The sequence below is a fragment of the Uranotaenia lowii genome, chromosome 3, assembly GCF_029784155.1.
Source record: "Uranotaenia lowii strain MFRU-FL chromosome 3, ASM2978415v1, whole genome shotgun sequence".
In the NCBI taxonomy this organism is placed as follows: domain Eukaryota; kingdom Metazoa; phylum Arthropoda; class Insecta; order Diptera; family Culicidae; genus Uranotaenia; species Uranotaenia lowii.
This window is the reverse complement of record NC_073693.1, coordinates 339,506,694-339,568,716: the sequence shown is the minus strand read 5'-3', so window position 1 is coordinate 339,568,716 and position 62,023 is coordinate 339,506,694. Positions and strand designations below refer to the sequence as shown.

The window sequence follows — 62,023 nt, the reverse complement described above, 5'->3', positions numbered from 1 at the left end:
AGGTGTTAACCCGAGACACATTTTCGGTCTTATTTTAGCTTTAGCAGCTCATTTGCGCACCAGTAAGTGCTAAACTGGTTTTCATTTTTGCCACTAGTGACGCATCGATAGGTGTTGTTGTTGTTTGTTACTATTTTCTTTTGTAAATTTTCCTTAGACACTTTAGCACCTGTCAAATCAGGTGCTGGTCGGTATTCATATTTGACTCCTGGCTCGCTTTTTTAACACCCAGGAGCAAGATAACACCTGGTTTGAAACCTTGCGGTGCGCCGTCGAAGTGTAAAAATGGAGTGTTATTATAGCTTTGACACCTGACCGCTGCAGATACTCTTACAAATTAGATTTAGAAAAAAACCAATTTCAAATCTGTCCACGTAGACATCCAGGGAGGGAGGTAGGGGTTTGCCAAATGTTCACGCTTGGCCACGGAGGGGGAGGAAGGAGTCAAAAATCTCATTTTTCTGTCCACGTGATATCTGAACGGCCCCCATGTGAATCAATCTTCTCGTCCATTTTCTTAACTTTCAACTTTTTTCCAATAATCTATATTTTTTTATCATATATTTATATTAAACTTTATGCGCTTCTCGTTGGTCTGTATAAAAGAACGATTTTCTCGTTGTTACTTTAAACTTAAACTATTGGATTTGGTTTAGTTTCAGCCTAAGACAGTATGAAATGTTAAGTTTTAATTTAAAATTTTCTACGGTTAGTGGTTGTATAAATATAATTTTCAATAAAATTTCCAAAAAAAAATTAGATCATGAGGTCCGATAAAAATACAAAACTTGTTATAACCATTGAACTGTGTAGTAATCCAAGGATATAATTTTTTTTTCATTTCAACCACCATCAAATATCCAAATCCGCCATCCAGCTTTAAAGCTATTACGCCTGATTGTATGCAGCTGCAGAAGGAAACCGAATAGAAAATAGCAAAAATTTATGTTTTTTCAAATAAAAAATTCTAGCTTAGCAATAGTTGGGTCTTTCCCAAATTTTAAAAGAACGTTAATTGACTACTCTTTTAACAAACTGCAATTCAAAATGTGCATTTGACTCGAGTTTTCATTCAAAAATATGTGAAATACTCAGAATAGTTTTTGGAGTAGTAAAAAATTGACCTTTTTTGTTGTCGATTTGCGATGCTTCACGGCACATACACATTTCCTCCTCACAATAATCTCTGAACCTTCTACTTCAAATTTGTATCCATCATTTTCTGAAAATCCTAGCCAAATCAAAGAAAATAATGATTTATTAGAAGCTAGTATTTCCACCCGTTTGTTTACATTTTCTTGCACACACACGACCTGTCAAAAATTAGCTTCGAAATCGACAGCATTACTCAAGCATTTCTGTAGCTCATGAACAGCTCCACATGTTATTGATGTCATTACGGCACAACCATCAATGCCTGTGCCTACACATTTACTTTTGGGTAAGCCTGCAGTTTCTAAAATCTTGATGATTTCTTGTGCAATAGCTTTACCTGAGGCACGAAGTTCGTTTCCTTGATCAGTATTTTTATCGCTTTCAGCCATTGAAGAAAATAAATCAATAAACTTGAAAAAGACTTTCTTCACCTCCTTTTCATGGACGTAACGGAAAACAAGAGTCAGTTGGGAAACGTGAGAAATGTCTGTAGTTTCATCGAAGACAATACTGTATACTTCAGCAACATGAATTTGATTCAGAATAACGGCTTGAATTTCCTCGGAAAAGCACGATATTATTTCATTTTGCACTGTTTTACTGATATAGGAGCTACGACCACTTTGGGACAGCGCAGTTTTCAGGTGGTTTTCGAGTAATTTATCGCCAGCATCAACTCTAAATTTCAAAAGAGCCCTTACATTTCCTTGATTGACATCTTCCCTGATACTTCCGTCGTCATTATGTCCCCTAAGAGCAATGTTTTGTCGGCCACATAACCTCACAGTTTCTATTATTGAGCTTAAAATTTTTCTGTTATCATCTATTTGTTGTTTCCGTTGTTGCGATAGTTGGCACATTATGTCGTTATGAGAACTTTTGAAAGTGTTTAAAAAGTGTCTTGATGCTTCCATAGCTATCTGATGGTATTTGTTTTCTGCATGTACAGTAAGGTATCCATCTTTGCCAGTCAATTTTGAAAAACTAGTCAGTGGCTTGGTAACAAGATTTAACAATTGAACAGTTTTATTAACTCCACCAGTGAGATTGACTACAAAGAGCGGACAAACCTTACAAAAATAACCTTGCTCTGCTTTGGAAAAAACTAGCCAACTTTTGAATGTTTCCAAATGTTTTGCACTTGCGTATCGTTTTTCTTTTTCAGCACTTCGACTTTTCAAATGCTGGGAGTATGGAAACGAGAATTGTGGCGGAGGTACCCAGTGTCTAGTTAAAATGTTATGCTTTGTGATATCATCAATAGTTGAGTAAGGTTTAGGATGAGCCTTTAAAACAGCACCTATATCTATTTCATAGACTAACGGGTCTGCAACAGATGCGCACGTCAGATCATTCTGGAGGTCAGATTTGCTAGTAGAACTTGAAAATATTTCAATGCTTTTATGGTTCAGAATATTAGTTGCGTATGTACTTACCCCTTATCATCATCGGTATCATGCATGCTCTCTTGTAAGCAGAGACTAACGGTAGCAGACCCGGATGGCTGCAAAGTTTGATCAGTCAGATTTTCGGTTGTTACATCTGGAAATAATATCACTTGAAAATAAATGTTGCCTACTTTGAGGCCTAATTAAGAAATCATTCAGAATTAGTCTGTAACGGACTATTTAAAGTATCCGAACGGATCGCTTAAATAAAAGTAGCGCAATATAAAAGTGCCATCTCGTGGTGGGTTTTGTAAATCTTCGTCTAGCAAACGCTAGAAACGGTCCTTCTGAAATAGCTTGGCGCGCGAATAGTCTTGGCTTAAGTTGACGGAAACGTTCCCTTAACCCGGTTGGCCACCGTATGTATGAGTGGGAGCAGGATAGCGTATAAAGAACAGATCTTTTGTTAAGTAGGACTATGCCCTGACTGCCTTAAGGGAAACTTGCATCGAGGACTTGATTGCGAAGCGCCAAACCGGATGGTAACCATTTTTTGGAGTGCGATATCGCTACATTAGTTGAAGAGCAATAAGACTCTTACCTTTTTGATAATTATACAAAGTTGGATTCCGTTTTGAGTTGAGCTTAAGTATTTCGGATATTGTTTTATGAATATTTGATTAAAATTGTATTTAAATTCGTGAAGTAAGTAGTGGAATAGTTTATTTGGTTGAGAACCACGTGTAACCTAGGGTAATTCTTATCAGTGATACAGGTAAACTAGCCGTTCATACAAGCGAACCGTAATATCTACGCTTAAGAATAGCGAGCGTTGTTGAGGTAAAAGGTAAGAAACAAGGAACATCAAAATTGTTTCACCGTTTATAACACATTGTGAATGTGAACCGTTGACAGGAATCCCGCGTCAACGTGGGTGCGAGTCTGGGCTACCGACACGGCCACTACCAATGCTCATCGATCTGCAGTGCTAGAGCAAACGCGGTGAAGGTCTCGGTTGTGGTCTGAGAAACCCCCGGGTCTTAAGAATCCTTCCTGCACAGGCTGTTTTCGTCGGTTGCATCAGCTGGTCGTTTACGTCACCATCCAAAACGACTACCCACCTACGCCATCTAGCTGCAACGAAAGGTCACCTCCAGCAGCGACATACACGGTTGTGGTTGAGAGCCCCCGGTGTGATAAAACCTCCAACGCAGTACGTACCGACATCCTCTCAGTCGTGACCGCCAATTTCCGAACGACTATGGTATGTACTAAACAAACCTCCTGTTGCTGAACGACGGCTGATAGGAATAAGTAAGCCTTTGTAAAATTTAGCTAGAATCGAAAAGGGAACAAGATAGGAGCTGATAGGAAACACTAGGGTAACAATAATATAGAGGACTTTACCATAAAAAAAACTTATGTTGGTTATCTGTTCTATTCGGAATGCGCCAGTTAGTTATGCAATCCTCTTGAGTGCAAGTCTAACTTGAGTGTAACTTTCTTATTGGAAACTAAGATTTTAGATGGTTAGTCTTCGTACAATTCTTTTACCTAGGAATTTGTGCCAGGGTTTCCCTATCATTATTTTCCCTGTTTGAGTTTGGTCTACTGTGGGCCAGAGTGAGGTGAGTCAAGCCATAAAACCCAACCCGCCTTGTTAAAGAGTTTCGGCCGGCATCAAAAAAACTTGTGTCAGTAACCTTCCTTTCAGGAAGTGGCGCCCTAATTCAAGTTACTGGCATTGTGGGCAAGACAAATCCGTTACATTTTGGCACCCAGCGTGGGGCCCGACAGGGTAAAGCTTAGAAATTTTTTTACTAGATAGTTTAGGAGAGTACTTAGGAGATAGGTCATTAGTAATATTTGGTTATTCTGATTGAAATACTCTTTTCTTTGGTTTATAAAAAAAAAACTATATTTCAACTTCAATTGAATTAAGCGATCTTTAGATATTTAACTGATAATCAAAATTAACATTGCTAACTTTTAACCGATATACACCAGCTACAGTAACGAAAGTTATTTAAATTTTTCTTAATCACACCATGGAATTGTATCGTATAAACGCAACTGATCTTGAGGAGGAAGAGCTCGACTATGAGTTAATAATTCGTGGTCAGTCTTTAGTTGGTTCAGTCGAAACTCGTTACAGGATCCTCCGTAACATATTACGTTCAGAAACTCTGGAAGAAGCTCTCATGATTAAACACGTAGGAACCGAATTTGACTATGAGCAAATACCATACCAACTACAACAGTTGGGACGCATCCTTTCAAGCAACCCCCCAAAACACATACGAACTCGCTTACTCTCTCGATTAGTCCATTATCACATGAGAGTGACACGAGAGACCCCTAATGATTCAGTTCAACAGAAAAATTTGAAGCTCTTGTTAGATTTAATTTCCCGGCTCACGAGGGAATATTATCTAGCTGATTTTGACTGGGTAGTGAAACAGTTAAAAAGTAAAAATAAAGTGGGTTCGAATCATCGCTCAATGATAACCGATGACCGAAAAAATTCTACACCAGTCGAGGGAAACCACATTCAAAATCGGACCTTCGAATTTTTTGAAGGAGCCGAAGGAGGTGGGAGTATGATGACCTCTAATCAGCTACCTAAAGCTGAAGGACCAGACCCCGAAAACCCAAAACCCTATACTGGTACTATACCGAAAAAAATGATTTTTAAATCAATCGTCCATACGCTTAGCGAAGGCAGGTGGGCGGAGTTGGGAGTCTCTCGGGAAACATTATCCAAACCAGCGAAGACTAAGTTAGAATGGGTGAATGAATATCAAACGTTCGGGGAACATCCAAGTCAGTCTAAGTTACAATCTCAAACTAACCTTCCCCCTTCTCATAAACCAAGAAACGACGATGATCTAATTGAGATCTCTCGAGAGCCATCCTTGAACAGGTCTTGTGATGAGCCTAAAGATGTCCCTGCATATCCAGACTTAAATTGTATCCCAACTGATCAAGACGTTCGAACACAAAGTCCTTTCGTTAATCAAAACTGTTTTCCTAAAGTAAGTCCTCTGATGGCCAAAACGCCGTCTAATGAATTTGTTCATGTGTCCGAAATTGATGCATATGTAAAAGCATGTGTACGCGATCTTCTCACATCTGGAATCGATCAAAACCAATCGAAACTTGAAGAACTAGACATGGCCAGACAGTTCTCAAAAATTCATCTCCACAACACGAAGTACTCTGAACCGAAAGCTGAGTTCGATCAAGCAGATTTGAATACCCGAAAAACAGCTCGGTTTGATTTGACTCCTCCTTTGCAATTATCCGGGCACCAAGATCGATATAAAAATGCACCTGCATCAGTAAATCATTATTTACAACAATCAAATCCAAATACATATAACATGCCTTTTGCTAATCTTCCTTTCTCTTCGAATGAGCGCATGCGACAAACGTATCCCACACCAGTTGCGTCTGCGTATCACCGTCTGCCGCACCACGTGTGTAATATAATTGAAAAATGGCCTAAGTTTACGGGAGATAGTAATTTAGTACCTGTTACGGATTTTTACGTCAGGTTGAGATATTGTGTCGATCGTATAGTATTCCAAAATCGGAGCTTAGAATGCATGCACACCTATTGTTTAAAGAAGGTGCATACACGTGGTTCACCACGTACGAGGAAAAATTTGACTCTTGGGACACTTTAGAGGCATATTTGAGGTGGAGATACGATAACCCTAATCGTGACCGTCAAATAAAAGAAGAGATGAGGAATCGGAAGCAACGCCCAAACGAACTTTTTAGTGCATACCTTAGCGACATGGAAATGTATGCCTCTCGTTTAAATCGAAAGTTGTCAGAGCAGGAGAAATTCGAATATATTGCCGAGAACATGAAACTATCTTACAAGCGCCGACTAGCACTAGAAAGAATCACATCAATTGAGCATTTAGCCCAAATGTGCTTCAAACTCGATTCAGTGGAAACTAATTTGTATCACACTGGAATTCCCAAACCTATTATCAATCAAATTAGCGAGGGAGAAATTGGCTTAGACGATTTCGAAGGACAAGAAGAAGAAGTGTTCATGCTTCCAAGTCGATTCGACAACAATCCTTCGAGGAATCCAAATCGTGAGCAAAGACCTTGGGCGAACAGAAATGATGGGACTAGGAAGTGCTGGAATTGCGGAAGCCCATCTCACATGTGGCGAGACTGTGCTACAGAGAAGCGGAAATTCTGCCATGTTTGTGGATATATGGATACTGTTGCTAGTACTTGTCCAAATCAGCATAATCTTGAAGCAGTTCGAGAGATTCAAAAAAACGATTAGTTGAGGCTGGGTTAGGGAATCACTCAACTTCAAACAGTAATTCAAAGATTCCTGATAAACCGTTTCAATACTTCAACCAGATTTTTCGCGTTAGTTCCTCTTTTCACCGATGCCCTCACTTAAAAGTCCGCATACTTTCCGAAGACATTGAAGGTCTTGCTGATACCGGTGCAAGTATCTCCGTAATCAGTTCAATGGAATTGATAAAACGATTAGGTCTCGAAATTCATCCAGTATCTCTTAAAATTTCAACTGCTGACGGAACCGCTTACAGTTGCTTAGGATACGTTAACATCCCCTATACATTTGCTTCGATCACGCACGTGATCCCAACGGTAGTCGTACCGGAGGTAGCCAAAGACCTCATATTGGGAATCGATTTCCTAGATAAATTTGGGTTTGCGCTTATCAGTCCAGATTCCGTTTGTAGATCACAGTCCAATCAACTAACTGAAAATTCTAACAACCACATTCACATGTTTCATGTGGAAACCCTAACTGACGATCACCTTGCTAAAACAGAGTTTCAATTAGAACCAATTTCCCCGCTTGTCGAACCTTCTTTTCAACCGGAAGTTGACGAAAGTCTTGAACTGCCGACTGTGGAACTTCCGAATGACACATTTCGACGGCCTGAAGAAATTGACACAGGTCATCAACTAAGTCCTGAGGAGCGAAATTCGTTGTTTAATGCGGTAATGAAGTTACCAGCGACTTACAACGGTCATTTTGGAAGAACGCACTTAGTGAAGCACGTGATTGAACTTCTGCCTGGATCACAACCGCGAAAGGTACCATACTATCGATGGTCACCTACCATAGAATCAATAATTGAAACGGAAATTGAGCGCATGAAAACGTTAGGCGTTATAGAAGAGTGCCCAGGAGCAGTGGACTTCATAAATCCACTACTTCCGGTGAAAAAAGCCAACGGGAAGTGGCGTATCTGTTTAGATTCGCGTAGACTTAACGAGTGTACTCGAAAAGACGAGTTTCCGTTTCCCAATATGATGGGAATTCTTCAACGGATCGAAAAATCTAAGTTTTTCACGGTCATAGATTTGTCAGAAGCGTATTACCAGGTGCCATTGTCGGAATCCTCAAAAAATAAAACAGCTTTCAGAACAACCCGAGGGGTGTTCCGGTTTTGTGTTATGCCCTATGGAATTCGGAATGCACCCGCCGGAATGATGAGGCTAATGTCGCTGGTACTAGGTCATGATCTTGAACCACATGTTTACGTCTATCTTGATGATATAATCATCCTAGGAAACTCATTCGAAGAACACCTTAGACTGATCGAAACGGTAGCTGAACGACTTCGCGAGGCAGGTCTAACAATCAATCTTCAAAAAAGTAAATTTTGCCAGACCGAAATTAGATATTTAGGTTACGTCCTTTCCGAAAAAGGGTTATCGATGGATGTTAGTAAAATCCAGCCTGTACTCGACTATCCGGTACCAAAAACGGTTAAAGATGTCCGTCGTCTACTAGGGTTGGCTGGATTTTACCAAAAGTTCATACACAATTTCTCGGAAATCACCACCCCCATAACTGATTTGTTACGAAAAGATAAGAAGAAGTTCTGCTGGACTCCTGAAGCAGATAGGTCCTTAAATAAATTGAAAACAGCTTTAGTCACTGCTCCTGTTTTAGCTAACCCGGACTTTACTCTGCCTTTCATCATTGAAACGGACAGTTCCGATTTGGCAATTGGGGCTGTGTTAACCCAAGAACAAAGTGGTACCCGAAAGCCGATAGCTTATTTTTCAAAAAAACTTTCGAGCACTCAAAGACGCTACAGCGCTACTGAACGCGAGTGCTTAGCAGTGCTCATGAGCATTGAAAATTTTAAGCACTTTGTCGAGGGAAATCCGTTCATCGTCCAAACGGACGCGATGAGCCTGACTTTCTTGCGAACAATGTCTATTGACAGCAAGTCAGCTAGGATAGCTAGATGGGCTTTAAAGTTGTCCAAATACGAGGTAACACTCCAGTATAAAAAAGGATGTGAAAACGTGCCAGCAGATGCACTATCTAGGGCAATAAATTTGGTGCAAATCAAATCTCCTGATTCGTATGTTGACGAGCTTAAAAAAATGGTCTCATTAGACCCGACGAACTACGCTAACTTCAAAATTCATGACGATCGACTATTCAAATTCATTGCTAACACCTCAAAACTTGAAGATCCCAAAGCCACATGGAAAGAGGTTATTCCATTCGAGAACCGCGTAAAACTAATGAAATTAGTGCATGAGGAAGCACACTTAGGTCCGTTGAAAGTTGTGGCTAAATTGAGAGAAAGATTCTATTGGCCTCGTATGTTTACCGATGTTAAACGGTTCTGCTCGAAATGCGAGGTCTGCCGAGAGTCAAAAACCCCTAACTACAACGTGACACCCTTATGTGGACAGCCGAAGCTCTGCACAAGACCATGGGAGCTAATTTCAATGGACTTCTTGGGTCCCTATCCCCGATCAAAACGTGGAAATGTCTGGGTTCTGGTGGTCTGTGATTTCTTTTCGAAATTCACGCTCGTCCAATGTCTAAAAACAGCCACCACTCCATCCGTTTGCACTTTTGTTGAAAACATAGTATTCAACGTCTTCGGTGCACCATCTGTTTGTATAACGGACAACGCACAAGTCTTTAAGTCACACCAATTTGAGAACATGCTCAGCAGGTATGGGGTCCATCATTGGAACCTACCAGTTTATCATCCTAGCCCAAACCCCACAGAGAGGGTCAATCGCGTCATTGTAACTGCAATCAGATGCACGTTAAACAAAAAGCTCGAGCACAGAGATTGGGATGAATCCGTTCCTCAAATCGCTAAGGCCATTTGTACGACAGTTCACGATAGTTCAGGATTTACACCTTACTTTGTGAACTTCGGACGTAACATGGTGGAAAACGGGAAGAACTTTGAGGCCTTACGCGACGAAAATTTTGACCAAAATTATGAAAACCCTGACCGTGGAAAATTCATGGAGGAAATATATCAAAAAGTACGAGAGAATCTAGCATGTGCCTATAAGAAGTACAGTGCAAATTACAACCTCAGATCCAACCAAAAACACACCTTTCTAAAAGGTGAAATCGTCTATAAAAAGAACATTAACCTTTCTAACAAGGATAAGAACTTTGTAGGTAAATTTGCACCGAGATACACAAAAGTTCGCATATCGAACGTTTTGGGAACTAATTCATATGCTTTAGAAGATTTGGAAGGTCGTAAGATCTCTGGTAGCTATCATGCTTCTTTTTTTAAAACGCGTATGATATTCGATGTTTTGATGAGCTATGACGGTGTAAGCATAAACACATAAACCAGAAAACGAAAAAAAAAACACTCAATTTGAGGTATCCAGTAGTTTCGCACAACATATCGAGTTTCTTCCAGTGCAGTGGCGAGAATCTGAACTAGTTTATTAAGATTGCATCGTTATGTTGCTTACGTAGTAGTAGTTGAACATACATATCGTTATCTTCGTTCAGATTATGGAACAATCAACACAATCTTCGATCGGTTTCTAATGAACATAGTTTCACAAAATCACTCATTGCACTCCATGGTTTCTACAGTTTATATCGTGTTGAATCCCTAGAAGCAAAAGTTAGCATATTTTATCTTACATATACTTACCATTAAATATAGTTTCCTGAAAATAAAACATAGCCAAATAAAGAAAATTTGGTGATCATAGATCCAGTAACCAAATTCGTCCAAAGCATAATAATCATCCAGAATGACAGCTCGGACTGTGACATATCTCAGCTTGCTTAGAGCTGGGGGATATTGATATATTTAACCATAAAATTAAACCGCCTTTAGTTAGACAAAGTAGACTATCAATATCAAATTATGGCAGCATTCTCAATGGTCGGTTACCTGAATTAGGAACCGTTAAGCAGAATCAGTCAAAGCGATCTGAAATCAAATAAGGAATTTGTTCTCAGACAGTGCATCTGAGGTAATGATACGCAGGGTGTACAAAAAAAAAAAAAAAGGAAAATACTAAATGAATCAGACTATGGATCTGATGTTGCGAAATTTTGGAAACTGTTAGGCCGAAGTTGAAGTATAAAGGAAATCAAGGAAATTATTTTAATCAGAATACAACAAATACAGCTGAAAAATAAAACTATTACACTTATAATAACAATTTGGTCCTCCCTGAGTTCAAACGCTGAAATGCGTCGGGAGAAATGTTCAAAAATCGATTTAAGCCTCCTCGATGTTAAAGCGTGGCAACACCCCCGGGAGAACAAAAGTATTACGAAGGAGTAGCCCACAAAAATTTCAAACCTCCCTGAGTTCCAACGTAGCAATGCGTCGGGAGAGAATTCAAGAAAGAAAAATTTAGCCTCTACGATGTTATACGCGAAATGCTCCGGGAGAAAAGTTGAAAAAAAAAACAAACATTACATATAAAAAAATAAATAAATAAATAAATAAATAAATAAATAAATAAATAAATGAAAAGTAAAATTTTAAACCTCCACGATGTTTAGAAGTGGCAACACCTCCGGGAGAAAATTGAAGAGGCAGGAGAATAAATTTAAACCTCTGTGAGTTCAAGCGTGGAAACGCGCCCGGAGAAATTTTTGTAAATGGAAAAAAAAATTAAACCTCCGCGATGTTTAGAAGTGGCAACACCCCCGGGAGAAAATTGAAGAGGCAGGAGAGCAAATTCAAACCTCCGTGATTTCAAACGTGGCAACACGTCCGGAGAAATTTTAAGAAAAAAATAGAATAGAAATTAAAAAAATAAAAATACTAGAAAAATCTAACCCTCCGCGATGTTTAGAAGTGGCAACACCCCCGGGAGAAAATTGAAGAGGCAGGAGAGAAAGTTTAAATCTCTGTGAGTTCAAGCGTGGAAACGCGCCCGGAGAAAATTTTTGAATAAATAGTAAAATTTAACCCTCCGCGATGTTTAGAAGTGGCAACACCCCCGGGAGAAAATTGAAGAGGCAGGAGAGAAAGTTTAAATCTCTGTGAGTTCAAGCGTGGAAACGCGCCCGGAGAAATTTTTGAATAAATAGTAAAATTTAACCCTCCGCGATGTTTAGAAGTGGCAACACCCCCGGGAGAAAATTGAAGAGGCAGGAGACACACATTTAAACCTCCGTGAGTTCGAACGTGGAAACGCGTCCGGAGAAAAATATAGTAAATAACATAATAATAAATAAATAGTGATAACAATAGAAGATATATTTAGTATGATTAATAAGATACAGAATAAATGATTAGATAAGTTATGAAAATAGATTCAAACCTCCTTGAGTTCTAACGCGGACGCGTGTCGGGAGAAAAATTATTTAAAAAAAAAAAAAAAAAAACAAAAAAAATAAATTTAAACCTCCAGAAGTGATAACGCTGCAACGCGTCTGGAGAAAGTTTAGAAAATTCAATATTGATATGCCAAATGAATAATTGTAAAAAAAAGGAAATTAATATTTTCTTTTTGTTTAAAATTTGAAAGAATGAATTAAGTGCAAAACGTCACACTACGTGAATATGATGAAAAAAAATATAAAAAAAAGTAGTTCTATAAAAATTTTGAAATGTTCCATTTCAAAATTTTTATGAGTTTGGATAGGACGAGTGTAACGGACTATTTAAAGTATCCGAACGGATCGCTTAAATAAAAGTAGCGCAATATAAAAGTGCCATCTCGTGGTGGGTTTTGTAAATCTTCGTCTAGCAAACGCTAGAAACGGTCCTTCTGAAATAGCTTGGCGCGCGAATAGTCTTGGCTTAAGTTGACGGAAACGTTCCCTTAACCCGGTTGGCCACCGTATGTATGAGTGGGAGCAGGATAGCGTATAAAGAACAGATCTTTTGTTAAGTAGGACTATGCCCTGACTGCCTTAAGGGAAACTTGCATCGAGGACTTGATTGCGAAGCGCCAAACCGGATGGTAACCATTTTTTGGAGTGCGATATCGCTACATTAGTTGAAGAGCAATAAGACTCTTACCTTTTTGATAATTATACAAAGTTGGATTCCGTTTTGAGTTGAGCTTAAGTATTTCGGATATTGTTTTATGAATATTTGATTAAAATTGTATTTAGATTCGTGAAGTAAGTAGTGGAATAGTTTATTTGGTTGAGAACCACGTGTAACCTAGGGTAATTCTTATCAGTGATACAGGTAAACTAGCCGTTCATACAAGCGAACCGTAATATCTACGCTTAAGAATAGCGAGCGTTGTTGAGGTAAAAGGTAAGAAACAAGGAACATCAAAATTGTTTCACCGTTTATAACACATTGTGAATGTGAACCGTTGACAGGAATCCCGCGTCAACGTGGGTGCGAGTCTGGGCTACCGACACGGCCACTACCAATGCTCATCGATCTGCAGTGCTAGAGCAAACGCGGTGAAGGTCTCGGTTGTGGTCTGAGAAACCCCCGGGTCTTAAGAATCCTTCCTGCACAGGCTGTTTTCGTCGGTTGCATCAGCTGGTCGTTTACGTCACCATCCAAAACGACTACCCACCTACGCCATCTAGCTGCAACGAAAGGTCACCTCCAGCAGCGACATACACGGTTGTGGTTGAGAGCCCCCGGTGTGATAAAACCTCCAACGCAGTACGTACCGACATCCTCTCAGTCGTGACCGCCAATTTCCGAACGACTATGGTATGTACTAAACAAACCTCCTGTTGCTGAACGACGGCTGATAGGAATAAGTAAGCCTTTGTAAAATTTAGCTAGAATCGAAAAGGGAACAAGATAGGAGCTGATAGGAAACACTAGGGTAACAATAATATAGAGGACTTTACCATAAAAAAAACTTATGTTGGTTATCTGTTCTATTCGGAATGCGCCAGTTAGTTATGCAATCCTCTTGAATGCAAGTCTAACTTGAGTGTAACTTTCTTATTGGAAACTAAGATTTTAGATGGTTAGTCTTCGTACAATTCTTTTACCTAGGAATTTGTGCCAGGGTTTCCCTATCATTATTTTCCCTGTTTGAGTTTGGTCTACTGTGGGCCATAGTGAGGTGAGTCAAGCCATAAAACCCAACCCGCCTTGTTAAAGAGTTTCGGCCGGCATCAAAAAAACTTGTGTCAGTAACCTTCCTTTCAGGAAGTGGCGCCCTAATTCAAGTTACTGGCATTGTGGGCAAGACAAATCCGTTACAAGTCACTATCAACCGACGTTTCTGGTACTGGCGCTTACAACAACCCTGGATATCGGTTAATAAAGAAACCTAATATTGACCAAAGCACCACCATTACAGTATTAAAGTTCAGCTTACCTTGTAAATCTTCTGTTTTTCTTTTTTTTAGAAACCTCATCAAACTTCCTTGACCTTCAATTTGTTTGATACCCTTTTTCTTCTCCATCTTAACCACTTTCACCAAACACTTTCTTTGAATCACACACCAAACAATTCAGCTTTATCCTTTTCGCACGCCAGAAGCCAAACAAAGTTCTACACGCGCATACTGTTTATACACAACTCGAGCATATTTTTAAGCAGCTTTTGAATTCTTATGCACTCAGAAAACTGGTAATGTCAATTTTAAGATATTTTGACACATGTAAAAGTTATATCTCATAAAAATTGATTTAAAAAATTTGTGACCATTTTACTCATGATTTATTTTTTTTTCGCCTGGGGGGGGGTGATCACCCCCATCACCCCCCCCCCCCCCCCCCTAGATCCGCACATTCGTTAGGCTGAATGGTCGTTAGGCATTAATTCGGCCTAGCAACTATTCGGCCTATCGTCCATTCAACCATATCGTCCATTTGGCCTAACGCCTAGTGACGATTCGGCCAAACGACCATTTGCCCCAGCATCCATTCGACCTAACGAAAATTTGATCATCGGCCTATCGTCCATTCGGCATAACCTGATGACTATATAGCATAACATGCAGACAAGTGTTAACCCTTCGTTTCATAAAGTTACAAATATGCAACAATTAAATAAAACTGTTCTAAACTTCACATTTTGCTAAAAAGTAATTTTTTTTTCGATGGGAATAGTATTTATAGTTTCAAGATCACGTTCCATTAAAAAAAAATATTTTTAGTGTTTATAGGAACCAAAAAACCCACTTGAATCTGAAAAATATGGAATGTGGAAAAAGCCTAATTTTTCAAATTTTATGCCTAGTGTTATTCATATTGAGAATTTTTTTTCGACTCAAAAAAAATATTTTCGTATTCCCACTAAAGTAATTTACATAATAAACAAAATTTGAGATTTTTTTTTTTTGTTTTTTCTCTGATATAATGGGTTTTCAATAACTGTTGCAAATATGCAACACCATGCAACGGTAGTACCCTAGGTAGTTATATGGGTTCCATAGTGTGTTTTCGAAACTTGCATCATTAAACAGTGTATTTGTTTCCCGATGACAATGTTTTCGTTATAAATGATTTATTATCATGTTCAGGCCGTATTAAGAGGGGGGGGGGGGATGAGAAAAATTGCCCCCCCCCCCTGAATAAAGAGGGCCCCCGAGGTGGAAAAAATAAAAGTTTTGCTCTAAACCGTTATCAAAACTAGAAAAATATTACAAAAAGTTCAAAATTTATCAAACTTTAAACTAGGACGGGTCCGAATAATTAACTTATTTGGGATTTGTAATTCAGCGTATGTAAAACACATTATTTTGATTTTTTTTTCCGCGGCCCATTGGTATAACAAATACATATTTTGAATAAAAAAAAAATGTCGGATGCCTTCACAACTTGCAAAATAAGCATACACCAATTTTCAAAAGTTCTATATTATTCAACGTGATTCAAACTCAAGTACGGGGCTTTATCCAGAGAGTTTAAAAATCTAAAAACAAATAACGAATACGCTTTTTTATTTTTCCACTTGAAAATTCAGTACTATCTGCCAACATTCGATAACCGAGGTTTGAAGTATTGTTTTGCTTTTTTTTTCTTAGAGATGAAGGAATGATTTGATTGAAAATTTCAATGCTCATTATTTTTTACTAAAGTATGAGCCGTTTCTTATTATCAATCGACGAAAAATGCTCTTTATTTATACTATTTAACCTTTTCCTGGAAGCTCTGGAAGTTGATTTTAAATTGAAACTTTTTGTTCTCGAATTTAGTTTTATTTTTATTTCTTTTTTATTCTTAAACTGATTTCAAGTTTGAATTCTAATTTTAGAATCATGTTCCAAATTCTAATGCTCATTCCGAAGAAATCTTTATTGTTCTTTTAATTTTGCCAACAAATGATATTTAATAGTTTAATGTAATTTGTAATTGGATCATTCCTTCAAAACTAAATTGAGACTTTGCTCTTCAATATCAAGTTTGTTCATTAAAACTGGCATATAGTTATGGTATGATTTAAGATTAAGAATCTTTATCAGAACCAATTTAAATACGTTTTCGGAATTGATATGTGTTGATTTGTTCAAGGTTATGTTCAGAAAAGTTGTATAGGTAAGAAGCTTTCCATTTTGCCGCCGGTCGTGGCCTAGAGGATAGCGTTCCAGCCATCTAAGCCAGAGTCCATGAGATCGAATCCCGATCACGACACATATAGTGCTCTTTCCGTGGTCTGGTGGTAAGATGCTAGCCATAAAATCCTTGAAAGATGTACGCCTTAGAGTTAAGTAAATTAGATCTCTTCAAAGAAACATGAAGTTTCACTGAGATCCTATATGTGTGTGTTCGTTTTTTTAGCACCTTCAAGTAAACGTGAGGAATAATTTCCTCAGTAGGTGGTATATTATCGCATAACTACTCCTAGCTGATTTCTCGAGAGTCTTTGTAGTCTAGTGGATAAGCTGGTGCGAGTCTGGTTCCGATGTGCCAGGCTGGGTTCGATTCCCGGTATCGGCGAGACAACTTTTGGGTTCGAATCCCATAAGAAGCCGACAGGTAAGATGTGTTTCCTCTTATAACTGATTATATGAATGTTTAACCAGCTGCCAGCTGGCCAGGTATATGCACGGATGCCGGAATACCTCTAAGTAACCTGATTGACTCGTTCTTCCAAAATATACCTACATACGAAGCCATGGGGTCGGTTCCAGAATGCATGAGAGCACATACTTAGGCAAAACTGCGGTGAATCCGTGCACCCATGGTGGAAAACCAACATACATAACTACTCCCAGATAAATTCTTAACTTTCCGGTGTCCAGAAATCTAGATTTGCGAAGTTCCTGTGCGAAAACTATGATTAGTGCAAAAGAAATTAGGAATAAGCATTTATTTCCAGTTGTCAAGTGTGAAGAAAAAAAGGTGTAACCGTTTCATGTTGTTGCAAATATGCAACAATTAATATTTTTGCTAAATAACCGAATTATGTGAAAATAATATTTTTTCCTTATTTTTCCCTTCATGTATTCATCATTGAGAATTTTTTCGAGAAAAAATAAAAAATCATGAAATGAAGGGTTAATATGTCTCATCGGCCTAGCAACCATTTGTCTAAGTGCCTTTGGCTGGATAACCGCCGCGCTGGCCGAATAATCCATTTGGTCTAACGTCCATCAGCCGAATGACCTTCAGCCGAATAGCTTTCGGCCTGGCGACTTTCGGCGGAATAACCAAGCCTCACAATTTCGGGACACCCCAATGCACATGTGAAGCTGTGCCTTAATCAAACCGTGCCAAAATCGACCAGGATCTGCACACATCAACATAAAAAAAAACTATAATTTTTAATTTGTATTAAAAACAGTTTTGCGAATATCTTCAAAGTCTTGTTCATGACTTAAATGCAGTAAGCTGTTTGTTATTAATTGATACATAATATTTTGATAAAAAAATTTAAATATGTAGCAATAACAACTTTTTTTTTGCAAAAAACATTTTTTTATTGAATAATAAATATGATTTATGTAAATGTTTGCCGATCTTTTTTCTTTCTCAAACATAAAATATAAACCAGTAACAAAAATACTATGAATCTCTTGAATATGGCTGTAAATATGTGACTATAAAATAATCACGCGTTTTAAAACACACTTAGCTTGTTATTGTTTTGCACTATATTGCTTGTATTTTTTTCAAAATAAAAACCGTGCGAGACCCAATGGCCGAGCAGTATCAATGGCTGCGCATTTTCAACTTTGATCATTATTTTCTCCGGGAATCAAAAACTAATGATGATGTTGAGTTTTTGACTGTATGTTTTGTTGAATTTATTATCGGCAAATCAGTCCAGTTTCTTACAAAAATTAATTTCAATCCTACGCTTCGGTGTAGTGTATTTAACACCTTCATCAGGGATTTACAAATGGGTTGGTTTGAAAAGTGTAATCATTTGTATTTTAATAGCTTATTTTCTTAGTCCTATTTTCAAAATAGTCAATCTATAGTGCTTTTGTAAAGGCGAATTGGTCGGTCTATTTTATGTTGGATTCTACTGTAAATATAGATAATGTTGTGATTTTGTTGAACAAAGTGTTATAAAATCTTTCTTACATAATTAAACTAAAAGTTTAAAATTTTCTACACACTAAACATTTATCAGTACTTTTAGGCGGTATGATTGTTATAACACAGTTTCTTCTTGCGTTGTTTTCTGGCTACCGGTATTTTTCGCATTTGTTTTTGTTTTATGGCTATCGGTATTTTTGACATTTGGGTTTTTCATAATTGTGTTTGTGTAATATATCTAATACTGAGGCAAAGAAAGTGTTGAGATTGTTTTGAGATGTTTAATATACGTCTGAGCATTTTTTTTTGTTGAAATCTCTTACAGTTTTTGTAAAAATAATTCATAATAAATGTAGTCAAAATAGCCGATCTCCGAAACTGGCGAGCTAAATGCAAATTTTTATGTTTTGAGCTATTTTTCATTTATGCAATATTTTGATATCATTTGATTTAAAATGGTAGAAACGGATGTTGAGCACACGTCAATGCTGAAATTTTGGTGAAATATTAGTTACCACAAGTTCTTTTGCATGAAACATAGTTAGGCCATGTTTCATGGTAATATTTTGTTCATATCGTATTTTTATCGAATCATTTGAAGCTCTTTTATTTTTACTGTAAGATTGTGATTTGAGCGTAGATTTATTGTTTCAACGATAAAATGTAAAAATTTAAAAAGATTTGCCCCTATTTTTTCTTGATATAGGTATTTAACCTGCCTGATAAGGGCTTTAAAAACCTGTTTCTTATTCCAAGATCTCAACGGTGCCAACAACGGTGCCAAAAGCTACAATTTGTCGAATTTCCGATTTTCAGTTGAATAAGATAGAAAAACCATTAACATTTTTGTTCAGAGATTCTGAGATTATTAAAGTTCAATATAGGGTGATACGGTCAAAATTTGGTCAAGGGAAAACGCGTGTAAATCGGTGAAATCGTTTATTTTAAAAATCAAATTAAATTTCTTTTTCAAGTTTAATTAGTATAAAATTCTGGAAAAATACTCAGTTAGGCTTCCGCTTTTCCGAATCCGAATTGTCGGGCCTTACGCTTAACCCCTGCCATCAGATTTTGTACAGCCACCTTGTCCACCTTCTTCGCCGCAGAAAGCCAGTTTGCCTTGAACTGCTGCTCGTCCTTAGCAGTATTATTGGTCTTCTTCAGGTTCCGCTTGACAAAAGGCCATTATTTCTCAATTGGGCGGAGCTCTAGCGTGTTGGGAGGGTTCTTGTCCTTGGGAACCACCTGCACGTTGTTGGCGGCGTATCACTCCATGGCGTTTTAACCGTAATGGCAAGATGTCAAATCCGGCCAAAACAGTGCGGAACAACCGTGTTTCTTCAGGAAAGGCAGCAGACGTTTATTCAAGAACTCTTTCACGTAAATTTCTTGGTTGACAGTCCCGGAAGCTATGAAAATGCTGCTTTTCAAGGTACAGATGGCTTGCCAAACCAGATATTTCTTCGCGAACTTTGACATTTTCAAGTGCTTGAAAATATCTGCTACCTTTCCCCTTCCTTTTGCCGTATAGAACTCCTGTCCCGGAAGCTGCTTGTAGTCGGCTTTGACGTAGGTTTCGTCGTCCATTACCACGCAGTCAAACTTCGTCAGCATCGTCGTGTGCAGCCTCCGGGATCGCGCTTTGGCCGATGTATTTTGTTTACCATCGCGATTTGGAGTCACTACCTTCTTGTAAGTAAATAGTACGGCTCGTTTTTTGGCTCGATGCACGGTTGTAGACGAAACACCTAGCTTATTTGCGGCATCTCGGAGAGAGAGATTAGGGTTTCGCTTGAAACTACCGGCAACTCTCTTTGTCGTCTCAGCGGCTTCCGGTTTTCGATTTCCCCCCGATCCGTACTTCCTGGCTGTCGACAAACGTTCCCCAACCACTTTAATTACATTTGTAACGGTTGATTTCTCAACTTTTAGCGATTTTGCCAGCTTTGCGTGCGAGAAGCTCGGATTTTCGCGATGCGCGACCAAAATTTTGATACGCTGCTTTTCTTCCTTGGACGGCATTTAGACAAATGAAGAGTGAATTCCAAAATCAAAATAGGAGCAACATTCTACACACACACTTTTTGAATGAGGGGTGTTCAGGTTTTTTAAATGCAAAATTGAACGAAATACGTCAAGTTGATATTGACAGTATCACCCTTTATTTGAAAATTATTTTCTGAACATGAAAATAACATTCAAAACCATCCTGAATATTTGTTTAATATTATGGTTTGAAGTTCTAAAACTTTTTCTTATGCAGAATTCAAACATGACAAATCATTAAAACTAACAATCCACAATAAGAACTCATCGGATTCACCATTCGAAACTTAAAGTTTTACTCATTTTTGGAAGTCGGATTTAAATTAGATAATGGTTCAAATGGTTCTTTTTGAGACAAACAAATTACATATCAAGAATTTAAAATACAAATTTATGACGTCGATATTACTCAAAATTCTTTATTATTTATTGACATTTCGAGTCTTTTTGAAAAGATCTTTAAAAAAAAATGTATTTAGAAACTTTAAAGATTCAAACCTGACGATCTTTTTGTAAATTATTTTGAGACTGTATTGTTTGTAGTGCTCGCTGCTATCTGATCTATAAACTTTGGAAATCCACAGGAATTTCAACTCAAAGCCCTACGTGGTCTCATCGTGGTCAATCCCGAGAATCGGACCATCCTGTCGTGTTCTGTCCGTCCTGGAAACCCCTGAAGTGAGCATCGAAGGTAAAGACCACCGAAACGCACACGACCCTTCAACCTGCGTATAGAGGTGTAAATCATATCTGGTTCCAGCCATCTCCCGGTTTTCTTCGGCCAACAACGATGGTACACCAGCGATAATAGATCGGAGAATGAGAGTCCTTTCGGTTTCCCCGCCCCCCGGGAATTTCGTCCCTCGTCTGACCGAAGAAGAAAGTTGAAAACCTGAGCTAAAACGGGCCCCCTCCATCTAAGACCACGGGATGCTCGGCCTCGAACCCACATCAAAACAGAGTAAATAAATAAACATAATAATAGATATTGAACCATATTTGCACAGCACGATAACAAAAGGTTTTTACTATTTATTTGTACCTTGAAGCCCACGGAGGAACGGAGGAACATTGAAACCGATCTTTTCCCGGTCTTAGGCTTGTGTCAACCAACTACAGCGAAGTCCAGAGGAACGAATTTTTCAGGATTCGTTCAACGCGCAATTCGTTTGGCTAATTGGAATCTACCTTATGTAGCCAAAATTAGTTTATCTTCAGAAAGTAACGAGTATCTGATTCGCATAATGATTCGAAAAAATATTGTTTGTCAAACTATTTGAACGTGCTGTTTTTTTCCTGGTCTCTAAGTTAGTCTGGATCGTTAAGATCAACAAATGTATGTATGTAGGTGTAAGTATGGAAAAAACGGAACAAAACGAACTGGGTATTTTGTCCAGTAGGATCTCTTGTACAAATTTTCCTTTAACAAATTTTCTACCTGTTCTACCATGACGAGGATATTTTGAACATTGGTCTATTATCTATTATTTTGTCTAACAACGTTCTCTGATATTCTTGGGTTCTATGAAACGTCCATGCGAAGGTGAAGCGAAAGGGAGGGTCAAATGGGCAATAAAAATTGTCCGTGCGCAATCTCGGGAAAAATCTCATGCTCCGGTGATCAGCACGTTTGGCTAACGGAACAAGGCCGGATATTTTCGAAGGTTGTCCTTGATTGATTGTGTGAATTGTGTTTTCCAATACACCGTGAAATGGAGAAATAAAATATGACGCAACCTTCAGGAAGTCGCACAACACCCTCAAGATTCCTTGCAACGTGGCTTGGAAGAAAAATTATGGAACGGAAATTGCGCACGGAGCTTGACTAGTTGCGGAGAAAAAATCACGATAACTAAGTTTAGATTGCTAACTTTGATACTGTAAAACTTTCCATAAACTTTCAGAAACTAGATAAGGCTATCGGAAAACTCATTTGAATGAATAATTTTTTATGAACGATCTTTTCATAGCGTTTTGAACGATTTCCTTCTCCATATAAAAAAAACAGGGCTTTGGCATCTCTGCTCTTTTCCAAATCACACCTGATGGGAGGTCAATTGACTCTAACGTAACTTCTTTGCAGAACTTTGGCCAGAATGGTCACTAGAAGAACTGGGAAATATCCAAAACAAACCTTTATCCTTATCTTATTCATCCAGACCAATAAAGATGGAATGATCTGTCTTCAGTAGGCTAGCTCTTATTTTCCATCTTTCTTGATACCTAGCTTTGTTACCGTTGCGATATTCAACTCATTAAAGTTTGGCTTAATTTAATCTTTCTTTACTTTTTCATTCAAATTAAATATAAATTGTTAATTGTTATTTGTTCATTTATTAATATCTTCCAAGCAAGATAGTTAACTAGGTTTAAAAATGCAGGACTCACAAGACCACAACATGTTAACAGAGGTACACTGAAACAAATACACGAAGTAAAGGTACTATAACGAAACGACAGAGAACGCACAAATAAAAATATTTTAGTCCAGAATTAAGTGGTTTGATTTGTATGAGTCGAGAGGAGCTACCAATAACAAGAAAATGAAGATTTCTTTCCGCTTTAGCCGCCAAGACGTAAGGATCGTGATAAAGATCGTTATTTCTTTAAAACCTAACTTAAAAAAACAAAAACAGGTGAAAAGACAAAGTTAAAAGTCTTACATATCTAACAAGAAACGTGCACAGCGGAAGACAAGAAGTGTTTGTGCGAAAGTACGAATCAGGTAAAGCGCGAGTTAAAGGAAATTCCGGTAGGTTGAAAACTCACAATTTGTTATTTCCACTAGGACCCAAAAGTCTAATCTGGTCCATGCATTCTGGGATTTCGTCGAATCGTCGAGGTCCGCATCTGGTACTGCCATCGACACCAGAAGAACAGGCCCAGCTGGGACTATTTGCATTCCGTGCACCATCGGTAGGCCGAACGGATTCAACGGATCCGTTCTGGTCTGAGGAGCCGAAGAGGAATTGGCAGAGTTACCGCCAATTCTCTACATTTGCCTAGCCAGATCATATCTAGATCCCAGAGCGTTCTGAGAAGTACCATCAGCAGCGAAGGCCGGCCCAACGAAGCACACGACGCACGACACACACAGGTATTCTAGTTAAAAAAACTTAAAAACTCTAATTTTGCAGAGACAGTGTGTTTAATTACTCCGAAGAGCCCGCGATCAGCAATTTTGTAAAAGCCGACCTTGAGGAGCTTTGTTCCTGCTCAAGACCGAGCTATCCAGAAAAGAAGGCCTTGTGTGCCCACCCTCCAATGAGTCTCCAGAGGAACGACCAGGGACTCGAGGGCTTAGGTTTGGCCCCCTCTGGTCCAGACAGTAATAGCTTTCACCCCCAATTTAGGTCAATAATGGCAAAAATGTAGCTCATTCTGACAACTTTAAGGCGACCCTCAAGCACCAGGCACCCCCAGGCCGCTCCTTCGTGTCATAGTTTCGACAGTGCTATCTTGCTACTCTTTGGACAATGGCAGTTGGGCATAATCCAGGCCAATGAATCTATGACTTTCGATGCACTTTAACAACAGTGTTTGACATGCGCACCTAAACTCAAGCGAGTGTCGTCCATTACTCCAAGGTATTTCAGCTGCTGTTTCAAAGACGTCGTGTGCCCTCCAACAGTGATTTCCATGTGCGGCACAACTCTTTTATTGGTCACGAACAGAAATTCGGTTTTATGATGAGCTATCTGAAGCTTAACTCTCTCCATCCAGATGCCAACCCTTCTACGGGCACCATAGCAAGGTCTTTTACTAACTCAATTGTTTCACCGGTGGTCATGAACACGATATCGTCAGCAAATCCGACTATCTGCACGCCTGCTGGTAGTTTCAGCGTTAACACCTCATTATACATGGCATTTCAAGGCACAGGTCCGAGTATGGAACTCTGTAAAACACTCGCTGTTAGGGCAGTAGATTGTAATCCAATTTCGGTTTCATAAGTCAGGACTCGATTTTCGAAGAAGTTTCCTATTATCCTGCACAGGGTATTGGGAATACTCATCCTGTGAAGTGGCAATAGCTTCCCTGCTGGCATTGTTGAAGGCATTCTTTACGTTGACCGTTACAATGGCGCTGTGACGAACACCTGTCTGCTTCTTTTCCGGATGGCGTCCACCATAGATCTCCCTTTCCAAAAACCAAACAGTTTGTCCGATAGTCCACTTTCGCTTTCTGTGTAGATAAGAAGTCTGTTAAATATTATCCTCTCCAGTGGCTTACCAAGAGTGTCCAGCAGACAAATGGGTCTGTATGATCATGGATGCCCTGAGGGTTTCACAGGTTTCGGTAGTTGCATCAGCTTCGCCGTTTTCCACGAAATGGGAAAAGATCCCTCGTCGAGGCACTTTAGTAGCCCCACTCTGAAAGTATCCGGAATGGTCTGTACCGCCACCTTTAGCACTGCATTTGGGATTCCGTCCGGACCAGGGGCCTTATTCACCGCAAGTTTCTTAGCGATAGCCACAAGTTCTTCGTTCGTTACTGGCTCGTTGTCGTTGAACCCGCGTCGTACGGGGTAAGTGGCCACTGCGTCGGGCCATGCTCCCATGGGTCATAGTTTAATATAGTTGCAAGCGGTATAACAAAAACAAGTGTCAAGCTGAAAATTATTATCTGTAGAAATAAGTTTTCTAGAAGCCACTGAAGTTGAAAAGTGTTACTTGTTACCCCAGTTGACGGTATCTCGTTCGTTAAATATTCGGTAAAAACTATCGATTCATTTTTATTGCTTAAAGATTGAATATGATCGACTTAAACATCACATGCATGCTGGCAATAATCTACGCATTGTCAAAAATAATTTCTAATTTTGTGCAATCCGAAACGCTCTGCATTGTTTTGAAAAAGTAGAAAACGAGTATCCTTGAGCGAGCAATAAAACTCATTCCCTAAACCCAAAACATGAAAACAAATCACGTCCTGTTTCCCATTGATATACTATCTGTAGGAACCTTCCACACGATCCTTCCGTCGGGATCCTTTTTCTTAGCCGAGTCGGGACTTCGGCTTGTCTTGAAAGTTGACACCAGTTCATTCTCAGTTTGTTCACCGAAAGGAGCACAACCGATCCGACAAAACCGAAGCGAAATACCGAAAGGACAACGAGCCGATTCTTATCCGGACCAAAGGATCAATTGTACGCAAGTAAGTCTAAGTTGAGCAGCAGGTAGCTAGGGGTTGCATTTCCAGGAATTTTAACGTTCAATTTAAAGTCCAGAGAGCTTGCGCAAGCGCGCTCTCTACTCAGCAACACCGCAAAGCTCTGTCCGGTTTGACGTTTCTCGTCTTTTTCTGAGTTTTATCGGGTGGCGATAACTCGGAGAGATCGCACTTGTCGTGCACTGGTGTACGTGAGAACTTGACTGGGTGGGCGTAAGTAGGAGTAGCTCGGCTTGAAGAGAGCGCGAGAGACGTCACTTACCAACGCAAGCACGGGCAGTCATTCGCCGTCAGAAGAAGCAAACAGTTCATAAGCACGAACGCGCATCACATTAATTTTTTTTTTCGCTTTATTTTTCCTTTCTGTCTGGGCCTATTAGGCGGCGGCTTGTCAGAATTCAGTGCTATAGCGGATTCAATCGCAGGCAAAATACTAGAGCATTCCGCTAAGTAGAGAAAGAGAGTGTAGATTGATAACGGATCAAATGAAGTAATTGATTGTGGATTTGATGAGGAAACGGGATCGCACTTGTCGATCATTCCATATCAAAGAGGTGAACAGACGAATCAGAGTGAAAGAATTTATGAACTGTCAAACGAGTGTTGAGTGACAAATAAAACATAATCGCGGGTGGAGGCATCCGTGCAAAGGAAGCAAGAGCAAGGAAGAACGCAAGAATAGGACAAAACATCCATTTCAAGTGTCGCGAAAACGAAGTCGCGTTTTGTTTTATCGCATTCTACTGTCGTCGTCGCCGTCGCTTCACTAGTTGTCGCCGTCATTCACAATTTTCGTTGACACTCCGGATAAGTTGGGGGTTGATCGGAAATTAACAAGTGTCTGGTATAGTTCATTGGACAAGGAATACGGATTTTTATGGGTGCACGACTGAAGGTGGGTTTGTTTTTCTGACAAATACAAACTTTTGAAGCGCTGCTATTCAACCTACGGGAAACCGCTTAAGTCTTGTTAAAATGACGTCACTGAGCATTGATCAGTGGAGGGGATGTAGAGGTCAATTACGCAGCTTATATTTATCAATTCGATGCAATATAACCGAAATCAAAATAGCATATCAACTGATAGACTAATATAAGGATCAACTATCTTTCGTTACAGAGCAACTCGTTCAGCGGAAGCCTACGATATAAAATTCCACAATCCAGAATTTCGATTGTTGAACTCGAGCCAAGGCAACAAAAAAATACACAAGAAACAGGAGAAGAGGGCAAAGTAATTTCATTTTAACAAGATTCCTGTTTCTTCGCTCTTCGTTTGTGCTGTTGTGTGTGCTTCGCCTCCACTTTTCTCCACTCCAACGATATACACTTGGCCGTGTGTTGAATTCTGGTTTCTTTGGCCACCTCGCTGTGTAGTCCATATTCTTGAACCGAGCTTCTACTTCTGCTAACGAACAACATCAGGCTAACGACTACGACGTCGACGGCGGCAATTGTGCGGGTGTGTTTGTGTGTCGGGCAGCCACAGCAGCAAGCTGGAAGCGAAACCAATACAAACGGGAAGAGCGGTGGCCACTCGTTGCGCTAACCAGCTTCCAAGAAGTTCAAGAACTCGAACGGCCACAGCCACGAGTGAAGAGTAGGAGCTTGCTGTGCTTAGCGCTCTACAATAAAGGAGAACGCGAAAACTGGACTCGAATGAATTTTGGTGTAAATCGCGCGCGCTCGTTCGCTCATGGAAAAGTAGTTATCTGATCGATCTCGGGCTTTGAGTGATTGCTTTTGAGGATACAAGAAGGATAAGCTCCATACGCAACGAATGACGGAATGTGCTGGCATAGGATTATCTTACCACCAGCCAGTAGCTACAGACAACGAAAAAAATCTCGACACACTGCGAGGGTTGTGGTTAGCAGCAAGTGATAAGACAAGCGGAAAAGAGTTCCGTTGAAATTAGTGCAATGTGAAACCTAGTTCAAAATTGTTATCTCATTATCTAGTTTCGGAAACCTAAACACAAAATTATATCAGTGCCTTTTGGGGAAAAGAGAGATAAGTCAATGAAGTGAGCAAAAAAATCAAAACCTGAAATAAGTGTACAATAGATGAAAGCTGTTTCAAAATGCCTCACAATAGTTCTACCGGTGATGAGCTCGGCAGTACAGACGAGGTTAAAGTGTTCAAACATGAAGGCGAAGGGGAAGGTGAAGAAAAACTGACGGAAAATCTGCTGGAAGAAAAGTCCAGCTTGATTGATCTGACAGAAAGTGAAGAAAAAACTGTGAAGAATGGAACTACCCGGCATGATCAGAATAACGCGTATGCAAAACTGCCCCATGGTCATCCGGGGTTCAATATGGGATATTTGGTTCCACCGTATGCATATCCAAATGGTACCGCCGGCGGCTTGCCAGTTTCAATGGCAAACAAGATGGGGTTGCCTCCGTTCTTTTGCCACAATGGCGATCATCTATCATCACCTCCACCGGCTCATTGTGGCATTCTTCCGTACCAATTGGATCCGAAGGCAATGGGATTAACAAGGCCTCCACTGTACAGTTTCCCGAGCAGTCAGTATCCCTATCCTATGCTTAGTCCCGATATGCCTCTGGTAGCTCCATCTTGGCATACACCGTCGATGTACAGTCCAGCAGCTGGGTTCCGAAATCCATACCCGGCATCCTTACAGATATATACGTCCCTACCAAGTGATTTTTATCGGTACTCTCCCAGTCTTCTACCGTCGATGCATTCCCATCCGATGCTAAACCCGCACCACGCCATAATCACTCCTGGCCCGAAACAGGATATATCGAGCCAGGATTCTGCGCGGTTTAGTTCCGGTCGATCTTCAAATCCACCGAGCATTAAACAGGAAGGGAATGAAGATTCAAGCCGCTTTTCGTCCAGTCAACATCGATCCTCAAACAATAGTCACCATAATAGTTCACATCACGATAGCAACAATCACAATAACAACAACAATAACAATCATCATCACAGTGGCAATCACCACAGTAGGCAGTCTCTACTAGAACGCGAAATGGCAGCAGAGAAGAAGAAAAACCACGTCAAAAAGCCACTAAATGCATTCATGCTTTACATGAAAGAAATGCGCGCTAAAGTTGTGGCTGAATGTACGCTTAAAGAATCCGCTGCCATTAATCAGATACTTGGCCGGAAATGGCACTCACTTTCGCGAGAAGAACAGAGTGTTTACTACGATAAGGCTCGACAGGAGCGGCAAATGCATATGGAGCTATACCCAGGATGGACGGCGAGAGACAACTATGGATTTGGTGCCAAAAAGAAGAAGAGGAAAAAGGACCGCAGTCCTGCGGATCCTGGTGGTAATAGCATGAAGAAATGTCGCGCAAGGTATGGGCTGGATCAGCAAAATCAATGGTGCAAACCTTGCCGGCGCAAGAAGAAGTGTATTCGCTATAAGGAGATGGCTGATAACGACGATGGGCGAGATCAGGGATCGGATGATGCGATTGGAAGCTGTGAAAGCATGGATGATTCCAAAAGCCCTGAAGACGACAGAGAATCTATCAACCAGTCGCTGTCAAGCCCGAGGAGTATGAGCGTGCTATCTAGTTTACAGTCACCTTCAACTAGTATAGCATCTCCTTTGAACCTGTTAGCCAGTCCAGCAACTCCTACCAGCTATTATCACCATGATCATCTTGGATTGGCTTCAATGATCGCAGCACAACAGCAGCATCTGCAAAACAGTGCTAGTGACAAGCTTAACAACATCAGCAGTGATAGTGGCCTTAGCTCACAGCTTAACAATAGTTATAGCAACAACTTTAGTCCGTATAGCAATCATCACGCAATGCGAAACAATGCTACCCAGAATGTTAACAATAGTAATAACAATAATCACAGCTCGGGGATGACGAGTCCTTCGAATCACCTGAACGGCAGTAGCAGCAACAAAAACCATCACAGCAGTTCCGGCAGCAATAGTCTTCCTCCGCATCACCAGCAACCTCATCCGCCGGCTACTGGACCTCCTCCGAACGGTAGCAGTAGTGCCGTTTCCGCCTTATTGATACCCCCGCATCTTCAGCAGCTCAATCTATCCGGGTCATCACCGCCAACGTCGAACCCAAGTAGTTTATCACTGCCTCCAAACCACATTAAGGAAGAACCGGTGAGCTTACGGAGTAGTCCTCCCAATTTCCTAGCACTCCAACATCATCACGCACAAGCTGTTGCGGCTGCTGCTGCTGCGGCTGCTATGGCCAGCTTTCATAAGAACAACGGTGATCTCATCCCATCCTCGGGCGATCTTTCCCGAAGTTCCAGCAGCAATACAACCAACGACAGTGGTCGAAGCACTAGCAGTAGTCAGGCAAACAGCACTAGCGATAGGTAGCTGATAAGTGGTTTATCATAAATGGTTTTCAACAAACTCCATGTGCCAAAATGGTCTGTAGACGATATTTATTTGTTTGACTTAGTGACGGTGATGGGGTGATTCTCGTTTACAAAAGTGTCAAAATATTAACTGTGATCCTCGATTCAAAGTCGCAACGAATCAACTTCTCGTTTGTAGCACGCAGATACATACGCGAACAACAACATGCGAAATAAAAAAAAATGCTCAGAGAGAGCGCCAACCCTACTTAATTGATCATTTTCGAGGCTAGTTTCGAAGCCCATTATTATCGCAGTCATTGTTTGCATTAAACCTGAAGCACAACAACCCGTTTAACACGCGGTGGACCATACACAGCCAGCAACCTGCAAACCAGGTGATGAGAGAAAGAATGAATGAGCCAAGAACAAAAAGAAGTTAAGGAAAACCGAAGCGACGGAGAAAGAGAATGCTTAATTTGACACATTGTACCCCCTCGAGACCACAGTAAGGGTACCCCAGTCACCCTTTGCACCCCACTCTGCGCCCTATGGTGCGCGCACAGACAACAGACAGCAAAAGCAGCAGCAAGCAGAAAGCAGCAACAGCCCCACCCGAATCCGTTGGAGCTGACCCGGGAGAAACACAGAACGGGACGGGATTGTCGAGTCAAGTTAAGTCGTCGTCGTCGTCACCGTCACCGTCATCATCGTCGCGCCTAAGTTCCGAGGCATTTACGAAGTTAATGGCATTCAAAATCGAAAAACACAGCATCACTTATTAATCGTTTGTCCGTTGTTTATGAGCATGGTGATGAGCGAACTGAACGGAGCAAAACCAACGATCGTATGCGTGAATGAGAGGATCGACCACGAAATCCGAAGGAGTCAAAAAACCAGCATGAACGAGTTTATAAAAGCGTGAACGAGATGGAACGAGCGGGAGTCCGAGGAGAGGTTTTTTTCCCTCCTCCTGTCTCCTCTTTAATGGTTAAGTTTCTGTTTTCTTTTTAAAGATTCTTTTTCTCCTTTCTTAAAAAAAAGTAAAAAACGAAGAAATTAATGTGAGTGTGTGAAACGATCAATCTCCTTCTTGGAAAAGAAGCAAGCAAGAAGCACACAGGGCAAGTCACTAAAGAATGAGAAGAAGCACGAAAAATGACCAGAAGAATTGTTTGGAAACAAGTTTCTTTCAGGGCTAAGTGAGGGAGATGATGTTTTTTTATGTATATGAATAAGCTAGGAAGAAAATGTAAAGAAGAGTAAGAGAAAATCAATCAAGTGTGATACAAAAGCAATAATAATAACGAAGAGTAACAGAAAAATAAAACATCGCAGATAAATTAAAAGAAGAATTATGACGTGAGTACACACTTTTTTCGTTTGTTGAACATCACACTGCCCCTTGTTGAAGAGATTTTCATTTTCCGAGATTCGAGCAGGATGATTTGGGTATCCCCCCTGTGTGGATAATTGAACTTCTCATAATTTTGGAGTTTTTCTTCCTCGTGGATGTTGGGAGCCTTTCGAGCCCAACCATTTCACACGCACGCAAGGGGTGCGTCCATATTTCATAAGCTGGCTCAGATTTTGCTGCCCAATGCGCTCACCGGTTGAGATTATGTTGGTTCAACGTTTTTCCCCCAATTGCTTTCCGATCGTTCGATTGTTTCGGCACAATTGGGAGGAAGAGGTCCCGCGTTGCGCTGTTGAGGTCGTGCACATTATCGATTAACAATAACTCAGCAAACGGCAACAACAACAACAGCAACAACACTCGCAAGAGGGCAAAGAGAAGTGTGAAACAAGGTACTGATGCCTCGAAACAGACAAAAGCAACCAGCAGACCTTGTTAGGGAATCGAAAGATAGCATTAAAGCAACAACAACAAAAAAACTGCCATAAGAGCAAGTGGGCACTGCGAAATTCCTGGAGAAGGCTCCGATAATCGGCTCGGTGAGTGGGAAGAGCAGAGGCGAAGATAACGAAGGGTATGAGGACCGAAACCCCTTGGCACATCCGTAAGGCAATTTTAGGCTGGCTGGTGTTTCAGTGATCGTTTCCTTTTGGGTTTGCGTTTATTGCTTTCTACTTTGTATATCGGAATGATGGATCGGATGTGCTCCGTAAGCAATTGTTATCGATAAGAATTTAAAGATCTAACTATGCATGGATGGTTAGTTGGCTCCAATTAGTCGTGCAGGAATTGTAGGAAGCACCTTTCGGTTGAATTCTGATGACTGTGTTTGAGGATTCAAATTTCTAATGTTGGGTTTCAATTGCGATCAGACGATTGTTTGCCATGTAAAGCAGGTTGTTATGCTGGAAATGTTAAGATGATATTTTTTAGAGTGAGCAGGTGAGCGTGCGTGTTTCAGAAATTTCTGATCCATTGTTTTTTATTCGGTCCAAAAGTTTTATTGAACAAAATATTCCATAGATTTTTTTCCTGTTGGGGAGAGAGTCTACTGTGACCATTTAGTTGGTGTATTGTGGTTTTACCCCACGGTCCTGTTTTTACTTTGCTATGCTACTTGACACTCTTGCACTATTGGTTGAAAATGCAATTGATTACCGGTAGCACTATGAACACACATATATTTAGGTAGGATTTCTAAGTACAATCTAAGTTTTCTTGAAAAGATCCATCCACATGCATGTGCTTCATCATTGAGGGATACCATTCTAAGGTTTAACCGGCTCATTAATGCTAAAACCGCCATCCTTCATTAAACTATGTGTGTCAATACCGGGATGCGATCGATTTTCGATTTTTCTAACCATTAGCTTAGACGACAAGGATAATAATTATTTCTTTATTTGGATTCACATGGTGATTTCTAGCATTTCCAGTGAACATATTGTTCTTTTAAGGGGTTGTTTTGCTTATCCTTTGGTCGCTTATTTATTCTGTATGTTATACTTTTCACTTTATAAAATTCTAGAGATTTTTTTCTTTTTTTTTCCCACTTCAATTGTGTTCGATATCGTTAGTTTGCATTGTTGATTTTGTTGCGATTTTCAGTACTTGAGTGCTGAGTTATTATGAAGGAGAACAGGGAGAGTGAGTAGAGTTTCAGTTCCAATAGGTAGCGTGAGAAGGAAAAAGTTGGAGAGGTTGAACAAGAATGCTTAGTTTAGTATAGATTAGTTTATAGACGTATTTCAGTGAGTAAAGAGGGCTGCGATCATTTAGAACTAAGGATAAAGAAAGAAAATTCAGACGTTCAGGCTGAACCTTCCCAAACTCAGAGTTAGTCTGAATGGCTAGTTGACCAGATTGTCTTGTTGCTCTACTTGATCAAGTTCGTTGCACCGATACACTGGGTTGAATGATTTGTCCTGACGCTACAAGGGTAAAGGGTGATACGGTAAAAATTTGGTCAAGGCAAAACGCGTGTAAATCGGTGAAATCGTTTATTTAAAAAATCAAATTATATTTCTTTTTCAAGTTTAATGGGTATAAAACTCAGGAAAAATATTCAGTTAGGCTTCCGCTTTTCCAAATCCGAATAGCCGGGCCTTAAGCTTAACCCCTGCCATCAGATTTTGCACAGCCACCTTGTCCAACATCTTCGTCTCAGAAAGCCAGTTTGCCTTGAACTGCTGCTCGTCCTTCGCAGTATTTTTGGTCTTCTTTAGGTTCCGCTTGAAAATAGCCCAGTATTTCTCTATTAGGCGGAGCTCTGGCGTGTTGGGAGGGTTCTTGTCCTTGGGAACCACCTGCACGTTGTTGGCGGCGTACCACTCCATGGCCTTTTCACCGTAATGGCAAGATGCCAAATCCGGCCAAAACAGTACGGAACAACCGTGTTTCTTCAGGAAAGGCAGCAGACGTTTATTCAAACACTCTTTCACGTAAATTTCTTGGTTGCCAAACCAGATATTTCTTTGCGAACTTTGACTGTTTCATGTGCTTGAAAATATCTGCTACCTGTCCCCTTCCTTTTGCCGTATAAAACTCCTGTCCCGGAAGCTGCTTGTAGTCGGCTTTGACTTAGGTTTCGTCGTCCATTACCACGCAGTCAAACTTCGTCAGCATCGTCGTGTACAGCCTCCGAGATCGCGCTTTGGCCGTCATATTTTGTTTATCATCGCGATTTGGAGTCACTACCTTCTTGTAAGTCGATAGTCCGGCTCGTTTTTTGGCTCGATGCACGGTTGTAGACGATACACCCAGCTTATTTGCGGCATCTCGGAGAGAGAGGTTAGGGTTTCGCTTGAAACTACCGGCAACTCTCTTTGTCGTCTCAGCGGCTTCCGGTTTTCGATTTCCCCCCGATCCAAACTTCCTGGCTGTCGACAAATGTTCCCCAAACACTTTAATTACATTTGTAACGGTTGATTTGGCAACTTTTAGCGATTTTGCCAGCTTTGCGTGCGAGTAGCTCGGATTTTCGCGATGTGCGAGCAAAATTTTGATACGCTGCTCTTCTTCCTTGGACGGCATTTTGACAACTGAAGAGTGAATTCCAAAATCAAAATAGGAGCAACATTCTACACACACACACCTTCAAAATGAGGGGTGTTCAGGTTTTTTAAATGCAGAATTGAAAGAAATACATCAAGTTGATATTGACCAAATTTTGACCGTATCACCCTTTATGGGATTTTGAAATACGGGGTTTCTTAAATCCTAAATCATGACAAATATTTCATCCGAAAATTGTATTTCGGTTCGAATGAAGAAAAAAAGTTATTAAGCTTCAAAAATGGGCTAATTTTCTCAAGGGTACTTCACTTAATAAGATCCTGCGTCTAACATTTTGACGCAGCATTAAAAGTGATGAATATCATCCTTAAAAAAGTTAGCAAATATTTCAAGCCTTATATCTTTTTTTTTTTAATTTAATTCGAATCAAAATTCAGTCCTCAGATGAAATATTTGTCATAATTGAAGCTTTAAGAAAGCCCGTACTCAAAAGAAATCTGCCGAATGGAGACCAAAGTTATTGATGAAAAATTGAATTTCCATGTTCTCCCAATCAAAATGTCTCAAAATCCCATACAAACTTCAGGCTCGTTGAGCGACCCCTTCACGTAATCCGATCTGGCCAAATTTAGCCTGCAGCGCATAATATTTCACAAGTTTGAAGTTTCCCTTACCAATTTGGGGCATTCTTTTGTTCACCCTATTTGTCTCTTCATTATTAATTCATCGGTTGGGATTGAATGTATTTGAACAGAACTGCAATTTTTTTCATGAAAATTCCTTAATCCCCAAAAAATGTATAGTTATATAATCATTGAAAAATATGTTTTTTAATAAATTTTCAAATAACCAGCTGTGGTCTGTGCAACCAAGCACTTTTATTATTTCAATATGAGCTCTCAATCTATTTGAATTCATACCAGTCAAGAATTTTTGTATACGACTTCAACAAAATGAGTTATCTTTGAAGCAAAACACCCATTTTAAATGACTTTTTGGCTTTAAGTTCGTTTTCTGAAGACCATAAAGATAAAAACTCAATTTTTTAAGAAGCATCTGATGGCAGTCATTGGGAAGTTTTGAACTCTAATTATATCGAAATACATGGCCGTAGGAAGGGGGAAGGGGATGGGTGATTTGAGGGTCAAACCCCTCCATGAGGGTCCATATAAGCAAGCGAGGTATTCTACTCTACACCCAAAATTTTAAATTGATAATCAAATTTTAATAATAAAGTTTGATTATTTAAGAGTAAAAAACTAGACGAAAAACTAATGCCAAAACCTCAAAAACCCAACCCAAGCTCAAAATTCTGCTACAGTTTTTCAAAATTTCCTCACTTGTTCATTGAAGTTCAGGTCGGGATGTTAAATTTTACATTAAATTAAATCCATTTCGAAGGTTCTGGTTTTATACTAGTTTTGGAATATAAAAAAAACAGAATTTTTTTATTGATAATAAAATTTGAAGTTCTTAAACAAATTGTATGGAGCTGCCCTTTAGTGACATGGTTGTGCTGTGGTTAAAATACTGCTTTTCCATTTTTTTTTATTCAAATAAAATGGAAAATCAACAAAAGCAGATCCAAGTTCTCTGTTCTTGATTTGAAATAAATGAAATAAAATCCCACTTTTCCGAGGTAGTTTGATACCTAAGTGAAACCTAGGAATATTCAAAATTCAAACATTTGAAACTTCAAAATGACGAAAAAAAACATGAAAACTCAGATGAAGGTGAATTATTTGAAATTCATATTTTAGAATGTGATCAGGAATTAAGATTCCGAATTAGATTTTTGTGTACATTTCAGAAATCGTATAGAAATTTTAAAACAGATTCCAAGTTCGATTTTTGAATTCAGTTTCAGAATTTTGATTCAGAATGCAGATTCTAAATTTATAAAAAGATTTAGCTTGTAAATGGGTTTTAAAAATCAACATAAAATTGTTGAGGAATTCAAGTGAGCTATAAAATTAGCTTGTCAATTCAATTTCCAGTATTAATTTTTATTGTCCAAAATTATTTTTTACAATTCAGCTGAAAATCATTTACATAAAGCAGAATTTAAGTTAATTTTCAAATTTTTGTTTTATCAAAAAAAACCTAAATTTTAATGAAACAAAAAGCACACAGTACCTGATATTCACCTAAAAATCTGACCAAAATTGTATAAATATTCATTGTATTGCTTAGCATTATAAATATTGCAGTTTTTTGAAAGCCAAATTTCAAACTTTAATCATTATTTTGGTTCAAGTTTGCATTAAGGAAATTTGATCCGAAATGTTTTACCTCTTACAGTACCGTTCATAATTGTATAGAAATTAGAAGCTCGCGCACTGTCATGTGGACTTTGAACTTCCATAACTTTTTTTTCTGATGATATTTTTTGATCAAATTTTCTGCGTAAGATAGATTAATTATCACACTATCATATCACGCAATTTGAGCTTTCTAAAGATTGTGTGGCCAGAGATACAGTAATTCTACAAAAATCAGACTTTTTTGACTTTCACCATCCAAACTGCAATATCTCAGAAACTATGCAACGTTTTTTATTAAAATTTTGCAGTGAGATTGTTGAAATAGAATGTTAACGTGTCAAAAGTTTTTAAAAAGTTCTATCGATGGGATCAAAAGTATCACGATGTCAATATTTCAAGCATGAACCTTGAAATGCGATTTTTCTAGAATTTTGGACGAATGTTTCCATAGGAAAATCATATTTTATGTTGAACAACCAGTAAATCCGTTTCAATCAAAAATCTAAAACAATTTTGTGAGATTCTGATTTCAAAACACAAATGGATCATTTATTCATTTTTTTCTCTTCTTCATTGCTTTTGTCAGACATAATTTGACTGATTTGTGGATGAAAAAAAAGGTTCTCATGAATCGTCCAAAGTTCTATAGAAATCGCATTTTTAGGTTCATGCCTGAAAAATTGTACATCACGTAACTTTTAATCTCATCGATAGAATTTTTCAAAAGCCTCAGACATGTTAACTTTATATATTTCAACAATCACTCTGCAAAATTTCAATAAAAAGCGTTGCGTAGTTTCTTAGATATCGCAGTTTGATTGGTAAAAGTCCAAAAAGTCCAATTTTTGTAGAATTACTGTATCTATGGCCACACAATCATAAGAAAGCTCAAATTTTGCGATATAATAGTGTGATAGTTTATCTATCGTACGCAGAAAAATTGATCAAAAAATATCATCAGAGTAAAAAGTTATGGAAGTTCAAAGTCACAGTGACAGTTCACGTGCTTCCAATTTCTAAATAATTATGAACGGTACTGTATTTTTATTTTTGAAAATTTGATTTATTTTCATCGATGGTTTAAAAGAGTTAGGAAGATTGGGCATGTTTGATTTGAGCATAGAAACTGTTTTTTTTAAGAAATTGAAGGCACTCCTAGAAAAAATATTTTAGACTCAAATCAAACAAGTTTGATTCACCCCACTATTAAACAAATTCAAATATTTTGACCATCGATGGAAGCGAAATCCTTATTTTGAAACCTTATTTCATTATAAAAATTTTGCTCAGTTTTTAGGTCAATTTTCTAAAGTTACAATTTTAAACGAAAACTATTACTGTAAAAGTACTTAAGAATTAATAATCATACAGTTAAAATCATAATTTGTTTTAATTTTTTTATTCGTGCATTGTTGGGCAAAAAATCAAAGATAAAAATCAATCATCAAACCCCTAGAAGGCTTTGGTATAGGTCTATTGACAGTAATATTACATTTCCTTCAGCTAGAGATATCTCAATGCCTCAGTTCATCTCACAATTCATAAAAGACTTTTTTAATAACGTATTTTTTAAAAACCCGTATTGGTATAACGAAGGATTTTGATTTTTGGAAACATATTGGTTTTCTTCTGTTTTTACGATGAATGGTGCCAAAATCTCATGAAATTTAAGCTTCCTTGAACGACTTCACACAGTTAAACGAATGAGCTTAAATTCATCATGTTTTTATTCGGGTTAGTTCTAGGAACAACGCTAAAGGCGATAGTTCTGGTTTCAGCATTCATAAGTTTTTTGGTTACCCTTCCGTACTTGCACTTTGAAAATTGATAAACATATCAGGAAGATAATTAATTATCGCGTGAGCTTTCATTACGTCGTATGAAATATCTGAAGAATTTTCTGAAAACTGATGCAAAAGTTATCAAAACAACTATAAAATTTGTATTTCACAAATAGAAATTGTTGTCCAGGCTACAAATATTCTAAATTGAAATAAGTTGCGACTTTTTTATGTCAGTTTTGTATTTTTCCGTAATAAAACTGTTTGTTAACATTTTGTTCCATACGACACAATAAAAAATCACGCGAGAATTTGAGAATCATAATTTTTTTTCTGAGTTTGAAGTCCAATGGTATTAAACTCATGGTGTTGTAGAGGCCTTAAGTGCCGTAAGCCAATGTGCTTTGATGATTTAAAAACTTCTTTATAGAAGAGGTTAATAGGGATGTATAAAAAACAACTAATAAAGGGGAGTTCAGGGTATAAAGACCACCTTTAGAAGAGCGCTTAATCGACTATATAAATAAGGTATAATATGCAAGTAAAATCACTGTTTCTTGTTAAGTCACTGAAGAAGTCTACTTCCTATTTGCTCAAACTCGAAGGACTCGATAAGAATGAACAAAATGAAAAAATGTGAAAAATGTGAAAAATGCATTTTTATTTTTTTTGTCGAAAGCCGAAAATTGCACATTGTAGGGGCATAATGAGAACCACGATGAGCGATGAGCGTCTAGCAGCAAATTCAACTCGATAAGCTCAACTGAATTATAGAGCTACAGCTTAACTTGTTTCATCTGACGATTGGCCTATTTGTTAGGTGTCGGAGAGGTGATCGGTGGATTCGAGTTCGATTCCGGTCGAGGTAATTTTTTTTTCATTTATCATACACGATCGACTGATTATTGTTGAGTAATTCCTGGGTTTTGAGAAAGTTTGTCTGGATATTGCCCGGATTTTTGGTCATCACTTTTGAAATCAAATGCCGGGATTTTGCCATGTTTTTATGTAAAATTGGCCGGTTCGTCCGGCTCGGATACGTGCTGAAAAAATTCTGGCAACCTCATGCTATCAAAATGACGTCCGAGGAATGTAAGACATTGAAAACTCGTGTGGCAAGCATTAATCATTCTCTCACGTTGAACGTATCGTGTACCTGACCATAAACGATGGGTAGCGGGCAAATTTCTCACCGTCCATTGTTTGGAAAATCCTAGGTTTACTCAAAACTGTAAATTCCGGTAATAACATTTGACTAATAGGGAATTTTTAATTCAAACTTGCAAAAAGGAAACAGGTTAAAAGTTTGTCGTAAAAATCCAAGTTGATATCTTCTGAATATTTTCTCTAGATATCATAGAGGTCGAATGAGCTTTTGAAGATATTTTTTATACTCAATGACGGGACATGAATCAATTCAATCTATAAAATGTAGGTAACAAACCGCTACCTAAAAGAAATGACTGGTTCCAGTCAAAAGTGCCCCGAAAAAAGAACAACCAGAATTCCTAGGCGCAGCGACAAACCAAACTGCCAAAGGCAATAATCGGTTCAACAGTTTTACAGCCGGTTCACCAGCGAACCAGCAAACGATCTTTTCGACGATAATTGATGGCATATACTGCCCATTATATTGCAAACCTACTTTTTTTTTCGCTGTTCCTCTCTTGGTTCCCGAAGCAATGGTCCGTCTTCGATGGTTGCTTCCAAGATTCGTGGTATGAGTATTCATGAAGCTCCACCACCCAATAAATCATTGATACCCCGACTCGGAAATTGTGGAGCTGCTTCGCTTTTTGAACCACGTTAAGTCTTCTTGTTCCTGTGGCAGAGTTGTTGTTTCTCTGCAAAGTTTTGGAAAACTGTTTGGAGGAAAAATTGTTTGGTTTTCTTGCAGTTGATCCCCAGTCTTGGGGTGGTCACTTCCGAGGAGCATCAGTTTGTGATGCTAATTCCTTTCGCGTTTCGCGCGGTCGTATTAAGCTGTTAGAGGGAAGCGAGAAGCGAGTTAAAATACGACACTTGAACTCTTTTTTTTTCTTCAATTCATTCCTGCTGTACAGTTTTCGATTGTCCGATTGATTTAGTGTTACTTTTTCTCTTTCCTTTATTAGGATTCATATCAGGGGATAAATCATATCTGAAATACAGCTGTTAAGACGGGCCTAGGTGAGATGAGCTCACTCATTCGGATCCAGCCTGAGGGCGATTGAATTGTAAATGTGTAAACTGTATTTTTTCCGTGATAATGGTTATTACTCTATAACTATTACGGTAGCAAATTGGATTCTTTTCGGGCACTATTGTCATAATTCATTCGGTACACCTTGTAAATTTTGACGTCGTGCTAACACTACTGGTTGAATTAAATTGAATTGGAAAATGATACATCCAACCAAAAATTCAACTCGACCGATTTAAATAGGAACATAAACTAACCGGATATAGACTTTGCAGCTCAGTTACTTACAATTTAATCAACTCTTTGTGATATCTGGTAAAAATAAGATTGATTTTTAATTTCTATAAGAAGCTTAAAAAGGAGGGGAGAGTTGGGTTTTACGGGCCCATTTTCTCTTTGCTCCCTCGCTAAAACATTAATTGACAAATATAAATGCTATGGTTTTCTACAATTCTATCGTATAATTTAACATATAGTTAGTTTTTGGAATTTGAAAAATAGTGTAGAATTTGGGTACGTCTTTATCTCATCAATAAACTTGAAAGAATATTTCTCATAATCCTTCATCTGGTATAAGAAAACATCACAGATAAGAAAAGTGTATTTTATGTAATGCATGTGTATGAAAACAGCTTTATATAGGTGGAATATCTTCCACACTATGTGGCCCTAGCTATGATTTGAAAATTGGTTTCATTTGAGTGACTTTTTTATGTTTCATAAAAAAAATCTTTTTCCTTCAAAATTCATTTGAATAATAATTCTGATATAGTTAGGAGTTTGTAAAAATCAACTAGTTTTCGAATAAATTAGGTTAGTCCAAAGCACCAGAATGAAACATGTTCCGGCAGCCATAAAAAAAGCAAAACTTGTTTATTCTTCTGAAATCCGATTATTTTGAAAAACTTTGAACTTCATGTTTATCACTTATTTATGTTCGTTTTCTTAACTTTACAAAAACTAAATTCAAACTGACGAACTACCAAACTCTTGTTCAACCTGTTCAACTTTGGCGTGTAAAATGAAACTCATTTAACATATTAAATTTTCACTTTAATTACACAAGTCATTACACTTATGTATGTGATCAATATTATTGACAAACTATTCATTATTTTTCAAAAAATAAATAATGTTTTTTAAATGGGAATTTAATACATTTTGTCATTTTCCCAAAAAAAATAATAATTGACCAAAATTTAAAATAAATGAAATATAGTGAATTTGGTACATGAAACAAGTCAATTTTATATCATTTATAACACGTACGCAAAAACAGTTTAACTAATCATTTAATTTAAGTTAACACACACAAAACACAAGGCAATTCATCATTGAAATGATAATTGACTATAGTTATGTGTTCCATAAATTATAAAGGGACTGCCTTTTCAATTTGAAAATAATAGATCATCGTCAAGTAGTTAATAATGAGTTCATTTTTCAATCTAAATAACCTAGAACCATGAGATTTTAAACACTTTATGGTTACTCATTCAAAAAATCATGTTTGATAAATTTCTTTACTGTGAATAATACACCTCGTTTCCATATTTTTGCTGTGAAATGTATTTTATCAATCCAAATAAGTTTCATACTTCATTCCTATTAAGAAAAATTACTCTATTAAGAAGCTTTGGAATGGAGTTCATAGGAGTTTTTTAATTCAAATTTTTCCAAATTTTCGACATCAGCAGCAATGTGATATCAAATCTATCAATATCAATATGTATTGTTAGGCTTTGAAATTTATGGCGAGCAATTAACTATCGGGAAAACATGATAAATTCAACTGATTTGTAAGAGCAAGTTCACTGGTGTTTGGAAAACGTGGTAGAAATTTTGACACTTTTAGCATATTTTGAAAATTTTGCCATGTAAAAACATTTTCAAGATCTGTCGCCTTCAACTTTTTTTACAACACGTGTTGTATTTTCGCATGCTTTGATGCAAAAATAGCAATATTTCTATCACATACGGCTGAAATGGAAACAGTGCTGTAAAAAAAATACAACGCCCAAAGATTTTGGAAACATTTTTGCATGGTAAAATTTTAAAAATGTGCTACCAGTGTCAAAATTTCTACCACTTTTTCTCAACACCAGTGAACTTGCTCTAAGCATTTTATTCGGCTTGCTTTATTTTTCTTCAGAGGGGTCATCAATCGAATAAGTGCCTATTTTAAACATTTTCAACAAGCATAAACAACTTTTTCACTTATTATGATTAAGCAGTCCTTATTTCTTTCAGCAGACATTTATTGCATGAATTGATTTATGAAAATATTAAGAACGACAACTCATGTTTCAAAGGATTTTTCTAGAACGCTATGAAGTGTAATAAATAAATTGGTTCTATTTCTAGGTAATGTAAAAACAGTGTGTATGCAACTCACATTGTGTTTGTAAGCTGCAAAACTCGATTTTTAGTCACTTAGTTAGGTAAGCCTCGTTGCATTAACGAACGATTCGTGCTGGAGAAATTTACTTTTTGCAGGTTGTGTGCGAATCGTTTTTCGATAATGATAGAAAATGTGAAAATTTTTTAAATTGGAATTTTTATTTGAATTGTCTTTTTGATGAATTCAACTTCAAGTTTTCACTCAAAATACAGAGTGATAAATATGCAATGTTTTAAAATTTTTGTGAAGAAAAATCGCTATAGATTGAATTTTCTTATTTGTTTATAGGTATTTCTTATTATTGATTTGATATGAGTAGGTATTCACTAAACAAAGATAATTGAAAAATGTTCTTTTATTTGGGCAAAAAAGTAGTAAATTTCGTTCAAAGAAATAGAAAACACGATTATTTTTTCATCTATTTTGACAATGGCACTCAGCAATTATTCACAGTTGGTTTAATGCGATACATCCATGAATATTTATTTTATCAATAAATGAGCAAAAATATTTTTTTTAAACTCGTTATTCTAAATTTCTTGGGTTTGGGCAGATTATGCTCAGGCCCTTGATGTCAAAGCGGTCTAAGTGCATTAAAGCTGATTTCGAGAAAACAAACATTTAAATTTTTGTGTTCGATCATTTCCATATTTTTTCCGGAAATTTGTTTTTTCTTCTTTTGAACATAAAAGAATGAAAATTATGTTCAAAATTGTATTAATATAAAAAAATCACCAAAACATTTATAAATACAGGTTGAGCTCGATTCTTCGTAGACTCGATTATCCGGTGTCTCGATTATCCGTTTTTTTTATTATCCGTTAACTTTGACTGGATTATTCTTTCAATATTTTAAGTGATTCTATTAACGTGGAAAATAAAAAAAAAAACAAATATGTAATTTAGTTTTCATTTTAATGAAACAAATTTCGCAATTGAAGATTGTTAAATTTTTTAAACAAAATTATCAGTCAAGTGTTATTATTCTCGGAGATGTTTTCCACAATTGTTCCGCTCAAATCTCACAATCTCTATAGGCCATCGGTTTTATTTTCTACCTTATGCTGAGGTATCAGAAACAATCTCTTCGTCTTCTTCCATATCGCTTGATGGGCTTATACTTGACGAAGAAATCGCAGTAGTCGAGCCATCATAAAATTAGGAATCATTGTTGGGATTCAATCTTCCCATTTTTTCATCATTCATCACATCAAACTGAACTTCTACTTCTTGAACGGTGTAACTTTTGTTGAATTGATATAAGTCGCCCTCTTAAAACATCCAATGAAATATAGTCCTGAATGACGCTGGAACTGTACGTTTACGAGTCACTAGGCCGAATGGTCATTAAGTCGAATGGTCGTGAGGTCAAATGGTCATTTGGCCGAATGGTCATTAGGCCTCACCATCGATCGGCTTAACATGCAAAAAAGCGATAGTATGTCTTATAAGCTTTGCATAAATTCGGCCCAACGACCCTTCAGCCTAACAATCGTTCGGCCTACAGACCATTCGGCCTAACATCCATCCGGCCAAATAATATTCAGCCAAATAACCTTTGGCCTAATGTCCCATTCCGCCTATTGTCCTATTCGGCCGAATATCCGTCGGCCTTTCAACCCATTCAACCTAGCGACCTTCGGCCTGACATCTTCCGGCCTATCGGCCTTCGGCCAAATGTCCGGGCCCCGTTCTGATCCATTGGGTATATAATGCTTTGGTATTGGAAGGCAACGAAGATGCTGAATTTGAACCATCGATGGTTTCGAAATCTTCAGCTTTATAATGGACTGAAAACTTGTCCAATACTAGAACAACTACTACTGGAAACCCGTAGCGTTTTATAGAAAATCCGTTGCATTGAGAACAAACAACTTAAAACACTTTTCTTGAAAAAGATTACGAGTCATTCACGCGTTTTTTGAAGCCAAATAGTACACGGACTAGAAACGAGGAAGTAGGTGTAAAGTCTGCTTCATTTAATATTGGAACAAATTATTTTGCTCATTGTGGCGCTCCTAGTGGACGGATTTGGAAACTTTTTTCACCCACGTGTCGGGAAATTCATTACCTTTCACCATGTATTTATGTCATAACACCAAACGATAGCATTTTGTAAACAACCGCCATGGAAGCCGAACGGAGAGATCAAATTGTCCACAGTTTTCTTGAAAATCCATTGTTGTCGGCATCGAAGCTAGCTAAACAGCTTAAAATGCCCAGAAATACCGTATGGCGTGTCATCAAGCAGTACAAGGAAACATTGACGACGGCTCGGAAGCCGCATTCGAAGCGTCGGAGTGGAACTGTCGACCGGAAACTGCGTGGGAAAGTCATCAAGGCCGTCAAGAGGAATCCCAATCTTTCAGACCGCGATTTGGCCAATAAGTTCCAGGCCGCTCACAGTACGGTGCGACGAATTCGTCTCCGGGAAGGAATAAGGTCATTCCGAGCCAGCAAACAGCCAAATCGAACGCTGAATCAGAACAATGTGGCCAGAATCCGTGCTCGAAAGCTGTACGACCAAGTGCTGACCAAGTTCGACGGATGTATTCCGATGGACGATGAGACCTACGTGAAGGCGGACTTTGGGCAAATCCCAGGTCAAAAATTTTATTTGGCGACGGCTCGGGGGGATGTACCTGCAAAATTTAAGTTCGTGTTTGCGGATACATTCGCCCGCAAGTACATGATTTGGCAGGGGATATGCAGTTGTGGACAGAAAACCAAAGTCTTTCTCACTGACAAGACAATGACATCAGAAGTCTACAAAAAAGAGTGCCTACAGAAACGGATTCTGCCGTTTATTTGTGCCCACGACCGTCCCGTAATGCTTTGGCCGGACCTCACAAGCTGCCATTACAGCAAAACGGTTATGGAATGGTACGCAACGAACGGGGTCAGCGTAATACCGAAGGACCTCAACCCCCCAAACTGCCCCCAGTTCCGGCCGATAGAGAAATACTGGGCAATCACGAAGCGGAGGCTTAAAGCAAAGGGAAAACTTGTTAGGAACATGACTCAAATGAAGAACTGGTGGAATCAAATCGCCAAAACGGTGGACGAAAAGGGTGTGCGCCGCCTAATGTGCCGTATTACGGGAAAAGTACGAGAATTTCATCGAAACAGCAACGAATAATTTTTTTATTTTTTTTTTTATGAAAGAGTAAAGAAAATGCTACATTTATATGAAAAACAAATTATGAATTCGTTAATAAACGACTGAACTGCACGCAATTGTTTGTGTTCCAATATTAAATGAAGCAGACTTTACAACTGAAATAAAGTCCTCTCTTGCCTGTATTCAAAATCTGACTCGTAGACATATCATTTTTTTCAACATTTCTTTCAAAAACAATCTTGTAGCCTTTTTTACATTAAAAAATGGTAAACAAGAGTTTTCGTAGTTCCTTTTTTTTTTTGACTAGATTCTACGTCGGATTTGACTACCCGTTCCGAACAAAAATTGGGGGAACGCAGAATCGAGTCCGCCCTGTGTGAAAAATTGTTTGGCATTTTCAACTCAAAATCGATCATTTTCGCACTCGAACCCCTTTGACTTTGATGGCTTCACTTAATAAAATGGTCATTGATTTTTCCAACTGTGATTCGATAAAATAAAAAAACATTAACTCGATACTTCTACTCTTCACAGTGGTTGTTGTTTTCCAGCAAATTAAAGCAAATGAGTGCCTTCAAAGTATTATTGTTCAAAATTTTTTTTTCAGGTCCTTGAACAGTGAGTGTGTATTTGTATTGCAGCCGACGAGTGTCCTCAAAACTTTTTTCTTTGAAAACGGTCATATGATTGTACAGACCCCGTTCAATGTTGTTACGGTTCGATTTAGGAAACATCCGATTTAGGCACGGTTTGATTTTGGCTCATGTTTTTCAAATAACATTATTGAATATTTTTCGCTTTTTTTTCGTCTGTGCCAACGGTCAAAATATCGAATCCCGGTCACGGCATACATGGTACACATTCTGTGGGTTGGTAGTTTTAGCATGTGGAAATCCAACAGGTAAACAAAATAGAAAAGGCTTAATACAGTACAAGTTATCTTGTGTTTTATTCACCTATATTTTTTTACACTTAGAAGAATAACAGAATTTTTTTTAAAACTACATAACGAAACCATTTTTGAAATAAATAAACAAAACCCAATCATATACTCAAAAATATGCAATACCAAATTTTATACACGAAAGCCGTTAAAACGGTAAAGTGTCTCTAATCTTAATAATAATAATAATGCGATACCAAAGATTGATGTTTCTTAGCTTAGATTTCTTCAGGGTAAATTGTTTATGTGTTGTCTAAAACATGATATATCAAAAAACTACAAAAAAAAAATCATAAACTTTTGAAGAATTACGTTGGTGACAACATCAACGTTTTGTTTGTAGTTTAAAAATCAGATTTTGTTGCTACTTTGAATGCATTCTGATACGAATTTCAGAGAATACTATAACGAATTCGGATACGAATGCCATATTCATGGTAAAAGGTTTCTAATCAAATTATTAATAACAACAATAACGAATATTTTTATGAATTTTGTCGAAACAAATTATCTGGAAATTTTGAATTTATTGTTAAGGTGAGTTTGGCTGCTGCCCAGCAAAAACAAGAGAATGGCCAGACAAAATGTCCAAATATTGTCGAGCCACAGTGCCTTCTCAGATCTTGTGGTTGTTGTTGTTCAGTATTCCAGGTTTAAAATTTATCGTTGTTCCATTGTGAGTACATTGAGTTTTTTCCCTGGCATCCCGTGACTTGTAACTTTTTTTTCTTTCTTCTCTCCAACGGGCTCCATTCTTGAGTCTCCGAGACATTCCCCACTCGCATTGCAGCTTCCTTCGCTGCTGAATGTTTAACAACAGCATCAACAACACCACCAACCCAACATGCTGCTTCTCGAATCGATTCTCCATTCGAGGTTGCTCTCGAAAAGCCACCACACAAATGTCAATTATTTCCGATTATTTTCAAACTGGTCGTCGTCGTACCAAACTCGAGACCCATTGAATTCCAGCAGCCAAAACAAGAACAACATCAGCAATGACAACAAAAACAACAACAATAACGCAACTGAACCTTCTTCTGACCATCACCTTCTTACATACGTAAGTCCACCCGATTCAGTATCAGTAATGCAGCACCGGGAGTGTTACCGTCCATCGTCCGCATTTCGTCGTCAGTAGTCAGCCAACGACTTCCAGACTTCTCGAAAGAGCATATTGGTAAGAAGAAACACCGATCATCAGTTCGTTTCCCAGTAGTGGAAACCTTATTTTCCCGCTGCTGATTTGATTCACATCAATTCTCCATTTCCTCCTGCCTCGCCTTTCCTCCCCTTCTTCATCCTGTTACACAATCATGACTTTCCACCTCAACCGGCAACCGGGACACAATTCCGAATGATCGGAGTGTTTTTCGATACGCCTTCCGGATGCAAGCTCGCTCGCACACCTTCCGATAGGTCCAGACATCTGAAATGCATCTCAGGTAAGGTCAACAACGAAAAAAAGAACAAGTGCATTTAGATTTTGATTTGGAAGTCTAATGTTGAACATACTTTAGTGATATTTCACTATAAGGTGTTTTTTTTTTGGCGCAACTGAAATTTCAGTATTGTGATTTGAAAGGTAACGCAATAACTAATTTAAAATTGAAAAATCTCAAAACAAAAATTTTCATGAAAAATAAACAAAATAAATACATCGATCTGAAAATACTGTTCCTGACTGAATGTTGTACGTATTCAATCCTTGCCAATAATCCTTGGTGCTTTGAACAAAAAAATTGGATCCATAGATTCATTTTATTGGCCACATTGCTTATCTTGTTATTGAGACTCCAATTATCCTTCAACGACTGAAATGTCATCCTGATTAATCCAATACTTAGAACGTCAGTTTTTCATTCAGTCATTTTTCTTTCCTTTCGGTATTCATCGCTTGTACTGAAAAAAACCTCACAGTACAGAATATACTCCTACATAAATTTTTTTTCTCAATTTTGGCATAAATTAAAAATTCCCATACGATTTGTCTTGATCTGTCATACGAGGCCCTCAGAGACACTGATGAAAATAAGTATTCGATATAAGCTAAGTCATCGCATTAATTTATAGGAACTCTGAATAGATAGGGGAGAATGAGGATTTTTTTTTTTTTTAAATATGTCTTTATTTGTATCAAATCATCATTACACTTATATTACATTATTGCATTAAATTAGGTGTTCAGCTCAATAATGAACTGTTCATAGCCCTATAAGTAACTAGATTATAAAAATTTATTTATAAGATTTAAATTTGCTGAGCGCAATCAAGTTTTTAATGTAGGAGAACATCCTGTAATAGCAAAAATATTTTTATACTTAAAACTAAACACTATCTTAAAATTAAACTAAACATAAAGAGAACGAATCTCTGCGATGGAAGACTGCATCGATTTGCCTCTGAAGTTGGAGATGATTTTGTTGGCCATCTCTTCGATCGATTCAATGCCCGCAATCCGATGAAGATCTTCGGTGCTGTGCCAAGGTGGAAGCCGCAAAATCATTTTCAGAACCTTGTTCTGAATCCTCTGGATGGCTTTCTTCCTCGTCGCGCAGCAGCTAGACCAAATCGGAACTGCATACATGATCGCTGGTCGGAAAACTTGTTTGTAGATGAGCATCTTATTTCGCAGACACAACCGGGATTTCCTGTTGATGAGAGAATAAAGAGATTTAGTGTATTTATTACATTTAGATTGAATATCTTCAATGTGATTTTTAAAAGTAAGATTCCGATCAAGTGTAAGTCCCAAGTACTTCACGTGATCAGACCATTCTAATGAAACCCCATTAAAAGTTATGGAATGATTTTCATTAGGTTTTAAAAAATTTGCTCTTGGCTTATGGGGAAATAAAATAAGTTGAGTTTTGGAAGCGTTAGGAGAAATTTTCCACATTTTCAAGTAATTCAAAAAGGAATTTAAATTTTGTTGCAATCTACTGCGTACCACCCGTAAATTTCGACCTTTGGCTGAAAGCAAAGTGTCATCAGCAAATAATCTTCTACCTTTTCCTTCTGGTACATCAGGAAGATCAGAAGTAAAAATATTATATAAAATTGGCCCAAGTATACTACCCTGAGGGACACCAGCTCTAATGGGTGTCCTTTCAGAGCATGAATTTTGATAGCTTACTTGTAAGGTTCGGCTAGTCAAATAATTTTGAATAATTTTGGTGAGATATACAGGAAAATCAAATCGAGCTTATTTAGCTACTAAACCTTTGTGCCAAACACTGTCAAAAGCTTTTTCAATATCAAGAAGAGCAACACCAGTTGAATAACCTTCAGATTTGCTAGCGTTAATCATATTAGTTACACTCAAAAGTTGATGTGTAGTAGAATGTCCATGACGAAAACCAAATTGTTCATCAGGGAAAATAGAATTCTGATTAATGTGAATCATCATTCTATTCAAAATAACTCTCTCAAATAGTTTACTTAAAGAAGAAAGCAAACTAATTGGTCGATAACTTGAAGGCTCTGAAGCACTTTTTCCAGGTTTCAAAATTGGAGTTATTTTGGCATTTTTCCATTTATTGGGAAAATAAGCCAAATGAAATCATTTGTTGAAGATTTTAACTAAAAAATTTAAAGTGCTTTCAGGCAACTTTTTAATAAGAATATAGAAAATCCCATCTTCCCCCGGGGCTTTCATATTTTTAAATTTTTTGAAAATCAATTTAAGTTCATCAATATTTGTCTCACAAGAACTTTCAAACACATTTTGCTTAGAAAGAATATCATCAAATTCTAGGGAAATTTGAGCATCAATTGGACTTACAACGTTTAAATTAAAATCATGAGCAGACTCAAATTGTTGGGCTAATTTTTTAGCCTTTTCTGAATTAGTTAAAAGAAGTTTATCCCCATCTTTCAAAGTAGGAATTGGCTTCTGGGGCTTTTTCAAAATTTTAGTTAATTTCCAAAATGGCTTTGAGTAGGGTTTTATATCCTCTACTGCTTTAGCAAAATTTTCATTACGAATGAAATTTAAACGACGTTTGATCTCTTTTTGAAGGTCGCAATAAATTAATTTCAAATAAGGATCCCTAGTACGTTGATATTGGCGTCGACGAATGTTTTTCAGTCGTATCAAAAACTGAAGATCATCATCAATTAAAGGTTGATTAAATTTATGTTTAACTTTAGGTATTGAAGCGGCTCTAGCATTGACTATTGAAGTTGTCAAATTTTCTACAGCCAAATCAATATCTTCTATTGAATTCAATGGAACGTTTACATCTAAATTACGTTCAATAAAATTCATATATCGCTCCCAGTTAGCCTTTTGAAAATTAAAAGTTGATTTTAAAGGGTTTTCAATGGGACTTTGGGATAAAGAAAATGTTACTGGAAGGTGGTCTGAATCGAGGTCCGCATGAGTAACTAATTGACTACAATGCTCGCCTAAATCCGTTAGAACCAAATCAATTGTGGAAGGATTTCTTATCGAAGAGAAACAAGTATGCCCATTAGGATATTCAACAGTATAATAACCTGCAGAGCAGTCATGAAACAAAATATTCCCATTTGAATTTGATGAAATATTATTCCAAGATCGGTGTTTTGCATTAAAGTCACCAATAATAAAAAATTTAGATTTATTTCTGGTGAGTTTTTGTAAATCTCCCTTCAAAAAATTTTTCTGTTCACCGCTACATTGGAAAGGCAAATATGCGGCAACAATTATAATTTTCCCCATAGAAGTTTCTAATTCGATTCCAATTGTTTCTAAGACTTTTGTATTGAAAGAAGGAAGAAGTCTAAATTTGAGACGACTATTGATGACAATAGCTACACCCCCACCTTGCCGATCAAGTCGATCATTTCGTAAAATTTTAAAGAAAGCATTGCTTTTCAAGTTATTGTCTGGCTTTAAAAAAGTTTCAGTGATGGCAGCAATATGTATGTTTTGAGTTTTCAAAAATAAAAAGAACTCGTCTTGGTTAGCCAGCAAAGATCTAGCATTCCAATTCATAATGTTTAAACATCTATTTGGATCCATGAGGGAATCGTAAAGTCCTAATAATTTTGTTAGCATAATTAAAAGAAGTTTGGAAAGCTTCAAACATTGAATTTGCTTTCAACATAAGTTGCATCATTTCCATTAAATTTTGATGCAAAAATTTTAATTTTTCCTCAGTAATCTCACCCAAATCAACAAAATTGTTAGGATCAGAAAATGAAGGAGAAGAACAAGTATTTGAATTTCGGGGATTTTCCCAAGCCTTCGCATGAACGTTGAGACTTGGTTTTTTCCCATTTTTATTAGTTAAACCTGAAGAGGGAATCCCATTTTCAACCACCTCTGAGAACGATAAACAACGAGTCTGGGGCGCAGATTCAGCACAGGTAACATTAAAATCACTTCGGGTATTACCCAGCCGTGATTCCAATGTCGACCGAGGCTGACCGCGAACAGGCAGGTTGTTTGCCGGCCCGACGTGTGAAGACGAAAAAGAGGAAGGAGGAGAAGAAACTTTTCTGGAAACTTTGGGATTTTTCCTAGAAGCAATAATTTTTGCCCTGATGGGACAATCTAGCGAATTCGAGGAGTGATTACCTGCGCAATTCGCACACTTAAAAAATTCTGTTTTTGGCTTATCACCACCAAAAAGGCATTTAGATTTTTCATGATCGAATGAGCCGCAAAACATGCATCTGGCATTCATTCTACAATTTTTAGTGCCATGACAAAAAGCTTGACAACGACGACATTGCGTAATGTTTTGTAAAAAATTGGTAGAAGATTTACGAAAAGGTTCGAATTTGACTCGACAATGAAACATAAGACGAGCCTTTTCAAGAATTTGCAGATTATTAACCTGATCCTTTTTAAAATGGATCAAATAAAGTTCAGGAGCAAAACCAACACTACTGGTATTATTCGTGTTGGTTCTTTTCCTCATTTGAATTACTTGAATTGGAGAAAAACCTAACAAAGAATTTAATTCATTTGTGATCTCATCCGGTGTCTGATCGCCGGTGAGACCACGAAGTACAACTTTAAAAGGACGATCACCTCTAGTGTCGTACGTAAAAAATTGGTGTTTTTTATTATTCAAATAATTTAAAACCTTTTGAAAATCATTAAAAGATTCCGCCAATATACGAGCAGTTCCCCTTCGACCGATCTGAAAAGAAATCTTCACATCCTTGACGGAAGTGACGATTTCTTTTCGAAAGGCATTGAAGTCAGGAATCGTGACCGTTATTGGTGGAATCTTTTCGTTTTTAAGAGTATAAGAAGAAGAAGGTTTCTTAGTACTCTTATCAGAATTAAATATGAATATTTCCTCATCACCGATGTTATGAAGGACATCGAATGAATTGGAAATTTCAACTTTTTTGGCAGATGGCCCTGGATTAGGTTCAGCAATCCGTTTTCTTCCGGCCCTTGAGCCGGCCGAAGACTTCCCCATGCTGGAAAGAAAAGAGAAAATATGAATAAAAGAAAATGAAAATAATTTTAGCACTGAAAAGTGCTGATTGAAATACAGGTAAGGAAAAAATAAATAATGTAAAATGTTCCTGCAGGTACACAGCAACGATACGATGCTCCGGCGTACGTGTTGACGGCTCAACGGTACAGATGGAAGTGAGGGGAGAATGAGGATACTTGATCCCTGGGGATACTTGATTCCTTAGCTATATCTCGAAACTGGAATGTCGTACAAAGATCAAATGTTCTAGAAAAATGTGCCAAAATGAGCAAAATAACAATTCTTGTAGTTAAAAAAATTTTAACAAAATAATTGTTTGAGTATTTGAACTTTGTTTGAAAAATTTCACAAAATGTAACTTGAAGATCTTTTTTCATCACTTTAAATTGATCCTTAGATGGGAAAATTATGAAAAAAATATTTGTTCCAATGTATCAATCGTTCGAGCGTAAAATGAACTTCGTAATGCCATATTTTCAAAGCAATGGAAAACTCTCAACTTTTTTTCAGAAAATGTTTTCTAAAAGGTTGATTATGGGTACAATTGATCCCCTAGAGTTGGGTACAATTGATCCCCCTTCCAAACGGCATATTCTTCTTCTGAATTGATCGTTATGATTGCTGATTACGAAATTACTAATATTTATCCTAAATCTAATATTTATCAAACAATTGTCTGAAGAAAAGAGCAAAAATAATTAATTTTCTCTTAATTATAATAAATAGCGCCTTTAAGTATGCATTGTCATTAGCGTAGAGAGTTATAGAATTTTCTTCTTATGTCTGCTATAAATTGTGAAATGAGAACAAACATGACCAAAATAGTCAATCAACATTCTATCTTGGCGTTTTGTTTGATTTTTATACGAGGATTAGGGCTTACTGAATAAAAGATCAAGTCTCCTTCAATAGGGGATCAAGTCTCCCCTAACTTCAGAAAAATCGCATTTTTTTTACTCTCACGAAAATGCTTCTAGCTCATCAACGGGTTCAAGTATCGTTCTAATTTTTGGAGCATAGAAACTTGAAGTTACAAGCTGTCAGAAAATGTCAAAGACGGCGAGTTGCTAAATTTTTCCAAAAAGATATGGTGAAAATAAGAAAAGGGGATCAAGTATCCCCACTCTCCCCTATTGATGCTTACTTGCTTTTTATGCATTCAATCACCAGATCTAAAAAAAACTGTAAATGAATGAAACTAAGCCATTTAATCTAATTTACTATTTTTTTTAACTTTAACACTAAACGTACCGGAGGCGGTCAAATGACGGTTTTTAAACTTTGAAGGATGATTACGCCTTATATATTTTTTTTTTCGCCAATTTAACGACAGGACTATTTTTATTTTCAAAATGCAAGTATTTAAGCGATTTTAATTTTTTTCTAAATGTTGTGGTTTTCGAATAACGCATGTGGTATCTATACCTATTCATACCGCGAGCGGTCAAATGACGGTTTACACTGTTTTCGCTAAAACTTTCTTGTTTCTCAACAGATTTCTTTAAAATTTATAGTTTTGAAAAGCCTATAATGTGACTCAAATATGTTTCTCAGACAGTTTTCAGCTAAAATCAATAATTTCAAAGTTTTTTGAAGTCCAAAAATATTTTTATGAAAAAACATGCTTCAGGAAAATTGCTATAAATCAGTTATTTAGTGCTCGAAAAAAATTTCACTTAGTGCCTGAGAAAGCTGAAGTTAGAAGCTATATGCTGGACATACGAAAAATTTTATCAAATTTTTTTTAAGATCATGCCCACAAAAAATGTAAAAAAGTTGTGTTAATCCCGTACTTTCCAATCAATCAACCGCCAAAGCTGTTCCTGTTACAGTAGAGAAAATTTAAAAAGTGAATTGGAAAAAAGACGTAATTTGTCACCTTTTGTCATCTTAAGATTTTGTGAAATACGAAATACATAATTTATGACGACTTTTCAAAGGTAGCTGTTTTTCGAACTTTTTATCAATTTGGATTTTCTGAGAAAATTCCTACACCTAAGCTCAGCTTTGCACTGGATTTTGAGTACTTTAACGTAAGGTTTTGGCAATAAAACTATATGCAAAAGAAAGCTAATTTCATACCGGTTCTAGTGGTGTAACTGCATTGGCGGTGCAATGCTTGGCAAAAATATGATAAATAAAACAGTGAACTAGTTTCTGAATTTTGAGAAGTCAGCACAAATTCTTGCTTGGCAGACGGGCGCAGTGGGTGGTAATATCTCAAAGCTATTTTGCACACGAAGACGGGTGAAAGGAAACGAAAAAACAAACGAGCATTCGCTCAAATTTTCTGGTTTTACTTTCAGAAATATATTTATTTTATTTTTGTCAAGCATCGCACCGCCAATGTAGTTACGTCACTAGAACCGGTATGAAATTTTCTTTCTTTTGCATATAATTTTTTTGTTTAAACCTTACGATAACATACTCAAAATCCTGTGCAAAGCTAAATTTAGGTGTAGGAATTGTAGAAAGTGTAGGAAAAACAGCTACCTTTGAAAATTCGTCATAAATTATGTATTTCGTATTTCACAAAATCTAAAGATGCCAAAATGTGACAAATTACGTCAACTTTCCAATTCATTTTTTGAAATTTTTCTCCTGTTACAGGAACAGCTTTGGCGGTTGATTGATTGGAAAGTACGGGTTTTACACAACTTTTTTACATTTTTTGTGGGCATGATCTTAAAAAAAATTTGATAAAAATTTTCGTATGTCCAGCATATAGCTTCTAGCTTCAGCTTTCTCAGGCACTAAGTGAATTTTTTTTCGAGCACTAAATAACTGATTTATAGCAATTTTCCTGAAGCATGTTTTTTCATAAATATATTTTTGGACTTATAATAACTTTGAAGTTATTGATTGTAGCTGAAAACTGTCTGAGAAACATATTTGAGTCACGTTATAGGCTTTTCAAAACTATAAATTTTAAAGAAATCTGTTGAGAAACAAGAAAGTTTTAGCGAAAACAGTGTAAACCGTCATTTGACCGCTCGCGGTATGAATAGGTATATACAAAGTGTCGGTATGTTCAGTGTTGAGAAATATTGGAAAAATATACTAATTTTCTGAATTTTGATTAATAAATTGTTTAATTTTCTAAAATTGTCGAATATTTTTGTCCTCCAATGCAAGTGCAAAAATGATCGGTTTTGAGTGAATAATGCCAAACGATTTATCACATTTAAAACAATATTGTGTGATTCTTTCTGATTCTGAGAATATTAGCCACAGAGAACAGACGTGCAAGCTCGAATAAAAAATCCTTCAAAAATTGTGTATAATACAAATACTGACATCTAAAAAAAAACGATAAAAATTGACTTAAAACAATGCCATCTATTGCGCCGTTCAATAGTTATAAATCAAATTTTAATGTGCCCAGTTTTCGAAAAGGCGTAATCGTATATGAACTCATCAATAGTTAAACTAATGACGATCTAAAATAGATAGGTTCATTTTATTGCTATATAAATGCAATAAGAGTTACCATGGATAAAATTTTACTTCGTTTATTTTTGCACTTCTGAGACAGTCAAAATAACAAACAGTTTTGGAATATGTTTTTGCATTGTTTGAACGCTTATCGTCAGAGGACGAATCGGTAATATCCAGTCATTTAGGAACATTCTTGATGATCAGTCTTACCCATCAAAATTAATTCTAGACATCTCAAAGCTGGTTACTTTCGACTATCGCCAACAATGGTATGCAACATTATTCAAAATTTAGAACTTCTAGCTTGAAGGGAATAACGATTAGCTTTTAAGATAATTTTCCATTATGCAACGTGACGGAAGTGTCACGAAACTTCAACAGTGATTTTCTTGAAACATTTCAAACTGTTCATACGACCTGTTCAAAACTGACCAAAAACATGTTTTTCTCAGTTTGGTTTTGACAGTTCTCTTTGGTGTATTTGGAGACATCTGGTGGCCCAGCTAAAAAAAACAAAAATTGGTTCAAAACGGTCGTTCGAAATTTTACACAAGTTTCGTAAGCTAGCTTGTACGTCTGTTCTCTGTGTATTAGCTTAGCTTAGCTTAATTGACTAGTCACATCCACCTCAAATCTTTTAAACTTATGTTGCAAGATTGCCCGGTTTTATGCCCGGATATTTAATTTGGCCAAAGTCCGACCCGGCTTGTTGCCCGGAGTTAATTGAAAAATCCCGGATTTTGCCCAGATTTATTCACTTTATTTGCCTAAAAAACAAAAAAAAAAATGAGTTATAAAATTTTTTGTTAATGCGTCTAAAAACAAATTTCTGGAGCAAGTTTTAGAAAAATAACCATGAGAAGTTTTTTGAAATCCTAAAATACAGTTTAAAAACTGCAAAAAAAAAATGAGTAAATCCTGGATTTTGACCAAATTTTCTCAGATATTTCTCGGATTTTTGGTCGAATTTCTGGAATCAAATGCCCGGGTTTGGCCAGGTTTTAAGATAAAATAGCCCGGATTCTCCAGCCCTGGTACGTGCTGAAAAAATTATGGCATCCTGATTTTAAACCGAAATGCTGTTCATAATAACGAACTCCCAAATGATAAGTATATATTATTTTTGATTTTTTTTACTAAATTTTTAATGAATACAAAAGAAGACATTTCGAACTCCACGATCGTTATTGTGGTCCAGTAGAACAAGTTTCGTTTCACCAAGGGTAGTCTAACCGGAATTGGAACCGGTAAAACCGCCAATTTTCTCAATATCAGAAATGGTTAAAACCGGCATTTCTGATAAATTTTTCATCAATCTTTGGCATTGTAATAAAATTGACTCAGGTGGATGTTTTTTTCAGTCATGTTTGAGTACAAATACTCAAGTTTTGTTCAATCAGCTTCAACATCTAAACTCAATAAACATTAGTACTAGCTCCATGTGAGATTTGATTATAGCTAAAACTTTTCGATGTAATTTTTTGAATTAAAACTACAGTGGCGTTCAAAAAAGCATTTACAAGCTGCCGTCTCTATGCTGATATTTTTTTAATGAAATTGCAAAATTTTCAGTTCAACTTTCCAACTAACGATACTCAACATTTAAAGACTGTACCAGTGTACAATGACTGAAAAAAGATACAGCTACAGGAAATTTAAGATAATATCACAATAATTAGTGTATTTTTCATTGTAAAAACTGGAATTTGGTTAAAAAATATAACAATATTTCATCAATAAACAGGTCAAGTTTTATCAAAATCGTTCAAAGCAATGCTGGGCTTTCACAAATTTTCAATTGAAAACTAAAAATGTTGAAAAGCATTTCCATTTTCAAGACAAAGTAGTAACAAATTTTTCATAAATATATAACATTCTTAATGCAACATCAGAGCGTACGGATCATATCCAAACAACTTCATTTATAGTTGTATTTTAACTTATTTTTTAATAGATTTTTATTCCCTTTTGTTCGTTTTTATTTTGAAAATGCAAACTTAATGCGATCACGACCGAGGTTGCTGGGAAAACATCCGTATTTTGGACAACAAAAATCTGCAATTCTGTGATTTAACAAAAAAAACTTTGTGACAGTGACTATGTTTTGTTTGATCAAATGACGTCATTTTTTACCGATAAATCTTTTTGTAAATCGAATTTCATATCATTTTCTTTAAAAACTATAAAAACTTTTACTAAATCTGTAAAATCTGTTCAAAAATCTTAATACTGTGTTACAGAGTATAGGAACAGAACTCGCTGAAAATTATATGAAACTATTTTGGTCTCGGCAACCACACAGCGAAGTTATTATAATTAAATGATGATGATAAATAAAATGGTTATCATGAGGATGATGATAAATTAATGACAAAGGGAAAATTTATAGACACATTACCATCATTTTCAATTGAAAATGTGGCTAAATCTATTGCGTTATGAATTTTGACCAATAAATGTCATTTCTACTGAAATTAGACGAAACTTTTTCATAAATTCGATATTCTTGGAAAAATACCGGTTTTGCCGGTTTTACCGGTTTTATCATGATGCTCTCTCATTTAACATCAACAACGGCGCCGACCACGTCCTAGTAGTGAATTGGTAGGTAGAAAAAAAGAGAAAGAAATGAAAGAAAGAAATTTGTGCTTTCGGACCGTGGTTGCCTCTGCATCCTAGCAAATGATCTGGGTTGAGAGGGTGGATGAAGGGATAAGGTTTGGAGACACTTTTGACAAGTGCAAAATACTTTTTTTTGTATAAATCGGGTTACGGAGGAAAGTACTCCACCGTAAGTTAAATCTTTATTGGAGCAATGTTCATCAGCATATGTAAAACCTGCTGAAACCTAGCAGTAAATTGTGCACTTTAGCAAGGCCTTGTTGCAACTCAAAGCGATATTGAAACGAGTTAGGGAAAATTCAATGTATTTTGAGGGTAATTGAAATATACAAGTAATGTAACGTTTTTCTTTCAAATTTCAGTTTACAGTCTTTTTTGAATAATGCTGTGCATTTCAAAAGTTTGATTTTTTTCATTCGTTCTCAAGCAAAATGCATTTAAGGAAAGATTTGAAAGATTTCTGGTATAAAAGGAAAAAAAAAACTGTCTTAGCTAAATATCTGAAGAAATTACTTAAAAAATATTATTTTTAAAATTAAAATTTGTACTCAAAAGTACTTCAATAGAACGGGGATTTATGCTTAAACTATTAAACTTCCCTATTCACTAGGCCATAGTTTAATTGGAACGCATAGAAAATATGAAAAAGTGACATGAAGGAACGGGCTCACCGGGAATGCTTAACAAACTGCCAAATCTAGATGTTGGAGGGGTCCACCAGGAAGATTGCTTGAATCTTAAAAAGGAGTTTTTAGTTCGAATTTTCCGAAAATATCCGTTGCTGGATTGCTTCCATAAATTTCCCGAATTTTGAATTTTGTTTCAACTTTTGATGACAGAAAAAACACGCCCTCTTCACTCGGCCATAACCTACCAAGTCCTTTTTTCATATTTTCAGAATATTATTTACAAACTTAAGCATTCTTAACAAAAATAAAACTCTTTTAGAAAAGAAAAAAAAGACAGAATAATGTGATCGATTTCGTTCTGAATATAAATTCATTGAACATTTTAAACTGAGACATTTTTTGATTGTTAAAAAAAAAACCATTTTCATCCAATATACTGTGCTATCACAATACCAGTTTGAATTCTTGACGAGTTACAAATTGTACAGTTACAAATTTTGTTTTTACCAACTAATCAAATATAACTAAAAAAAATATTAATCAGTAAAAATAGATTTTGTTTAAACTGTGTTTTATTTTCAAGCATCAAAATAAACAAACATTTGAATTTGATTTTGGAGTTTTAAAACCAACATTCTACATTATAACTTATTCTGCAATAAGATATATTTTATATTCTGATTCTTAAATCGGCTTTAGAATTTATATACAGAGTTTTTATGTGCAGATTCAAATTTCACAGTTGGAGTGTAGATTTGAAGTTCAATTTTCAATCCGTTTTCAGACACTTTAAAAAGCGTATTAAGCCTTCTTAGTTGATGTACTGATTCAGTAAACTAAGATTTGTTTACAATTATTCAGGGACCAGAATTTCATAAACAGCTTAAAGTTAAAATTGATTTCTGAAATGAGACTAATAATAGAATTTGGGGAGTATGAATCAAAATCATAATCCTAGAATCGAGGAAGAATGACCTTAATGGGTTAAATTCCTATATAAAAAAAGAAAAAAAAATCCTAGAACTCGTTTCGTTTATTCAAAATATGAAAGACGTTTTGTTTAGCCCTAAAGTTACATTCAGATTTCAATTCAGTTAAGCATTCTTGGATCACGTTCGGTTCTTCCAATGCAATGAAAACAACTTTGGTATGAAGAAAATATTGTTTAAGTTGCTTCTAAATGATTAAAGATTATAATTTTTCGACAGAATCTTGGTTAAATTGCGTTTTATACACCACCTTTTTGGACTCAATTGTCCAAAGTATATACAATGATGGTAGTTTCCTTGAATTTTAAAATTTTAAAAATAAAATTTAAATATATTTTTTAAAATGGTTAAATTCACCGTTTACATACATATATGACTCGAAATGTTTTTCTCAATTAACGTGTTAACGGGTTATAGAAGTCATGTAAAAAAAAGCAAAATCGATCCGCGTTAAAAAAAATTTCAGAGTCCTTTCCATGAACAACTTTGGCTGATGGTATACGAAAGTTTAGCAAGCTTTTCTACAAAGAGATTCTTAAATGTCTTCTTTCCTTCAGCTGTGTTCCGCTTTTTTTTGTCGTGAACTGTCTCGCTTTTTTTCTGAAAGTATCTGACACGCCTACACTAACCCACAGAAAGTGTACCATGTATGCCGTGACCAGGATTCGATATCATGCCCCCTTGCTTAGAAGACTTGAAGGCTATCCTCTACGCCACGGGCTGCGTCTGCGACCTCTTTCTGCATCTTCAAGGGTTTTCCGCATTAAATTGCATCACAGTCAAACGCTATTAAAAATACCTAGTTGTCCAGTTCTTTTTAAACTTTCAGACAATAAACTATGAACAATTTGCAATTTTTTGTGGTAAGTTTACCTCATTCCATTTTAATACCATACTCTTACAATCCTACATTAGGGCCAACTCTAGCCAAATGATTTTGCGCAACATCTGAAAGCAGCTTTTCCTATAAAGAAACTCACT

At 37.1% G+C, this 62,023-nt stretch overlaps 1 protein-coding gene and 1 long non-coding RNA gene across 3 annotated transcripts; both read left to right on the top strand.

Moving 5' to 3' along the window:
• The first annotated feature begins 12,770 nt into the window (after positions 1 to 12,770).
• LOC129752556 (uncharacterized) lies at positions 12,771 to 13,257 on the top strand. Its single transcript, XR_008738890.1, has 3 exons — positions 12,771 to 12,951; positions 13,014 to 13,093; positions 13,162 to 13,257. It is a non-coding gene; the product is annotated as an uncharacterized LOC129752556 (long non-coding RNA).
• Positions 13,258 to 25,349: 12,092 nt separating this feature from the next.
• Positions 25,350 to 31,142, top strand: LOC129756215 (protein pangolin, isoforms A/H/I/S-like). 2 transcript variants are annotated; one of them, XM_055753030.1, is made up of 2 exons: positions 25,350 to 25,450; positions 26,586 to 31,142. In XM_055753030.1, the coding sequence occupies exon 2, from the start codon at positions 27,549 to 27,551 to the stop codon at positions 29,811 to 29,813; it is 2,265 nt and encodes a 754-aa protein (XP_055609005.1). In that variant the 5' UTR covers positions 25,350 to 25,450; positions 26,586 to 27,548; the 3' UTR covers positions 29,814 to 31,142. The 2 variants fall into 2 exon arrangements, with proteins under 2 accessions (XP_055609005.1, XP_055609004.1); XM_055753029.1 differs by lacking the exon at positions 25,350 to 25,450 and adding an exon at positions 25,734 to 26,360.
• Positions 31,143 to 62,023: the final 30,881 nt, after the last annotated feature.

Bases quoted from the DNA above. Each gene is read 5' to 3' on its own strand.
- LOC129756215 (XM_055753030.1), top strand. From the start codon at position 27,549: ATGCCTCACAATAGTTCTACCGGTGATGAGCTCGGCAGTACAGACGAG.